The sequence below is a fragment of the Camelus bactrianus genome, chromosome 14 (assembly GCF_048773025.1).
Source record: "Camelus bactrianus isolate YW-2024 breed Bactrian camel chromosome 14, ASM4877302v1, whole genome shotgun sequence".
NCBI lineage: Eukaryota > Metazoa > Chordata > Mammalia > Artiodactyla > Camelidae > Camelus > Camelus bactrianus.
The window spans coordinates 42,324,319-42,396,407 of record NC_133552.1 but is presented as its reverse complement, the minus strand read 5'-3'; the positions used below and the strand labels follow the sequence as shown (position 1 = coordinate 42,396,407).

Below are 72,089 nucleotides of genomic sequence, written 5' to 3'. Positions count from 1 at the left end.
GTCAACTTCAGTTGGGAAACAAAAGTCCCATAAATTATGTTCTGTGAACGATATTTTCAAGGACTCTGGGGACCATAGTCAGAAGCATAAAGGAAAAAAACAAATTAGGGAGGGTTTATAGTTAAAGACAGTGGACTAAACACATACATTTATCTTCTTTCTCCTGAAACTCCCTAAAACTACAGTAAATGGACTTGTTAAAAGCACCACTTCCAAGGGTAGAGAGAATGGGAGACACAATAGGAGAAAAAAAAGTTTAACTTTCAAAGTAGAGGTTGGAAAGAAGAAGAACAAATGCTGGTAAAATAAAGTCAGAGAGGGAAGAAATAGCTCAGTGTGGCAGAGCACATGCCTAGCATGCATGAGGTCCTGGGCTCAATCCCCAGTACTTCCATCAAATTAAAAAAACAATTTTTCTAAAAAAATTGATTAATTAAAATTTTAATTAATTAATTTAATTAAAAGTCAGGAGTCCTAAAATCAGCAGTTGATGGAGCCTAGCAGCAGCCTGATTTGTTTTACAGAGAGTGTTTCCTTTAATCCTCAAAAACTGGCAGAACTAGGTACCTCTGGAAGCAGGGGCAAAGATAAAGGCAAAACAGAATTGGTAAAAAGTCTGTTTCAAGAAAAGCAGACACCCCCAAGCCTCTCCCCTCTCTCCCTTCGACCAAGCAACTGCTCCCTCCTTCCCCTCTTCCCCAACAGGTCAGCAGAGCTTCCTCCAATGGAGAGGGTGAAGCACAGGGTGTGTGGGCTGGGCACCATGCACACTTGAGAACAAAGGCACCATCGTGCTGCAGGCAAGGGGATTAAGCGAGTCTCTGCGCAAGGGAGGCAAACATCACACACTGAATGTTGAGACCTCCCAGGACTTTTCTCCAAAATGACTCCCAGAATTAGCAGCCAGGATCACAGTCCCTCTTCCCTTGTTATTCCAGATGCATCCATGGACAGCAGCAACAGGGAGAGACACAGAATCTCAGCCCCACCCCAGACCTATGAATCAGAATCTGCCTTTCAACGATTCCTCGGCGACCCATATGTACACTGAAGTTGGAGTGGCACTGCTCTAACTGGAGACTGAACTCTTCACTTTGGAAACCTCTGAGAAAAAACCTAGATACAGACACCAGGGATAAATCCCCCCCAAAAAAGACCCAAGCAGACCAGTCTATGATGAACCCCACAATCAAGAAGCTCACCCACATGCACATGACAGCGTTTCCAGTCAGGTTTTTAGTGCCCAGTGTTAAATATTGATCACCAAGGATGTGAGGAAAATCTCTACTGTGAGAAAGAACAAATTATCAGAAAAAAACGGAGAGTACATACAGAACAAAATTAACCAAAATTTAAAAATAGCTATTATTGATATCCTCAGAGAAATAGGAAAATATACTTTATCCATGAAATGAGAATACAATAATTTTTTTTAAAAAATAAACAGAGAACAAAATGAGAGTTTATAGAAATCAAAAATATAACAGCAAAAATGAAAAAACTCAAGAAGGGTTAGAAAATAAAGTTGAAGAAAGATCCCCCAAAGAAGTAGGGCATAAGACAAAGAGATGGAAAATAGAATACTTTTTTAAAAGATGAAAGTAGAATATCAACACCGATTGTACTACATCCACATGATAGGCATTCCAGAAAGAGAGGAAAAAACAAATGGAGAGAAAGAAATCAACCAGTAATTCAATAAAATTCCTCAAAGAAGTGAGTTTCCAAATGGGAAAGACCAACTGAATGCCTAACACAATATACAAAACCAGAGCTCTGGCAAGACACGTCCTTATGAAATTTCAGAAAACTGGTGTAAAGAGATGATTCTAGAAGTTTCCAGAGAAAATATATATACAGTGAGGCAAGAGCCAGAATAGTTTCAGATTTGTCAACCTCTAAGATTAGAATTAGAAAATAACTGAGCAATGCCTCCAAGGGTCTGAGGGAAATTATTTCCAATCTAGAATATTCACTTAGCCAAAGTATGAATTAGGTGTGAGAGCATTTAAAGGTTTCCAGAGATACTTCTCAAGTCTGTCTCCTATGCACCCTTACTCAGGAAGCTGCAGGATAAGATGGCCCCCAATAACAAGGGGGAAAACCAAGAAAGAGGAAGACAAAGGAGCCACAAAACAGGGGAACCAGCCCAAGAGAGGCAAAGGAGGTCCCAGAGTGCTGGGGAAGAGGAAGTTCAGGGTGGCAGGTGTGCACCAGCGATAAGGGACATGGTTCAGACTGGAGGTCCAAAGGCTTTGAAGACAGGTGTGTCCAAGAGGATGAAACTGATAGAACACCTGCTGGACTTGAATATATTCAGAGCAGAGTTTAGCAATGGTGAAGGAGGAAACAAAAACAGAAATAAAAGCAAGTTAAAGAAAAGAACACTTAATTCATTGAAATGTTTCAAAATGGTACACAAAAGGAAAAACAATCATACGACACCCCATAGCTCATGTGTAAATAATAGTCACATGGTCTTAAAGTCATAATCTTCCAAATTAGTTATAAATCTTATAAATGCTGAAGAGCAATTTAAACAAAAGTATGATATATCAATACAGGGTGAAGGAGGGGATGGTGTGTGTGATTGAGAATGGTGGGTAAAAGAGAGCTAAATTCTCATCTTCCACAGCAGGAAATGAACAGGCAACACTGAAAAATCAAGATGTGTCATGACAAGCAAGTTGTTTAGTGATACGGATGCAAGTACCAAAAGTAACAGATAAGGTTTGATGGACGATGCTTCCAGAGACCTGGAAAATGGAGGGCAGAGGGCAGTGGCAGGCAGGTACGGCTGATTCTCATAATGAGCTTTACAAAACTGTTTGATTCCTTAAATTATATGTGTTAATAACTCTGATAAAATTAAATTTTTAAATTAGAGGTGGGAGGGTAATAGCTCAGTGGTACAGTGCATGCTTAGCATGAACAAGGTCCTGGATTCAATCCCCAGTACCTCCATTAATAAATGAATAAATAAAAACTCAATTACCTAGCCCCCATAAAAAATAAATAAGTAAATAATAAAAAATAACTGCATGCAGAGCCATGTGATCCCAGCCCCAGCTCCCAGAGTTTCTGTACACCCTCATGAAGACCCCTACTCTGGAAGTAAGAACTGGGGAGCAGCAGTCATTGTGAGGACCCTTCATATCTGCTCAGGGAGCTCAAACCACGAACATCTCAATGGCAACCATGATGTCCCAAGGCCAGAAGCCCATCCCCCAATTTTGTATACTGTGTACATTACCCATTTGTGTCCCCACCCCCAAAAAACACAACACATTATACATTTTGACAAAGGATGGGGGTGGGGGACCCTGAACCAGATTTCATTTTAGTTAGAAAAAATAAACAAATGCATTATTTCTTTCATCCAAGTATTGTGTAGTTACATCTGTCTTCGTTCCACCTATTCCTTCTGCCACAAATGCCCTCCAGTTTCACCTTCCTAGTGAAATCCTTATTTCAGAGCAGCCAGGCCACCTTCTTTAGCCCTTCTCTTCCACTTGGCAGAATTAATTACTCTTACATTTTCATTCCCATAGTTCTTTATACTTACTGCCAAGATATTACTTGGTTCTATGGGACCCTTGTCACCACCTTGAGCTTATATATCTCTTCTAGATTATAAACTCCTTGATGGGAAAATCAATGTCTTCTTCATCCTTGAAACGCCAATAACTCTAATCCCTTGGATCCATGTCACATATAAGAATCCACTATTGCTATCAAAGGACTACTTACCATCACCTTCTAGGAACACCACGAATTCTGAGGAGATGCTTATGTGCTTGAAAAAATCAGCATGATATACTCTGCGTATGAACATATATATTTAAATATTTAAACATATTTATTACTTCTATGCAATAAAAACTATAAAATCTTCTTCAAGCTATTAAATAAGAAGACTCTGGAGAGAAATGCAGAGAAAACTGGCAGGGGACTGGCGAGGCACCTGCGGAGAAGCTGAAAATCATAAGTCCAATAACCACACTTTCTGAACTAAATATTGACTTTACAAGTATGAGAGTGAAACTGGATTCTCTTGGAATATTTGACACATATTGTTTCCTAATTCTTTGAAATCTTAATGGGAAATTAGAAAGATAGGTATTGTGCAAAACAGAAATAGACTCAATACAGACTTGTGGTTGCCAAGGGGGCAGAGGGTGGGAAGGGATAGACGGGATTGCAAAATTGTAGACTAGATAAACAAGATTATACTGCATAGCACAGGGAAATATACACAAGATCTTATGGTAGCTCACAGAGAAAAAAATGTGACAAAGAATATATATATGTTCATGTATAACAGAAAAATTGTGCTCTACACTGGAATTTGACACAACTTTGTAAAATGATTATAAATCAACAAAAAATGTTTAAAAAAAAGAAAGAAAGATAAGTATTGTGACTCATGAAGAAGAAAGCTTATGACACAACATTGTAAACTGACTATAACTCAATAAAATAAAATTTAAAAAAAAAGAAAGCCTAGTAACTGTGTTTAGGAAGCCTTTAGGAAGCTGAAAAGTGGACTGATGATTTGAGAAATCTAAGAAAATTGGAATTTGAGGGGCAGTGTTTTACAAAAAAAAATTTATTGAAAATATTCATCGTAGAAAATTTGGAAAATATAAACATGTATGAAGAAAATGAACCATCTGGAATCATCCTCCCCCAAAAAATGACTCTAGAAATATATCCACCCATGAGCTTCATTTCTGTACTTGAGGGGGGAAAAAAATCACCCCCAATCAATTTAGTAAATACTTTAAGAAAACTTTGTTCTGAATAATAACCAGAATCCTGTCACGATCATCTAGATCCCACATCAGAGTGATAGTTCTAGAAGAATAAGAGGAAGATGGACTTTTACAAGGCCTTTGTCAACATCTTAGAAAGTATAGGTGCATCTTAGAAAGTATAGGTTGACATGCTGGTTGTCAAAGTTGGGTAGGGAAGCATGGAAGAAGTCATCTGCAGGTCTCCCTCTGGGGCCTACGCTCTAAGCCTTATTAGTAATAGAATCTGTGCTGGGTCCGTTTGCCCCTTTCAGGTCACAAAAGAGAAGAGTGAGAACCCATCTCGCTGGATACTTCCATAGTCTAGGGCATGGCTGGATCCTTCCAACAGCTCCCACTGAAGATAAGTTCACTGTCAAAAATTACAAGACAAGGGGAGACCAACTGCCGTGAAAGGGATCCCAATAAAGTGAGAATTTATAGCAGAGGAATCCAAATAAATCCAAATAAAGAATTTACAGTTCAGGACCTAGGAGCAATAGAACCATCTGGAAGGAACTTTGAGTTTGTTTCGATTGTGTAAAGAACCAAAGAAAAAATAGGTTCCATAAGCGAGGACAGGACATTATTGGGGGGGGGGGAATATCCATGTTTGAAAATGAGCTACATGAAATAGTAGACAAAAATTTATAGTCACTGGGATAAATTTGGGTAAGTGAAGACTCCTTCCTTGATCACCTTTTTTTGTGGGTAGGGCCCCAGGCAGGGGTCCCGTAGAAAGTACAGTTGACAGAACCCGTGCTGAGCTTTAAACAGTCTTTTATAGAGTCTTCCAACCTGGACCCTTCACTAGGATTCATTCTCATATAATCATTTTAAAATTGTGGAATCTACTACTAATATGACAAGTGCTGAGCTTGGTGGGGCAGATAATAAAAAATGAGAGGCAGCCTCTATCCCTAAGGAATTTACTGTCTAGTAAGAGGCGATTTCCACGAGAGTTACAAGGATACAGTCTAATTATAAAAGCTGTAGTTATAACAGCTTTATGCAAACCACCTAGCTAATTGCATTCTCTAATCCTCACAAGGACCCTATAAGATTAGTATCATCATATCATCCCCATTTTACAAGGGAAAACTGGGTCCTAAGAAAGTTATAGTAACTTCCTCAAAGTCAAACAGGCAGAAGATTTTAGAGTTAGAATTTCACTCCAGGTCCTCTGACCCCAGCACCCACCTTCTTCTTTGCTATACTTGACTAGCATTTTGTGTAAAATGCTTTCAGAGCACAGAAGGAGCAGTGGTCTGGCCTCACAAAAGTCTCTATCTTAGCAATTTGATCTCTTTTTTCCATTCCATAATAAGACAGTTACCAACCACTCAAAGAACAGTGTTTTGGCTAAGAAGTCAGTGAATTGTGAGGCCTGGTTCCAGCTTGCAAGGAGCTGCTATTTCAGATAGAATGAGGGGGGAAAAAAAACTAAATGATGTATGAATATTATGAAATGTGTAAATATTGTATATGTGTAATATACTTTAAATGATAGGTGAGAAAGAACACTGAAGCCTCAAACAGTCAAAAAAAGCATGGAGAAAAATAAAAATAAAAGAAAGACAGCATAGAGGAAAGGACAGAAGTTGGAAAACAACCAGGCCTTGAAGAAAAGTAAAGGAATCAAAGGGAAAAAGGAAGGTCGTTGCAGGAGAGTTGAGTCAAAGGGTTGGAAAATTCAATCCATGAGTTCCCATGAAGAGAAGCGGTTTGTCAATCCTGGGTCTTATATTTACCAGCTGTTTGAAAACTATTACTAACCTCTGGACCTCAAGTGCCAATTTCTTTATCTTCCGAATGGGGATAAAAATGCCAACAGAATTTTGTCGGAAGTAAATGCGATCACGTCAGTGACTTGCTCGGTGTGTGCACATCTCTAGGAGTCAACAGATGTCAGACGTACACACATCTCATATTCCCTCTAAAGCTGAGAACACTGAGGGAAATGTAATCATAGCCTTCTAGAATATGAAAGATTTTGAAAGAAAAGATGATAACTGTTTTCCATGTTCACAGAAAAGATAAACCCTCTCCCCGCCCCCAAAATAAAAAGGATTTAAGCTGATTGTAGCCGTATTCAAGGAGAGCAGTATTGGAAACTGGAATCTGTTTCAGAGAATTGGAAGCCAGTGGGGACTGTGGGGGTGGGGGGCTTTATCTCTTCTCGTAAAAGGAGAAGAGATTTATTATCTTGTTGGACATGGTTTGAGGCCGGGGATAGACTCCATCTCACACTAAGACGATAGGATTCTGTAAATATATAAGCTGGTATTTGCCAATAAAAACTTCCTCCTGTGTGGCCCTTTTTATCCAATAATGATTTCCTGCTCTACTTTGGCTGCCAAATGTATCCAAAATGTAATCAGTGAGTAGATTTGTAAGTCGAATTGCAAGCTTTAGAAATAATGGCTAATGGTCTGATCATTTGTAGTAGAATTTTAAAGCCGGCCAATGTTTAAGGTTTCTTGGGGTTTCCGCCTCAGCGGTAGTTTTGTTTTAACCTTTTCCCCTTTCAGTGCCTCAAAAATGATCAGCAAGAATCCTCTTGCCAAGAACCATCTTTTCTCATTAGAATTATTCTGAGTATGAAACTCAGCCAGAGTCATATGAAACTTACATGGAGTCAAAGTCAAATTTTATAATCCTGGGCTTCTAAAGTGTCACCCAAATCCTCTCCTGCCTGCAGCCCAAGTCTGTAACATTTTTTTCCCCATCAGGAAAACCCGCTTACCTCTCTTCAACCCCATACCCAGAGCACCAGCTGCCCAGAGACTGTGAAGTGGAGACAGGTTAGGCCAGGCGACCAGCTGAGGCAAGGGAGGGTTCAGTATCAGACACAGTAGGCACTGAACTCCCAGTGTTCGGTTCTCCCTGGAACTAATTTGCCTGTGATCTAAATCTTCCCTCTTTGAATTCCCAAGTCCCTAAACCAAGTTTGGCGTCCTGATGGCAGCCTCCTGGGTCTGCCTGTCTTCTTCCTGCTTTTCTTAACCCGGATCCTAACTTGTGGCTCTCTCTGTGAGTGATTGCAATGCCCCCACTCCCATCTTGACCTCTCCCTAGCCTTCCTGATCCCAGAGCTTGTTGTGGCTACGAAAGAAGATTCCAAGCCAGCATTTCCCAAGTGTTTTCTGCACTATGCCAGCATGGGGACATACCCCTTAGACTAAATTCTCCTGCAGATTCACAATGTGCAGTACGTAGCACAACAGAGGCTCCCAGATGAAAGGGGGTGGGGAGGAATGACCTGTTTTAACTTTGTTTAACCCAGCATCTTCCTATCTAGACTGGACAGTTATTCTTTCGTCAAAATGCCTACTTCTTCCATTTTAATCTCCTAAATCTAAATAGCCGTTTAGGATTCATACAGGGCTCAAACCTTGGCTCCAACACATTCTGTCTGTGACTGAGCAAGTTACTTAGCTCTCTCAAGCCACGGTTTCCGTATCAGGAAATCGGTGCTAACATGAGTTAATATTAGTATCACCTTGGGTCATTGTGAGAATGAGACGCATTCCCAGCACATGCTAAGCTCTCATTAAAAGCTTGATTTTTAATTAATTCTTTCTAGATAATGTTCCACCCCTCCGGATTACTGTATCCGATTCCAGCCAGCCTCCCAAATTTAAGTCTCTCTCTTGCTCCAGTGATTCCTGTATGCTGTTGCCAAAGAATCATTCCAAAATACTGCTTTTATCAGGTCCCTGGGTTCTGAAGTCTTTTTCTTTCTTTCTTTCTTTCTTTCTTTCTTTCTTTCTTTCTTTCTTTCTTTCTTTCTTTCTTTCTTTCTTTCTTTCTTTCTTTCTTTCTTTCTTTCTTTCTTTCTTCCTTTCTTTCTTTCTTTCTTTCTCTTTCTTTCTTTCTCCTTTCTTTCTTTCTTTCTCCTTTCTTCTTTTCTTTCTTTTTTTTTAAGTGAATTAAATTAAGTCCAAACTCTTCTGCTTGTCTGTGAAAGTTCCCCATATCCTGGGATCTTCCTCCCCACTGCTTGCCACCAAAGCCCCGGGTTCCCTGGGAAGAATGAAGACTCTCACCCATCCGCCCTATCTCCCAACCTAGGCACACACTGTCCATACACACACTACATACATCGCTTATGTGATATTGGTCCTAGAGAAAACACCCTCCTTTAATTCATCCCTTTGGTAAATCTCCCCTAAGCTATGCTGGTCCATATTCATGGCTCCCTTCTCTCTGCTTCCTGTGGTCTGTTCCACACAATTTAGCCTTTAATTATATGCTATCTTCCATGGTCCACTAATTGTTTCCTGTATCTTGGTTTCATCTTCTCAAAGAGGTTGTAAACAACTTGAGGGCAGGGACCACATCGTACACTTTTCTTCTTAATAACCCCGGGCTTGCACATAAATTAGGCACTTAATCCATCTTTGTCAATTAGCTGAAGCTAACCTAACCAGACTGCCAAAGAGAGACCCCAGGAATCGCACATATTTGGCATACACAACCTGAAAGACTTTCAGGTAACCCATGCTTGTTACGTTTATATTTTCGTTGAACCGAATTGACCTGCTGACCAAATAGTCCCACGCTCCCCCAAATTCTCAACGTATGGATGTAGGAGTTAAGAACATTGATATTCCAAATTCCAAATCCCCTGTGACTTGTTCATAAATAGCTCTGAGGAATGAGGAGTTGGACTCCGTTCTCTTTGGGGAGCTGCTTTTCTGTCTTGGGAAGTTTATGCAAATGATGCAGGAGTTGGTGGGAGACTTAATTACTCTCTAGTGAAAACCCAGACGACTTGTTACCATCTGTTTCTTCAAGGAGAGCCAGCCACTGCACAGTAACCCTCTGTAAAGTTTCAATCCCAGTGGTAAAGTCCTCTGGGATCCTTGGATGAAAGAAAGCCTACAGGTCTAAGACACTATTATTATTGCCATAAATTAATGGTGCTTTGTATTTTATCAAAGGAGCTCAGAGTGGTTTGCAAACATTAACTAATGAATCCTCAAATTAAAAAAAAAAAAACCTGTGAAATAGGTAGAAGCAAAATATTATTAACCCCATTACTCAGGAGGGGAGACTGAGACATGTATGAATTCACTGACTTACCCAAAGTCACGTGGCCAAGTCTAAATAGAACCCAGGTCTCCTGACACCCAGTTTGAACAGACCACACTGCGTCTTGTGATGTATTAAAAAAAAAAGTATGATGTATGATATAAAAATAAACCTTGGGAAAGTGAACGACATCTAACCTTTCAATCACTGTCATGTAATAAAACAGCAGACGTGGGAAAAACAACATCTCGAAGAAAAGATGTGTGGGTAGGACAGTTTAATAAATACAGTGCTTTAATCAAAACTTTCCCAAAGGAGCTAGTGACTCTTTATAAGGAATCTGACATTTAATCATTGCTGTTCTAATCGTTTAAAACAAAGAGGTATAATCCACCAAAGTTTTAAAGAGAAACTAGTCCAACAAGTTCTATACTTTATTTCTGAAAGCTATTTCCTTATTTTTTCAGCATTCTCAAGAAGGTTTTAAACGTTTATCCATGTGATGCAAATGTCACATGGAAGATAGAAATACTACTCTTCAGATACCTCGCATTCTTCCTGATTCAAAGTCTTGGTTTAATATTAATGCAATTCAGAAAATTTGACAAGGAACAGTGTCTCCAAGGAAACGAGTGGAGGAGGGGGAGGGAGATTTGAAGCTGCAATTTGTTTAATAATTAGACACTCTGCCATTTTGCCACTCCCCCCATCACCCATGAATACGCCGATAGGTAAAGTGCTCAGTGTCCACACCCGAGACCCCCAACCAAGAGCCGGCGAATCCTGACCAGATGACACCAGGCTAGTTTTGATTTCAGAAACTCCGTGTCATCCACCTGCATATTCCTTGGGCAATTTTTTTATTTCAAAATTGTCCTACATGTGATTTTATGTAGTATTGTATTTCCTAGTCTCTGCCTTCATGAAATTGGTATGAAATGGTACAGAAAATCAAATCATTCTCTATCAAGAGCCACCATTAGAAATTGAGGTCACCTTTTTGTAATTGAGGCATTACACAACAGAATTTTCTAGCAACCTCATTCAGTTTCTGTTTAAGAAGAATTTTTCAGTCTTTTATTTTGACTGATCCATTATGGCCATAATTAGGTTTCTCTCTGGTGTTTATCACCACAATGTCTGTGTCCTCAGGAAGAGATACAAGGAAATAAAGTGACAGCCAATCTAGTTGAGAAGCTGTGCTGTATACCAGAGACACCCACCAGGGTGGAGAGGGTATAGCTCAGTGGTAGAGCTACATACTTGGCATGCACAAGTCCTGGGTTCAGTCCTGACTAGCTCCATTAAAAATAAATAAGCAAACTTCATTACCTACCCTGCCCCCTCCCCAGAAAACAATGAGTACCCATGAACTTTAACCTCATTATTCACCTATCACATGTCGATGGAAGTTTACCTCTATTGTGTTTATGTTTCCATTTTAAAAAAGAATCAAAACAGTACTTTTACCAACAGCAAAAATATGTTAGGCATTTGTGATCCTAACTTATTCTAAGTGTCTGAAAGTCCCTACAAAATGAAGGTCTTTTGCAATGACTAAACACAACAGAAAGAATAATCTTGAAAGAAAGAAAGAAAGAAAGAGAAGAAAACTCGAATGATTTGCCCCAGCAGACCCTATTTCACCTTCAGCAGCGTGATAATTTTCCTCATAGCACAGATTCACCAGCCAACACTAGAAAAACAATTTATTTCAGAATGTTTTCAACCTACCAACATGTTATACCTTTAAATCTATAAAAGGAAGCTGACAGCATCTACTGCTTAAAAGAATCAAATTTAAAGAAATGACAACATGCCACTTGGAAAATAAAATTGCTGTTACCACGGGCTTATCTGGGCTAATTCCCACTCTCTGTTGATTAAAAAAAAAAAAACAAAAAAAAACCTATCAGGATTGAAGCATTTCTTCCAAGCAACCTGTTGAACAACTTCTTAATGTGCCTATCAATCATCTGGTGATAAGAAGAGTTTGCATTCATAATAGCTAGTTGCTAAAATAAATATGAGTTACTATACCTAATTCAATCAACAATGGAACCTCAGAGGTCAGCAAAGAAATAATCAAACAATAAGTATGAATAGGTTGTAATTTTTCTGATTAACAAATGTTCTCCTTGTCATATGATGTTAAGAGCTGCTTAAAGCGCTCAGGTAAATTTAGAATGTATGTATTTACTTTGGAGGGGTCTGTGTGCACTCTCCCAATCAGAAATCTATGAGCCTGTAAGTTTTGCAAACATCAAGTTTTGCTTTCAGAAAACATTTCTCTCTGTGGAATTTATGTTTAACAGGCTCCAGAGCCACAGGGCATAGACTCTCATAGAGATCAAATAAAATCTCCATCCCTACTTTTTAAATATGTTCGTACTCCACCAATCTAAGCTTATCTTCTACAGCAGTTGATGTAGTAAAAGTTGATCATGCCATCTTCTTTTGCCAATTAGAATTTTATTCTTTTTCATGGAGGCAAAGAGAAAGATTTGGATTCTGGGCCAGCCCTTTATGCCACCGCCCCTGCGGTGTCAATAATAACCAGTGTCAATTAGAGTAAAAAGATCCCAGTGAAACTCCCCATCCACTGCTCTTACCACATCCTTATAATACCAAAATGTCAGATCCAAGAAGTTTCTACTACTTCTGACTCCTCATCTCCACTCCTACCTGGTCAACCGTTTTGAAATGGATGGCCGCAGTAGCAAACAGAGTTTGGTGTAAAATTGAACAATTAGATTAAAACTTTTGGAAGGGGTGGGTGCAGTGGTTTTTTAACAAAAGCAAAAAATTCGAGAAGCAAACAAGAATGCAAACAAAAAGTTTCATTTCTTCCTTTAGTTTAGACACAGAACTTCACTGCTATCCCCAGATTTAAGGTTTTTAAACAGCTGATTGGTTTAGTGCTTTTTTTTTTTTTTTTTTTTTGCCATAATAATTTACCCTAGATTTGGAGGACTGAATAAAAAAAAAAAAAGGATGGAATGAGTGGATTGGACAAATGATTGATCTCATAGATTGGTGCTTGAGGCATCCTTATTGGTTCCTATAAAGGAACCCAGGACAGAGGAGTCTCCTCCCTTAGGGCCACTGACTCATTTCAAACACCTAAGGGTGGTAGGGATTAGGGTCTCAGAAACACAGAGAACTGAACAATTTGTCAGGTGGCATTTATAAAGGAAGCAACTGGCACAAAATGACTGTTAAATGTCTAGCTATGAAAGCATAAATGTCATGAGACAGTCAGATTCTTCTCTGGAAACTAGATTTTAATAGGTTTTTGATTGTCACTTTTCTTCTTATTTCTTCATTACTCACACCTTGGAGGGATCTGCTTTCCAAAGGATTTGCTTAAACTTCCCCCTCCAAATCCAATTTGCAAATACACCTGCAACTGAATTTTCAATATGTATAGTCACAGGTGCTCTCCTTTGCATGCAAAAGAGTCCCAGCTCACACGTCTGCCCATGGCAACCGGGCTACACCGCAGAGTCCGGGTGACCGATGCCTGCAGCACAGAACGGGGTAGAAGAATTGACTCCATCAGTCAGCTCCAGGGGCTGCAAGTCCACCTGGCGTAAATTCTGAATTCTAGACAGACTCTCCAACCATCTAAGTGCTGGGCCTGTACTCTGAATAAGCAGGCTGAATTTAGATCTCACTTTTATTGGAGGAAGTCTATCCAGAAAGTACAAATAGTTTCCTGATACTTAGAAAAAAAAATAATTGGGTTTAAAGGACAATGGATTATGGAATCCATATTTTGTTTATTCTATTTCATGACAGAACAAAATTATGAACTCTGAGTCTGTGCACATCTACTCAAGGTTTTGATCAGTCAACAATGTTTTCTGAACGCCTGTTGTGGGACTGTCTTGCATCAGGAGCAGAAAAAAATGAAAGGGAAACACTGACTTGAGTAGAGAGGCCTGAATTATAAAATATCTATTAATAACTAAAGCTGTGTAGCACAGATCAACCTAGCTATTAAAAATGAAAAGCTATATAAAACAACTTAAGATTCCATTGCAATAAGAACATTATATAATCTAGGGCCATCTTTTAAATTTTCTCTGAAGCTATTTGTCTGTTATTTCAATTGTATTGGAAGTTGCCATTAACTAATTAAATTATAGTAATAAGGTAATTTTAAGCATCAGACATCATTCAGAGTAACTTTCCTACTGACTACACCGATTTGATTATTAGTTTTCAATTAAGTTAACAAATTGTAACAATAGATTATAATAGTATGGTATCTTCCCTGGGATCCTTGAAATTTCCTGCAGCACCTCTGATCCATGTGGTTCTTTATTAAAAGGTCAGGATACATTTTCCCCCTTGCTCATCAGTAAACTAACACTCTTTGAATGGTTATCTTCTACTATACATGTCTAAACTATGTTGTGTGAAATGTTTCTAATTGCAGCTCTTTCTATGTTTGAAATACTTTTTCCTTCTCAGGCTCCAATTAATTCCTCTTCCTTTCTCTACATCTCTCTGTCTTCATATCAATCTGGGGCACCTTCAATCTGTTTCTTAATTTTTTGCTTCTATCCACTCCATCCCTGAAACATCTTGAAATCTACGTTCACAGAGTTGCCGTTTGATATCAACAGCCATAAATTACCCTTGGTCCCTAACACCCAACGAAAGCTTTGTAATTACAGGGTTAGGAAGGAGGAGGGAGATGAAGCAAAGCATATTCATATGTCACATCATCCACAGAGGAAAATATTTATGTTTTTAAAGAAACACAAAAGAAAGTTGGCGGTTTAAAAAAAGAGTGGGGCAGAGGAATGTGGGCTGCAGGATTTCAGCATATTCTTACTTTACTCCTAGTATCTGCCTCCATTGTCGGACTTATCAACCTCCATTGTAATATGTATCTGGCTCTCCCACTAGACTGAGAGCCCTTTGAGGGCAGGAACTGTGGTTAGTATCAGATCAGGCTCCAAGGAGATAATCAATAAATATTTGGTGAGTGAGTAAATAAATTCCTTTCTGTTGGAGGGCATTGAAACATTGCTCCTACCCGGACTGCCCTACCCTCTCCGCTCATATACAGTCCTATCTCCTGATTTTCCTGTATGCTCCCCCCCAGGTCTCTCTGCTTCAGCCTTTACTCTCGGGACCCCCTGATGTCTCTGCTAGTGATGCTGGGGACAGGAAGCCTCCGGGAACACCTAGCCCGGGTTGCTCAGCAGAATTAAGTTCACTGCTAATCTTGATGTCATGGCCTGTCCTTTGGATAGCTAAGGTAATCTTAAAAATGTGCATGCCCCACTAAATGACCTTTAAGATTCCTAACAATTCTAGGATTGTAAGATAAAAGAATTCAGGTCTGTTAGTTTTCATGGAAATTCCTGCTTGTAACAGAAATGTCGCAGCGAGTCCCAGCACCACCAGATGCATCCACATGTTCACTTTGAAAATCATTAAAGAAAATGTACACTTTCCATATAAAACTTAAAATGTACAGATTACCCTCAAGAGCACAGTCAGACCCAGACTAGGCTGTGGGTCCTTTGCCTCCCCTAGTCTGCCCTATCCGTTTCCCTTGCCCTTTGGCTTTCCTTGGAAGAGATTTACACCAAGTGTGGCAACGACCTGTCTGAAGGTCAGAATCCTTCGAATTCAGACTCCTGGGCCTCCCATTGGCCTCAGCCCGCAGCCATCTCAAATTCTGAGTCAGTGAGGCTGGAATGGCATCAGGAATGTAGATGTTTAACTAGCTTTCCTGATCGTGACACTCAGCTAGATATGGGAACCAGGGACCTGGGGCGAGATTCATGAAAAAAGCCAAAACTTAACTTCCTCCAAGGACCCATCACCTGCCAGAAAGCAGGTCTTGAGCACCTAATTTAAGTTTAGGCCATGGAATCAAAGGGGTTTTCAGGGGGGTGGTCAGAAGCAGGTGGGAGAAGATAGGGAGTCGAACTCAGCTGGGAAAAGCCAATGGGCTTTTTTGGTTTAAAGAGTCTAAATGTGATTTGGGGAGACAAAGAGGCTGACAGAGGCGGGCGATCTGGCACTATCAAAGTACACACAGCAGAAAGAGAGGGTTTGCTTGTCTGAATGGAGAGGACCAGAGAGGACTGAAGAACAAAGGAGTAATCACAGCAGAGCCACTAACTTGAACGTGACAACACTGAAAGGCTTTTTTTTTTTTTTTTTTTTCAGCAAATGTGTCTTGAGCCAAGTTCTGTTCAAGGTGCCAGGGGTTCAAGGTTCTCCATATATAGTCCCTGCCCTGCAGGATCACAACTCAGTGAAAACTTCTGATATCAGGAATTAGCACACATCAGTTGCAATCCCATTTTACAGAAGGACATGAGAAATGGAGCATATAGGAATTTATTTAAGCTCCGGGATCTTGGGGGGAATTTTGCTAAATGAAAAGTGCAGTTCGTTTCCCACTAATATTTTCCTTGGTCAAAGAGGTAAAGTGACATATTTTCTAGTATAACCCCAGTTCAGGTCTTCATTACCTTTCTCCCACATTTTCATAATAGCCTCCTGGTCTCCCTGACTCTGGTCTTTCCTGTAAGCTTTACATACTAACCCATGATTAATCACCCTTGTTCAAAAACTGTCCCTGGCTCCCCAGTGCAGAACAAAACAAAACAAATAAAAGAACTGAATTACTTAAAGCTGCCATCTAGATTCCCAAAGATCCAGCCTCAACCTTCCTTGCTGATAGAGTCCCGGGATTCGCTCATACAGTCATTCATTCATTTATTCCAGGAGTATTCATTATACTCTGGCTACTTAATGAGGCTTGAGAACACAGAAGTGAAAATAAGACACAGCTTTTGCCTTTAAAAAGGTAAAAAAGGAAACTAAATAACATCATCATCATCATAGTAATAATCATTTAATGATCACACACCCAATGCACTAGGTGCTTAAAAAGATGGACCATGTCTGCCTGGAGGAGGGGATGGAGGATAATCTAAGAAGGCTTCAAGGAAGGCAATTTAAGAGCAGAAACCAAAGAATAAAAGTAGAATTTTCCAGATGGACAAGAAAGGCAAAAGAAAAACAGCGTGTGTGAAGACCAGGGCTGTGGGTGGGTTCTCCCAGCTACAAGTTGGGGGTTCAATACTGCAGGCCATAGGATGCAAAAGGGAAAATATAAGGGGGTGTGACTAGGCAGTAGATAGGAGACGTCACAGTCCCTCTAAAGTTGAGATATTTATCATGTGGGTGATGGGGAGACATTGGAGAATTTCATGCAGGGGAACAAAGTAATCAGATTTAGAAAGACCATCCATCTCCCAGGAATGAGGACAAGATATGAGGGACCAAGTCCAAAGAAGGATGAGACAGAGAGCAAGTCAGAGGGAGAACAAAGGCGCAGTGGTTCAAGTTGGAGCTGATGAAGGCTTCCTACATAATTCTAGTCAAACCAAACTCATTTTCGTTCCTCATTTAAAAACCACAATTTCCTGTCCTGCGGTTTGGTCTTATGTCCAGGAATGTTCCCATCCCCCAGCCCTGCTGATTCCACATGTGCAAATTCAGCCCAAATTATCTCTCTCCTACGGGCTGTCCCTAAAACCCCAAAGGGAAGTGTCTCTTCCTATTTGAATCTCTATAGCGATTAATCAGTCTCTCTCTTAAGGCACACCACACTTTTTCCTGGGGTGTACTTCTTGGTACAGAGGCAGTGTCTCTTCTATGACCACAAACTCACAGAGAAGGGAGCAGAACGTAGACATCAGCCAAGCCTGGTATAAAGCTCACATCTATGACTAAATGGTTTATGGTACTTTAGTTACCCCAAGGAGTTTCAGTTTCCTCACCTGGAAAATGGGACAAGTAAGACCTATTCTGCAATATATTTTTGAAGCATAAATGAAATAATCAATATAAGGCCCCTGGCATAGAAGCTGACCCACAGGAGTGCTCAGTAACTGGTAGTTATTAATACTATTAATAGGTTAATCATTTACTTGATCCTCTGTTCATGACTGGTTTATCTTTGACTCCACCACATCATCTCACACAGCGCTTAGTCTGAAGCCAGAATTCATCATGTATTTGATGAATAAATAACAATAGCTAACATTTTAAGCCCTCACTAAGTGCTAGGCACTGTTCTAAGGGTTTCATGTGGATTATCTCTTTGAATCCTCACAATGACCTTATAAGGCAAATACTGTTATCATCTCCATTTTACAGCCGGTAAGGTGTTGCTTAACTTCTCTCAGAGCTCAGCAGCTAACAAAAGGGGAGAATGACTCACAATGCACAAAGAGTTTGTTTTTGTTTTGTCTTGTTCTGTTTTCTGGGAAGGCTTACCCTTTGGTGAGGTGGATATGGCCAATGTCATGTAGTTTGAACGGCTAGAGAGAATCCATGTTTCATGAGCAAGACGGCATCATTATTTGAAATTCACTTCTAGAATCTTCCATTGAGTTATCAGTGTTGAATGGATTCTAAATAGAGCCCTTCTGAATAAGTGGTTCACCTTTCAGTTAGGTGGCTGTTATGGGATAAATTCCGTCCCTCTAAAATTCATATATTGAAGTTCTAACTCCCCGTACCTCAGAATGTTATAGTATTTGGAGACAGGGTCTTTAAAGAGGTAGTTAAGGTTAAATGAAGTCATTAGGGTGACCCTTAATCCAAAATGACCGGTGTCTTTATAAGATTAAGACCCAGATCTACACAGAGAAGGGCAGAACAGAGCAGACACTGATTGAGAGAAAAATTTACAAACCATATATCTGATAAAGGACTTACATCTGGGCTATATGAAGAACTCAACACAATAGTAAGAAAACAACCAATATTTTGTTTCTTCCAAGTTTACTGAGATATAGTTGACGTACAACACTGGAACCAACCAAATAAATTTCAAAAGGTGAGTGGAGAAACAAATTGGGCTCTGTCCATACCAGGGCATACTACTTAGCAATGAAAGGAATGAAATCTTCATACATGTGACATGACTGAATCTCAGGATAATCATATACTATGTATTTAACGTAATTAAAAGAAGCTAGGCAAAAATGGGTACATACAGGACTGGTTTCCTTTATACAAAACTCTTAAAAATGCAAAGCAAATTATACTGTCAGAAAGCAGATCCCTGATTGCCTGGGAAAGGGGAGGGTGGGGAGAGGGAAGAGGAATTAATTTTAAAGTGGCATGAAAAGACTTTGGGGTGATGGGTATGTTCACGATCTTGATTGTGGAGATGGTTTCACAGGTACATATATATATGTCAGCACTTATCAAATCACATGCTTTAAATATGTGCAGTTTATTGTGTGTCACGTATCCCTCAATTGTTCATAGTAAAAGCAAGATCTGTGTGGGGCTTCTTTATTGGTTGGCTCATTCAGAGAACAGTCTGGAATCATTCTTAAAGGAGTTTGTGGTAGAGGAGAGAGAAAGACAGCTTTCTTGCACACAATGCAGTTCATGAAGGCGGGACCAAGACCGTTGGTAAGAGAAGCCGAAGGAATGACACATGTGTGACCATCCACTTGGACATCCTGAGATCCCTTCCTGTGTGTGGAAAATGCGGGAGAGTTGAAGGTCGTGGGCTCTACTCTCAAATAGCAAATTAAAATTAGTATTTAACCTTTCCCTTCTTGACTGTTTATGAAAAGAAACATTTATTTAATGTTCTTGGAAAGCTTTAAAGCAGTGTAATTAAAGTGTGTAATCCATGTAACTGTCATGGACCTGTGAAGCTATCGAAAAATAGGCAGAATAAACCCTCAGAAATTTATATGACAATTGCACAGAGTTATTTTACATCTATCACATCTAATATTAAGAAGTTTGGGCTGGTACTTGGTATACTATCATTTTATTTTTCTATTAATTATTTAATATTTTCTTGAAAATGGTTTTTTATTAATATTTCATTTCTTTTATTTTTATCACATTTTTTTAAAGTCCACAATGGGCTGGGAATTTTAAAAACTGTCCTGCATGACACATACTTTGAGAAGCGTTGGTCTCAAATCAGTCTTCTCTTTCCTGCTTCAAGAGAGTCTCACACCCAAAATGTACGCATGTGGAGAAAAAGATTTAAAAACCCTTTTGTGGCACTATGTTAATTACATCATGAAAAATGTTTAGTGACATGGGAAAATTATCATGACTTATTTAGAAAACAAAGCAGATTACAGAAGAGAATGGAGAGTATAAAGTATAACCCTTGAGTCTGCAAAATGGATTTACAAATGGCAGGACGTGGCCAATGGTTACCTCTGATTGACGCCTGGCATTGAGGACCAGGCTACATCTGAAGAATAAATGGTGGAACTACTGGAATCTTTACTGCCTTCTTTCAGCTTAACCATATTTCTACAATAAAGATGTAATATTTTATCATATAAAATTTAATGAATAATATTACCTTTTTGGGGCAAAGGTTATAGGCTTATTGTAAGAAAGAATTAAGACTGTTTTGTTCTTTGCCTGCATTGTTCCATTTAGTTTAGGTTGTAAGATAATAATTAACTTTTCTATAAAGGAAAGAAAGAAAATCTGTTTAAAAGTCAAGTTTAAGTTGTTTTAAATCAATGGAATATTTTTATATTTTTTTTACAAATAAAATAACTGAACAATTTGCATCTGCACTTCGGCTCCTGGATCATAAATGGTGTTCATACACAGGGAAATTCTAAATAATTAAGCAGTGTTGAATAATGAAAACAATAGAGAGAGGGGCTATACTTATGTGTGACAATGCCATCAATCCAATTTCCATAATAACTAAACATTTCACTGTGAGCTGTGTGCAAATGATTGGAACATAACATTTATGTCTGAAATAAAACTCTCCAATTATTTCTTTCTGTTAAAAAAAAAAAAATAAGGCTGGGGAAAGAAAACATCTAATTTTAATGTAACACTAAATCCAAAGGCAGTACAGCTGTTTGGTTTTGGTTGTTTAGCTCAGCTGTTTTATTCCGAGAAGAGCACAGCTGCCTTTTGATGTTGTCTGCTATTCAAAACTGTTCTTGAGGGGAGTTAAGTGTGTGCGGAGCGCTCCCAGCCCGCCGGTGGGTTCAGTTTCCGCTCTTGCTACAGTCCCATTTCTTGGTGTCACTGTTCACATTGCAAAATCGGCTAATGCAAGTTCCTTCCCTTGTACCTTGGCTTTCCCTCCAGAATTCTGCTGCCTGCAGTGGCACTGTTGGTGGAAGAGTAAATGAGTTTTTTTCTTTTCTTTTTTGTTTTTTTTGAAGGACCATTTTTAAGAATCTATTCAGATTTAAAATGATCAATCTGCATGATATTAAGAAATTATTAATTTTTAAGGTACAAAGATGGTGTTGTGGTTAGGCTTTAAAAAAAAAGAATATGGGGGTGTGGGTGTAGCTCAGTGGTAGAGCACTCGCTTAGCATGCAGGAGGTCCTGGGTTTTATCCCCAGTACCTCTATTAAAAAAAAAAAAAGAACAAAGTGATGCTACTGCAACAGTTACAAATGAAATGATACAAAGTCTGAGATTTGCTTTAAAATAATCAGAGATCTATCCCCCCAAGGGGAGAGAAGACAGGGGAAAAGGTAGGAGTGCAGGTAAGTTAAGGTTGGCTGTGAGTTGATAATTGTAAAAGCTGGATGGTACTCATTATACTGCCCTCTCTCTTTTATATTTGTTTGCAAATCTCCATCATAAAAAGGTTTTAAATATGCTAAATTAAAATGACATAAATGCTTACCTGCATGTTGTTTTAATTTACCATATTTAAATTAAATGACCCTTCATTTCCACATCTAGAGATCTTTCCTACAGGAACACTCACCCACACACACACATTTATGTAGAAAGATGTTTTCTTTAACGTTGTTTGGAATAATAACTGGAAACCATATTCCTGTTTCACACTGGGGGAGTAGTTAAAATTATCTGTAATTCATTCAACTGTCCATTATTTTATGACCTCCTCCTCCCACTTAGAGGTAGTTAATGTAAGGTAATGTTAAGTCCCCTGAGTGACATTCAAGGAGGAAATCCCGCACTGAATGGAAGTCTGGCAGCTCGGTGAGTGATCTGCCGCTCAGCACGATGCCAAGCCCCTGAAAGGGGAGCCAATTATCTACTTGGAGATCTTCGGGAGAACTATGCCAACAATCCGGATGACTCAGAGCAGGAGAGTGCTGACAAACCCAGGACAATGACACCACTTCCTGCCTCGGGAAGCCTCCTGTCGGGGGAGGAGAGGCCTGCGGCAGGCAGGTAGACAAGATCAAAGGCCTGGGAACATCCTCACTCCCCTTTTCTCTTGTCTTCCCTCTAGGGATAATCTCAAGGAGGGTCCTTGTCATTCTGTTTCTACAGTGACTTGTATTACTGGGCTTGGAAAGTTTTTTCAAGTCAGTGGACAGACCTTTCCCTAAAGGTGCATCCAGGCCCTGGGGTCTGTTCAAACCCCCCGCAGCTCTGATCCTCCACTGCCCCTCCTCCAGGCACGGCAGAATCTGTGCTCCTCTCTAAGCAGATTAATCCACTTCCTTCATCTTATCAGGACTCACCTGCTCCTCCTGGCAGGCCCAGGCAGGCCACGCCCTGGAACCCACTCCCGTCCCCAAGGGAGACCTCTAGGTGAGCTGACCTTACCTTCCTGCCCAGTGTCCCTAATTCCTTGACTCTGACGGGCTATCCCAGACTTAAAGTGAGTCTCCTGACTCTTGAGACAGGTGTGTTCTTTCGGAAAGAGTCAAGGAGTTGAAGTCAGATGGCGGCCTAGTTCTGGGGGTCGGTATAGCTCAGTGGTGGAGCACATGCTTAGCATGCACGAGATCCTAGGTTCAATCCCCAGCACCTCCAATTTAAAAACAAAAAACAAAAACAAAACAAAACAAAAAACCCACCTAGCTCTGCCTCTGCCTAGCTGTTTTCCTATGAGGAAAAAACAAGTCGCTTACCCTTCCTGAGCATTATTTTCCTCAACCATAAAATTAGTGTAATAAGTCCCTTATACGATTATAGGGAGGCAGGTCATGTGCATAAAAAAAAACCTGGGACAGTGTCCTGGCACATGGCATAAGTTGGTTACGCCTGACAAGCTGCCTGGTTTTCAACCTACTCTTCGCTGTGACCACCAAACTTGGAAGATGAGGCCTAGTCACCCAACCCAGGATTCCTCTGAACCACACCTTTCCAGAAACTGGCCTTTCCCTGTTTCAACAATCCCCCGTTTTCCTGGTCACTGCCCTTCTCTTCGATTCCCTCTTGCCTATAATCAGGGCACAATGGCTGCACCTCATAAAGAACTTACTGAGATGTAGTTAGGGAACACAGACTGCTGATTCTCCAAATAGGAAGGTGACAATCACTTTCCTCTTGTCAGTCCTCCATCCAGGGGAACCTGGGACAAAGATGCTGGGTGCCCGAGTGTTCCAGCTCATTCTCGGTTCAGCTCCCGCTGGTCGCTGACCCACATATGTCCACCCAGGGAATAAGCCGGTGGCCAAGGTCTAGCTGTCACTGGACCAGGATCAGATTACTAATAATGGCTGTCTGCAATGCACCCCAGAACAATGGGTGGATCCTTGCGCTGTGTTACTAAAGGAGTCATCCAGGTAGGTTTTTCCCAAAATAAGGAACAACCAGCTCCAAAAATGAACTTAGAACTTTAACTCAAGAAAACAAGGTCTGCTTGGAGCATGTTAGTCCATTAACATTTGATGTAACAGTTGATATGGTAGGATTTAGGTCCAGTATTTTACTATTTGTTTTTGTTTGTCCTCACTGGGGTTTTTTTGTTGTTGTTCCTCTCTTCCTACTTTCCTGCCTTCTTTTTAATCATTTGAAAAAAAATTTTTTAGAGTTTGATTTTATCTATTGGCTTTTCGTTATAGTTCTTTGTATTTTCTTACTGGGTTACTCTACAGATTATGTCTGTAACTCTTCACGGTCTAGAGTTAATATTGTACCACTTCATGTAAAATGCAGAAACCTTGCAACCATATAAGTCCCTTGCCACCTCCTTGATTTTTGGTATAGATGTCAAATGTAAGTCCCAAAGGACCATGTGATCCTTTTTGCTTTAAACACTTACAAAATTAAAAGAAATTAGCAGGAAAAAAAATAGCATTGGTAAGATAGCTCTGATTTTCTTTTTCGTTATTTTTCTTTTTGTCTCTTTGGTTTTTTTTCTTTTCCCCTTCCAGTTTTATTGATTTATAATTGACATACAGCACTGCACAAGTTTAAGGGGTATACAGCATAATGCTCTGACTCGTACACATCATGAAATGATGACCACAGTAAGTTTAGTGAGCACGCATCATCTCATACAGCCACATTAAAGAAATAGAAAAAATATTTTTCCTTGTGATAAAACTCAAGATTTACTCTCTTAACAGCTTTCATATATAATGTACAGCAGTGTGAATTATATTAATGATGTTATATGACATCCCTAGTACTTATTTAGCTTATAATTGGAATTTGTCTCTTTTGACTACTTCCATCCAATTTCCTCTTCCTCCTCCCAATAGCTCTAACTTTTTGGGGGAGGGGGGGATTAGGTTTATTTATTTATCTATTTATGTACATGCATGCTAAGCACACGTTCTACCACTGAGCTACACCCTTCCCTCTAATTTTCTTAATGGAAAATCTTCTTAGTAAATTGCCTGAAAAATTTAAGCATTTTGTATCTAATATATCACAATATTCAGCTCCTTCTTATTATCCCCAAATAACTGGCTTTTATTTTTGATACTCAGTTTTTTAGACATAGTTTATCTGATGCCATTCCAGGATTATAAGCAGTTTAAACAAAACAAAACAAAACATTAAACAAAATCTCTCCACCTGTTTCACTTTTGGCCCAAACCTTAGCATTGCCAGTAATTTAATAACGATCACATTGTCAAGGCCAGAAACTTAACGTATCTTTCAACAAATAAATACCTCACATTCTGATAAGTAAGACTTACAGGGGGCGGGGGGAACATCTTTGAAGTTCTGTTGGCCCTTTCTGTTTGTTAATAATCAGCTCATTAGGTGGGCATTTTTATAATGACCAAGACAGCATTGAATACACCCAGAGTATATCTCCAAGACTGCTGTAGCCATAAACATAGTCAACTAAAATTTCTATTTATATTTCTGTACAAATGATGAACTCTTGTGTGGAGCTAAGGATCCCAAGCCCTGACTACAGTAAGTGTAATTTGGTCCTGGTTCTCCACCACCTCCTATAAACCTTATGAAGGATGAAACAGGGAAAGTCGCTGTGGAACTCCTGTCTAATTCACCTGGAGTAGCCTAAGTGGGAGTGAATTCGAAACCCAGAAGAAATTAAAATTCAAAAAGGAATCCGCAACATTTTTGCCACAACTTAACATTTGCAAAATTTTCTGTGTTTGACAGAAAATGACTACAAGTATTTTAGGCTTTTTGTTTGTTTCATATATATATATTTTTTAGAGTGATAAAGAGATGTGTTTATTAGATTTTGCCATAAGGAGGTCTATGTTTTTCTTTCTTTTTTCTTTTTTTAAAAATTTATTTTTATTGAAATATAGTTGATTTACAATGTTGTGTTAATTTCAGGCGCACAGCAAAGTGATTCAGCTTTACATCCACACATACATCTGTCTTTTTCAGATTATTTTCCATTATAGGTTATTACAAAATATTGAATATACTGTGCTATACAGTGGGTCCTTGTTGTTTATCTGTTTTATATACAGTAGTGTGTATCTGTTAATCCCAAACTCCTAATTTATCCCTTCCCTGTTTTGTAGCCTTTCTTTCTTTTTGTTTTTTTGTTTTTTTGTTTTTTTTTTTGGAAGGGGGAGGTAATTAAGAGTATTTATTCATTTATTTTTAGAGGAGGTACTGGGGATTGAACCCAGGATCTCATGCACAAGACCTCATGCATAGGACCTCGGGGATGCTAAGCATGCACTCCACCACTTGAGATATACCCTCCCCCTTTGTATTATTTTTAAGAAAGGGAGGAGGAAAACTTTCTCTGGAGAAATCAAACAGTTATAATCTTCTGGCAAAGAAATGCACATGGATGCTAGACCTTGTCTTCAAACAAGTATTCTAAGGTTAGGACTAGATGGCCCTGTCCCCTTGACTCCCTACAGCCTTAGAAAACCAAACAAAGACAGATTATTCCCCACAATAATTTAGAATATTAATTAATCATGGTTTTAATTTTATGGAAGTCATTTCTTTACTTTAAACCTTAAGATACATTTTTAAGGTAATTTTTTAAAATATAGATCGCTCACATGTGGAATCTAAAAAACAAAAACAAAAACAAACAAACAAAAAACAAAGTGTAAATACAGGACAGAAATAGACTCATAGACATAGAATACAGACTTGTGGTTGCCAGGGGGGCGGAGGGTGGGAAGGGATAGACTGGGATTTCAAAACTGTAGAATAGATAAACAAGATTATACTGTATAGCACAGGGAAATATACACAAAGTCTTACAGTAGCTCACAGAGAAAAAAATGTGACAATGAGTGTGTATATGTCCATGTATGACTGAAAAATTGTGCTCTACACTGGAATTTGACACAACATTGTAAAATGATTATAAATCAATAAAAAATGTTTTAAAAAAAAGAAGTTGTGGTATATTTATACAATGGAATACTACTCAGCCATAAAAAAATAATAAAATAATGCCATGTGCAGCAACATGAAAAAAAAAATATATATATAGTTGAGCATACTTTTCTTTAAAGACAAAGTTCCATACCCCTTCAGCCACAGAGAAAATGAGCAGTCCTTATCACCATGCTTTCCTTTAGGTGTCTCTGTATGTAGACACAGAACACAATCCTAAGCTAACTCACAGTGGCACAGTGATGAAAAATCACTGATTTTTTTTCAAAGAGCTGTGCCTCCTTGGATAAAATTTTCCATGTAAATATAAAATCTTATTTTCTCACTCATTTTAGGGTCAAAGAGGAGTAACAATCACTTTATAATTTTTTATCTTAATATCTTTCAAGCACATAAGAAATTAATGTACTTAGCAAGGCAAGTTCATTTAAATCTCAAAGATTTAAAAGGTGGCTTTGAATCCTATTATGCAGTAATAGGATTTTTCAAGAGAGTTGCTAATGTAACACAGAACAATAGCTTTTCAATAATTTCTGGTGAGAATTCATGACCACCATTACTTTTTACTCATCCTAATTTAAGTCACCCTAATTTTCTTGGTCTAACACACCAAAAATTTCTTCCATATTTATGAGCTATTTTTATAGATTCTTTTATTTGGCCAGCACATCTTTATTGAGCATTGACTTTGTGCCAATCCCAGTGTGGAAAGTTCAGAAACAGAAAAAAATGATTTTCCCTGTGTCTTTTTTTCCCCAAGATAACAATATCTTTTTGTACATCTCTGTACAAACCATAGACTCCAATATTAGCACCTCAATGCAAACTGCTTTCAACCATTGTGTACAATAAAGAACCTCCAAATATTATACTTAATTCCTTCTAAACCTACACTTCTTCAGTTTTCTTTTGTCTTTTATGCTAATTTTCACATGAGAAATGGAGCCTCCTCTCATACAAACTACAGAGTCAACCATTCAAAATTATCCAGCAGTTTCCAAAGGAACCATGGGGTACACATTTCTTACTTTCTCATGAGTTGATTGTCCTCCTTACCTCTTCTTCCTCCTTCTGTTCCTGTTAATTTTTATCAAAATTATGCATGCATATTGTTTAAAAAGTTAAATACTTCTACAGTGCTTTTTTAAATGAAAAATCCATAAATCCAAACTTCCACCAATGGCATTTTTCACAGAACTGGAACAAAAATTTTTTTAATTTGTATGGAAACACAAAAGACCTCAAATAGCCAAAACAATCTTAAGAAAGAAGAATGGAGCTGGAGAAATCATGCTCCCTGACTTCAGAATATACTACAAAGCTACAGGAATCAAAACATATGGTACTGCCAGAAAAACAGACTCATAGATCAATGGAACAGGATAGAAAGGCCAGAAATAACGCCACATACTTATGGTCAATTAATCTATGACAAAGGAGGCAGGAATACACAGTGGAGAAAAGACAGTAAGTGGTGTTGGGAAAACTGGACAATTACATGTCAAAGAATGAAGTAAGAACATTCTCTAATGCCATATATAGAAATAAACTTAAAATGGGTTAAAGACCTAAATGTAAGATCAGATTCTAGAAAACTCCTAGAGGAAAACATAAGCAGAACATTCTTTGACATAAATCGCAGCAATATTTTTTTGGATCCATCTCCTAAAGTAATGGAAATAAAAATAAACAAATGGGACCTAATTAAACTTAAAAGCTTTTGCACAGCAAAGGAAACCATAAACAAAATGAAAAGACAACCTACAGAATGGAAGAAAATATTTGCAATCAATGCAACCAACAAGGGATTAATTTTCAAAATATACAAGCAGCTCACACAGCTCAATATCAAAACAAAAAAACCCAATCAAAAAATGGGCAGAAGATCTAAATATACATTTCTCCAGAGAAGGCATACAGATGGCCAACAGACACATGAAAAGATGCTCAACATCACTCATTATTAGAAAAATGCAAGTCAAAACTACAATGAGGTACCACCTCACACCAGTCAGAATGGCCATCATGAAAAAGTCTACAAATAATAAGTGGTGGACAGGGTGTGGAGAAAAAGGGATGCTCCTGCACTGTCGGTGGGAACGCAAATTGGTGCAGCCACTATGGAGAACAGTACGGAAGTTCCTTAAAAAACTAAAAATAGAGTTACCATATGATCTAGCAATCCTACTCCCAGGCGAACATCTGGAGAAAACTCTAATTCAAAAAGATACGTGCACACCAGTGTTCATAACAGCACTTTTTACAACAGCCCAGACATGGATGCAACCTAAAAGTCCATTGACAGATGAATGGATAAAGAAAAGAGATATACATAAGTGTGTGTGTGTGTGTGTGTGTGTGTGTGTGTGTGTGTGTATTCCTTTCCATATATTTTTTCATTATAGGCCATTACAAGGTAGTGAATATAGTTCCCTGTGCTATGGAGTAGGACCTTGTTGTTTATTTTATATATAAAAGTTGGTATCTAACAAACCTGGAACTCCCAATTCATCACTCCCCCTCCCCCTTCCCCTCCGGTAACCATAAGTTTGTTTCTATGTCTGTGAGTCTGGTTCTGTTTTGTAAATCTGAATTATTTTCTTCATTTCTCTCCCTACCCCCATTTTTTTCTCTTCTTTCTGGAACTTGTATTTAGATGGTAGACCTCTACTTATCTTTTGCACTTTACCTTCGATTCTTTCATTTCTGCTCTCACATCTGTAATTTTAATTTTTTGTTCTCTGCATGTTTAGAGCATCCTGTTTGTTTCATAGTTGTAGTTTCTTTCTTATATCTCTAAGTCTATAGTAATAGTTTGTTTGTTTTTTTAACCTACCTTACATAATTGTTTTCCTCCAAGTTGCTCTTCTCTGTTTTATCTCTTTCATGGTAAATGGCTTCCTCAAATATCTGGTAATTCTTGGTTGTTGATTAACATTTAAAAGTGAGGGCCCAAAGACTGGAAGCTCTGGGTGTATGTGTGCGGCTAACCATCTGCGGGTTTCTCTGTGGGTAATCTAGCTAGGCCATATTATTGCAGAACTTGGGATTTTCAGTACATTTAGATCTTTTGTGGGGGGAGGTACTGGTCCATTCTGAAGATATTTCCATCCTCCTGCCTGAAAGGTAAAGGCTTGGCTCCAGCGTTCCGGGAACCAGATGAGGAGGAGAGGAAGAATGGGCTCCAGCCACCAATATGCACATTTATCCAACTCTCCCGTTTTCTGTTTCCCCCTCTTAACTGGGCCTGTAGTCTACTAACTTAGAGACAGGCCCTCTGTCTTTACCCTCTCCAGAGAATAAGCACATAAACCTCCATTCTTCTGCTGGGGTAGGGACTAGCTGGTTATTCCCAAGTCACAGTGCGTGGGTGTTGGAGTGGGTGGCAGAGGAGACTACGTAATTAACAACTTCTTCGACAAACTGTTAACAATTGGATTTCAGTTCTACTTCTAGAAGTACTTGATGCTACAAATTCCTGAGAGCTTTGGGGATTTTTGTGGGGATTAGAATTAGGTTTGTTCCTAGTTTTCTCCACTGCTACTTTAGGATTTAGCTTTTTCGGTCCTGCCCAGCTGCTTGCCCCTTCTGTCTAGGTTTTCCCAGCTCCCACAACATTGTTGGTATTTCCATCTTCCTTTTCACCGCATCGGTTTATGCCTTGGAGGGAAAAGGACCCTCATGTTAGTGGGGTTTTGAAGGCTACCAAATTAGATGCATGCAATCTACCATTTTTTCCCTAGAAGTCTGTATGAGCATCTTAGTTTCCTATTCAATTCCTTTCACATATATCATCATTTAAATGTCTTTAGTTGCCAAATAACACTCAGCTTTAACATTCATATTCAAGAATATTACCATTTCTATAATCCCAATTGCTTTCATGGGGTGATATGCCCTGAGAGGGACAGATTAAATAAGGAATTGCTGGTTTACAAAGAAAAAGAGAAATTCTGAGTTTTCAGGTAGCCAACTCTTATAATCACACACAGCTGTCATGCGATTTATTATGCTTTTTTCCTTCATAGCCATGGTTAAAAGAAGTATTAAAGATGGGGTGGGGGTGGGGGGTGCGTGGGGGGGGGTCTCCTATTGATTAGTTTAAGACTGCAGTAAAGAATCTAACCAAAGATGGAATTTGGTTAACTTCAAAGTGGAGACCAGATTTAGTAATGGAGAATAAAGCCCTGCTTTGTTATGTTTCGGCCCACGAGTTAATCCAAAGAGCTCTGGTGGGCTTAGTTGCAGATAGGAAAGGGGATCTAGCTAGATTTTGAAGAACATTTTTATGTAGACAGGCCAAGTCATGCTTATCTAAGGATTCTCTAATTGGATGCTATGAAGTGATGCACTTAACACAAGCTACAATGTAAGAATGAAATGACAAAATGAAGCAAAACAAAAAACAAGATAATTTGGGTGAGGGATGAAAAGGAGAATAAAAACTAACCAAAGATAGTTAAAACTCAGAGCATTGCTAACTTGAAGTCAGAACACGTAATTGTGTTCCGGCTAATTTGTATCTGGTGTATTACTCAATTTTTGTCTAGATGGGGTAGCTTACTTGAATGCAGATATTCATTTAATGGACATGCTAATGACCGGCAGTTAAATTATTTGCAGCCTTTGAAAGTGTGGTAGGCACAATTGTCTAAACTAATTTTCCCTTGAAAATGCACTAACAATCTGAAAATCCACAAGGCATTACCTGTTTGCTCACGTTATAATCGGAGCTTCAGTCCCACACCTTATAAAGAATCCAGCACCAATGCTGTATCAACGGGGCAACATGAAGAGGAAATTTGGCGAACATCAGATTGATTCTACCAACGTCAGGGCTGAAACCAGTTCACACAGCACCATAAAGTTATTTTTGACATCTGCTTTAGCAATCAATAAAAACAGGAATACTAAGGCAATCTAAGAAGTGGTGTTTCCTCCAAGGCATTGACAGTCCCAGAAAGAAAAACATATGTGATATTAGTCAGAAAATAATTCAAATGCTAGCTAATGTCTCCAAATGCCAAAGAAGTTCCACTGAGTGTGGTGAAGGAAGACTGAGGGTCCGAACGGAGCTTTGGCAGACAAGGATGTGAACATGTAGCTGGCAAGAGAGGCGAAAGAGCAGCCTACAGAAGGGAGAAAAGGAGCGGTAAGAGGGAGAGAGACTAAGAACAGCCATGCTCTGTAATCTGGAACGAAATGGTATTGAAGAGTTAGGAAGTCGAATACAATTAAGTGCTAGCAATCACATCAAGAGTGGAGGTTTCTACTCAAAAAAACCCCTTAATTTATACAACTGTCAAAGGAATACTGTTCCATCTCTGATGTGTCATTAGACAGACAGAGCTGTCTTTGCTTCAAAAACCTGGTAGCCTCATTTTCTATCTCAATTTCTAGAAATAAACTTAAGCCAAAAAAAATTATGTTTTTCACCCACGAAAGAATGAGGAATTCTGGCTGGGGAATGAACTGTGTGGTATTCGTGAGCTGTTACTTGAATGACAGAAAGGAGTCCCAGAATAAGAGAGGCTGAAGAAATTTTCAAAGCCGAATTGTGTAACTGCAATTTTCTCTTTATCTTCCCATCAGGGATTTTTGCATTTACTGAAAATATATGATAGTGGTAACTGCACTGCAAACTTGGTCCTCAACTTTCACTCTAACTTCCACTCTGAACTTTATCCTAGAAGTTTTAGATTGACAGGATTACTACAAAGATACTAGAGTTCCCATATACCCCACCCCCAGGTTATTTAATACTGCTTTATTCAGATTGCCTCCGTTTCTCCCTAATGTCCTATTTCTGTTCCAGAATCCCATTTCATTTATGTTACATTTAGTCATGTCTCCTTGGGCTTCTCCTGGGTGAGACAGCTTCTCAGATTTTTCTTGTTTTTCACAACCTTGAGTTTTGACTACTGGTTGGTTATTTTATAGTGTCTAGGGATGTCTGGCGTGTTTCTCAGGACTAGACTGGGGTTACGTGTTTTGAGGATGACTGCGGAGGCAAAGTTCCATTTTCATCACATCGAATCAAGGGTACATACCAGGAACATGACTTACTGCTGTTGGTGTGGACCTTAACCACCTGCTGGGGGTGTTTGGCAAGTTTCTGTACCTGTGAAGTTTCTTTCCCTCCCCTCTTGGCCATGCTGTGCTCTTTGGGACAAAGTCACTTCGCACAACCTGCAACTTACAGGGGTAAGAAGTTCAGTTCTACCTCTGAGGGTGGGGAATCTACAAAAGCCGGAATTCTTCTGCAGATTTGCCTCTTTCCTATTTTTTCAACCACTTATGTTAGCATGGACTCTGGGCATTTTATACTTTGGGTTATAATCCAATCCTATTTCATATTGTTGTTCTGACATACCCTCATCGCTGTGGGAATTTTTTTAAGCTGCTTCCTTACTTCCTAATACCGTAAGGTGCTCCAGGCTTGCTTTGGGTTATTTCCTACCTAGGTCCCAGAAACAGCCGTTTCTCTGAGCCCCAGTTCTTTTTACCAGAGAATGGTATTAGACACCAAAGTGCAGGCCCCAAGGTGTGCTGTTGCTAGTGGTTAAAAATCAACTAAGTGTTTTCTCTTTTAAAAAGGGAAAAAAGAAAGCTCAAAACCCAATTCTTGTTTTGTGTACCTTTCATAATAAAACTAGGATACACAAGTTACCTCTATATTGTCTTCAACCAATGATCTTGAAAAGGTAAAGTCAGTATGTTTGTGAAATAACCAGAAAAAAAAATCAGCATTCATGAATTATGCCTGCCTTTATACGTCTAATATTTTTAAAAACAAATTCCTCTCTTTTATCTTAAACAAAAGTAGGTATTGGTTCAGCGTGGGAGCTGGCTTTTAATTCACTGCCCTGATATAAAACAGGCCCTTTTAAATAGCTATGCGAAAGGAACTGACTGATTTTGCTCTTGTAGGGGAAAAAGGCAGGCACAACATGAATCTTTTAGGCACTTTTTATTTTCCAAAAAAAATTGTCGTTTATAGATATAAACATCTCATTCTCTCAAAAAATTCTACAACTATACAGCTGTTTGCTCCATTCTTTGCATAGGAAATGACCACAATACAAAAATAAGAGGGAAAAAGAAGCAAAACAGCAACCAATTTCTGCTTTTCATGTAGGTGTGTCTCCACGTATAAACATCTTGAAGCCTCTTACAAAATATTTACACCGTTTGTCGTCTATTTACACATGTTTTTTAAGAGCAACTTTTCTAACAAACAAAACTATAATTTATCAAGTTATGAAAATTTTCTAAAAAAATTTACTATATTACCACAAAATAAATAAAGATAAACAATATTTTAAAAACAAAATTAAAGTTTCATTTCAATTAAGACCCCTTTTGGCATTTCGCTTATTCATTCTGCCCTTTGGTTAACAGCGTCAGCATCACATAACTATTTTATATTGCATATATGTAGCACTTGCTTCCTTAAGTTTTCAACATGTCATGTATAATTAAAGGCAGACACTGAGTCAGTATTAACAGTAGATTAACTAAACTGCACTGTAATTTAGGTAAAATTACTGTGTCTCACTGTATATTACATGCAAAGTCCACATAGATTGGCATCTAACCGACTGTCCAGCACGAGCAACCATCTCGATATATGAAAACTGCATCATAAATTCAACGTTCCTGTATGTGAAAACTACCTAAGTCCTTCTTTTTAAAAATGATACTGCTTAGCTTATTGTAAGAGGTTTAACTTTTGCAATATTGTAACTATCTTTAAGTTCTTGTGTTCAAAATTCATACAAAACGTCATTCATATTTAAAATAAACACTTCGATTTTAATCAGTGCGTGAAATCTGCTTTTGAAGTTCATTTGAATGATTATTATTTCTTCTCCCTAAAGAAATGAATTTGGCAAGGTGTGAAGAGGTATCTTACCACAAATTCTAAATGTAAATGCAGTCATGGTTATTTTCAAAAGAATTACGATTTTTCCCCCAAAAGAATCTTAGAAACGTGTAATAAACCTATAAAGCTGATTTGCATATTTACAAAATTTCATATAGCAAATATAGGCAACTCATATTAAAAAAAAAAGAAGACACATTTGTTCAATGGCTAATTGTGAATTGCCAGGGACACTGTGCACCTCTAAAGAATTATCGAGTATTGAAAAAAAACCCTCTGATATCAAGTAAAATCTTGACACACAATCCCATCTTCCTGTGCCTGCCAACCGACTTGTTTACTAAACACTGTCACATTAAACGGTGTTGCTTCAGTACAAACACTACAAACACACCCTGCACCCCCGGCCCCGCTGAGATGTGGCTGCCTGTCTGAGATGATGAGATCTGCTTGGGTGAAGCTGTGTACATTACAGCAAGCATTCCAGGTTCTGAAAAGGACCAAACACTTTGGTATGAATACAATGTATTCCCTGTTTTCTCAAATATACAAAATATACATTTCCAGTTTTTTGTTTTTGATTCTTTTATATATATATATATATATATATATATAAAGCCTTAACATATATATATATATATATATATATATATATATATATATATATATATATATATATAGAGTTAAGTTTGTAGTTTAAAATTTTGCCAAGTGAGCTGCTGGGCAGCGGTGGGCGATGCGTAGGCATGGTGGTGGCAGCAGTGTTGGCGGCTCAGTTCTGGTGCCTCTTCATGTGCAGGGCCAGGTGGTCAGAGCGGGAGAAGCTGCGGTTGCACACGCCACACTGGAAGGGTTTGGCCCCTGTGTGCTTGCGGTAGTGGCGGGTCAGCTCGTCCGAGCGTGCGAACCTCCAGTCGCAGCCCTCCCAGGTGCACTTGTACGGCTTCTCACCTGTGGCAATGGACCAAGAGGGCGAGGTGAGGGGGCAGCTCGCAAGACTGACACAGGTAGCACTACCTGCCTAGGGATGTCTTTAAAACTCAAGCTCCAAGTGGAGAGGGTGTGGATCCCATGATGAATTAAATAGATGCCCTCAAAGTCATCTAATGAACAGGGTCACGGTTTTGTAGAAGAGCAAGGAAACAGAAATAACAGTATATAAAGAGAAAAGCACTCTGTATGCTTTTTAAAGAATGGAAAAATGAACATTTTAAATGTGCAGGATGAATCAGTGCTTATTTTTTGTAGAGCTCTTGCATATATAAATCTATGAAACTGACTAGATGAGCTTGGGTGGCTTCATCACTACTGTGCGAATAGTTTCTACACCAACAAACCCAGTTGAATTCACGAAGCACTAACGGCTCAAAGATGGCCAAGGGAGGAAGAGCAAACCTGGGAACTACTCAAATCACCAGTACTGTGAATTTAATGGACCACGACTGAGCCCCTTTTCCTCAACAAATTGGTCCTAAATGTTATTAAATTAGCCACACTGAAACAGCCAGCACATAAGTCAGTTCGCTTGAACACGTGGCCTTTCCAAATGGTTATCAGGGCACACGCTCTTCGAAATTCACTCCAGGACAAACACACATTCACACTTTCAGACTGAAGCAAAACAAAGCTAGAAAAAGATTCAAGTTGAATGGTGTTAAGGCTTTATGCATTTGATGCTTAATAATTCCCTAACCAGATCAGAAAGTCTGGTAACTTCACTTGGGTAAAGTCATGAAACAACCATGATTCTAACATTTGCTAATATATGCATTCAATTCTTCTTTGTAAATGCATTGCACCAAGAAGATGATCAAAATTCATTCCATAAACGACCTGTTAAATGCATATTACACACAGGCACTGTCCTGAATACTTAGGATGTCCGAGTCACCAAGACAAAAATGCCTGACCTCATGGAGTTTATGTGCAAAAGACATTTTAAAAGCCTCTAATCTCAATCTTCCTGTTCTTTAACAACTCTCTTCACTTAGTGAATTGGTATCTGAGCCACTGTCCAGCCCCTGCAACTGGTATTATTATCAATGTTGTCTAAAGTTTGCTGGTTGCTAATCTTTCAAAACTATTCAGTGTTGGCAGCCCAGGAGGTTTCTGCCTATGGTGGCACCCAAAGAAACCCCCAAAGCAAGTTTGGCAAAGGCCAGATTAGCTTCCAACTTCATGCAACTGCCTCAAATCATTGCATATATTTGATATACAAATAAAATTAGTATCACCTCTGGGAGAAAAAACTACTTAATATTTACAATTCATTTTTAACTCCCAGTTTTAGAATTAGTTAATCCTGTTTAACTAAGATCATGTATTCCTCTAAATCCCCAAACCTAAGAATCTCTCACTGAGCATTAACTAGTAGCTCCAGTATTTATGCTTAATTTTGTTGTAATTTTCTATGAATTTCTTTAAGATGAGAGTTGTGAGACACATTTGCATATTACAGTACTGCTGGCTTACTGCTGAGTTTTATATGGATATCACATTAAAACTCTAAAGAGCCAAACTCCTAAATTCCTTTAAAAAAGTGTTTTCTCCTGCAAGGGAAGAGCCTCAGAGTTGCTTTGAACACTGGTTACTTAGTACCACGAAGAAATTCAACTACCTTTCTGCCTGATTTACCAGGATCATATTCAGAAGTTGTAAGAATACACAACTGAGCCCAAATTTTAAAAGACAGTGTCCACATCAACTGAGGTTTCTACAGCTTGTGGTTATTTTATTTTTGCTGCCCTGATGACCTAAATTTATTTAGGACTCTGGCTCCTAAATAAAATCCCGTAAGGTCAAAAAAGAAAAGGCCAGAATAGCCCCTTGAATTTTATACCAATTACTTCCCAGGAGATTTCTCTTTCAACTCCTGTAATCTGCATCCCTGAGAAGACTCTTCTCTCTCCTTTTTGGCTCTGAACCAAGTCAGTTTTTTTGTTTTTGTGTTTTTTTTTTTTTAAATTCTCTTTTTGGTGTCCATCACTCCACTCCATTTTAAAAATGCACACTTCAACTCCTGAAGTATTTTTCCCCCCATAGTAAATTCTAAGAATTTAAGCTAATACACTTAAACCTTTTAAGTACCATAAAGAATAAACTTACAGTCACCAATAATGTTTAATGCACAGCAATGTTTTAAGACTGGTAGAAAATGTGGCTATCATTCTTACAGATGTAAATCAAACAGAAAGAAAACCCTAACTTTCTGCACAAGTGTTTGTTTTTGTTCCTTGTGAAAAATAAATCACAAACACAAACATGTTGGTTAAATACCCTACTGTCATTTAATGGAAAGAGTTATTTCTGATGTCTGAGGCAGGGAAAAAAATTTCCTAAAGGGCACCAATTTTAAAAGAAGTCATTCTAGTCTTTTGAATTGAATAATTAAATTGCAAGAGAACTGAATTTTCAGAGTTTATTTTAGAAACAAGGGACACTAGCCTCTTTTTGTTCACTGTTTTTATTGGCTATGAAGCAATAAACGGCATCAATACTTTTTAAGTTTATTTTACTGATTGGTTGAAAACCGGTAGCCATTTAAAGCTCCTAAAACATTTGGGTTTCGCTCTGAATCTACGCACATCTATAGCTTATTCAGCCAAGAATACGACCAGTGTCTGGACGCTAGTTATGGGGCAGGGCTTTACCATAAAAGCAAGGACAACTGTGCCCCACTTGGGGCAGTTTCTGTGGGATTTGTTCAAGTGTCAACACGGCTCAAGTAAAACACTGTAGAGGAAGCTGGTACCCAATTTCTGGCCAAACAGCAGACTCCAGCCTTTCTTCCTCAGCCAGAAACACTATGCAGGGTACTTCTGGGAAACCAAACTAACTTCCTTTAAGTTATTTCAACAGGATAGAGCTTTCAAAAGTTTAATTGGATTTTTACAGAATCCCTTTCCAATACCACCAATTTAAAATATTTAGTTAAGCCCTTTCAACATCAACTGTATTTTTAAGTTCTCAAGATGTTAATGCGAAACTTTCCAAAGGCAAAAAAGAAGGAAAAAAGGGACAAATTTGGACAGTGTGAAAAACAAGCTTCAACTTTATCTCAAAACATGTACTTTCTCATCCTATTTTAAAATCACTAGCACTATTAGGAATCCCTAAGCTTATTTAAAAAACGTTAAGTTAAACATGCATATTGTCCATGCTGATACAGTCAGCTAATACATTTTATTAAAATGTTAAGCAGAAACATTACCAGTAGAAAGAGGGAGGGAGCAGACAGAAGCAGACACTGGGCTCCTAATCCAGAATCAGGTACTTATCAGTACTTCATTCAATGGTCACAAGAACTCTGTGAGTTAGGAACAAAACAAGCAGCTCCAGGATGAGAACCCTGGCCTGCCACTGTTCCTACATGGCCGACTTCCCTCCTGCATTAGCAGGCACTAATACACTCCACATGAATGATTTAAGGAACACACAGATACTGTCCACATGTATTTAAAGATTCTAAAGCCACTTGTGAGGGTCAGTTAAGGACTAGCTTAATGGACTCAAGGCAGGGCTTCCACCCCAGACTGCAGGAAACCCACGGCACACCCTGGTTGAGCCAGCCCTCAGAGGAGCCTGGCTTTCCAGGACCCACGGAGCCCTAAGAACTGTTCTGCGCTGGGACTGACAATCCTCCACTATCATCTAACGACGGCTCTCTTTTACCCCAGACTAAGTGAACCTCAGTGGGTTAGCAGAACATGTTTGTCAAGTGTCTGGAAAGTCTTTAGTGATGAACTAAACAATTATCTATTTTTTCCCTCTGATGAATAGATTAAATGACTTCTGAGTCTACTATAATAGAGCAGGAAAAGTTTCTCTGCTCTGCTGAACACTCTCAATAGACTCAGAGCAAGGCCTTTGCCTAGAATGTTCTACATAGATGCTTCTAACGACAACAACAGAAAAATCATAGATGGAAATAGTCATCTTACAATAGTTACTTTAGGTAACTTTTTCAAAGTTTATTACAGCAAATGTGCACATCTGGCTTCCTTCCTCATGGCTAAACGATAGAGTTAATCAATTATATCAGAGGCCAAAAATCATCAGAATTAAAGTCAGTATTTAGTAAAGGAGGGTGTAATTTGTACTAAATGACTATACTAAGTGACTTGCAAAACACCACAAATAAGACTCGGCCTCTGGTCTCAAAGAGCTTAAAATCTACATTCTATTCTGACAACGAAAACAATGCAAACTGTTAAAGTGGAATAAATTATTTCAATAGTCAGCCCTTAATTCTTAGAATTTATGTGTCCTTGAAGCTCAAAATGAGCTCTTATTTCAGGAAAATATTTTCATGCAATTGAATAATAATTAGATCTTTTCCCATCATTAGAGACATGGAATTTGGAGTCTGCAACAGTATATATTCTAATAAAAGGTTTAAAAAAATAGGAAGCATTAATACCAAGATGAAAAAAAAATCATGGGGAAATGAATTTTTAACTTAAAAAACAGATAAAGTAGGATGATTCTGGCTCATTAATTCATACTTTTATATATCCATGCCAGTAATTTTCCATTAGAAAAATCTTTTTATTAAAGGTCACTGAAGCACATCTCCTACCCCTGGCAACAGAAGGGCAGGCAGCTCATTTTAAAGATTTGTAGTATTAGTATTTGCAAAATGCATCTAGTGTTTAGAGTATCCCTGTCAATAATGTGCCCACATTAAGGAAACTAATTAAAAGGATACATTAAGAAACTCCTTTCTTTCTCCCTGTTGGTCAATTCGTGTTTATCCCTTTCTTTGAAATCTGACTCACTTGATTCCTTCCAGAAAGCCTCAGAACCGTCCGAGAGAGATCATACCACTTCCCTGTATCCCCATCATCTCTTAACTCTGCTCTGAATGACTGACTTGCGCTTGCATAAATACTGCTGAGGGAAGGCTCAAATAGCTGTCTTGTAACTTAACAAGCTTTGAAAGTTCCTCAGAGGCAGGGACGGTCTTCCATTTCAGCTCTATTGCCACATTTCTCCTCACGCACCTTTGGAACAATTGCATTTGGCCCAGGTCTGACAGACTTGGGACTTCTCACTAAGGAAAAGGAGGGAAGGTCTCGTGTGCTTCTAAGATACTGTCTCTTTTTCCCATGGCCCCACCTGCACCAGGGCTTTACCTGGTTCTGTTCTGCGAGGACCACTGAGCCTAACAGTCTGACTAAATGTACACTGAGCTGAGTGGGAACCAGGCTTTCAGAGCCTCTGCAGATGGACTTGTTTGGATCCACTGATTATCCATCCTGAAGCTGTACCAGGATAAGTAAATTCTATGTAAATGAGTTTACTTTTCTAGAATTGGACTGGATGTGATGAACACCAAGCAGTTCTGGAGCCCCTGGTGCTGGCCAAAGGCAACGAGGGAACTGCCGGGGCCAGAGGGCAGAGATGTGCCTGACCTAAAGGGGCCGGTGCGGGCTGCTCAAGGGCGCCAGTCCCTGGTCAGGGACCACCCACCACCTCCAGGCGCCCAAACTCCTCTGCTGCTTCTCCTGGGGGCTCTGGATGAAAACCCCAAGAACCATCCACTATGGTTCAGTGTTAACGAGATACCTACTCTTGAGTCTCCAGACAAAAAGACAACATTCAGATTCACTTTCTTGTCATAAAGCCCAAGCTAAATTTTTTTTTAGAAAGTCAAGTCTTGGTGAAATGCTTTACCTTTTTTTTTTAATCAAAATGGAAAAACTCTTTTGTATTCACTTTTCTGGCACTGCATGAGAACTAGGTATCCTTCCCATTAATTTGCACTCGATGTGGTTGCCTGGACCAGGAGACCCCCTCTCACCTCTTAACGGTTTGCACTTACAAAGTAGGCAAAAATGGATTCTTCTGCCCAGAAGTCTTTTCATGAAAGTTCCCTATGGTGCACTTCTAAAACGGTAACTCACCCTTCATCAGACTTGTTAGAGATCCTTGAACATTAATAATACAGGCTGACAGAATAAGAATGCTGCTACAGAGATACTTCTACTAAAGTAGGACATTACTTTGTTTCTAATCTTTCACCAGAAAAGATGTAGGGCACAAAGTAAACAGCTACTGCGTTCTATAGAACTAAAAATACCTGCCAAAGTGAAAGCATTTGATGATTAAATTATTGTGCCCCCCCCCCTTTTTAAAAAAAGAAAAGCACTGCTCTACTCTCTAACTTCATATAACTGTTTCTCTCTCAACTTCAGTAATTCTATTTAATCCACTTGTGAGCTATCTTGGCCCACTGGTTTATAAAAACAAAAGGGAAGAAGAGATTCTCTTTGGAGAGGATCAGTCAAAAATATTTGCTTAATCCAATTCTACTTCTTAACCTTCGATAAGCTTATCATCTCAAACCAAAGTTTAATCAATTCCCTATGTAAATGTTTCTTCTGATGAAAGGACAAGTCCTAGAAGCACCGTTTAGTTTAATCTTTCCAGTGAGTCATTAAAAAGAAATTGTTTCTAAGCTTTCATGCTCATAAATACCTTTCCGAGGGTCTGAACCAACAAATCTCTTTAAGCTGATCTAATATATATAATTATATATTATATTTAAATACATATTTTTTTACATTAACTTGAAATTGTCAATATAAAATCAATTTCAAAGCTGCAAATGAAAATAATTTAAGAATGTTGAACTAGTAACATCCAACACAGGCTAAATGTGATACTTTTTCCTGTAGTTTTCAAGCACAGACTCAAAACATCACTGAGTATTAAATAATTTCATCCTGCAAAACTTTCACCTCTACCAGTAACACAGGTTACACATTTAACCAATATTGATCTGTAGATCCAAACTGCATGATCTCCACTGATGCTGATTTTAGCTCTAAATAATTTTCCAAGGAAATGAAGTCCTTCCTATATTTTAAGTGTTTCACTACTTCGCACAGTTCCACTAAAAACGGATTAACTCATATTTAGAACATTCTGAATGTCTTCTTTTTGTGGGAAAGTGCTACAAATAAAAAAATCTATACCTAATATATTCCATGAATAAGTGCAGAGCAAAGAACTAGATAGGAATTTATACCTAAGGATTTCTTAGTCCCCAAATTGAAACTAGAATCAATGCTTAGCAATAAATCTCTAGCAGTAACATTTTAACATAAATGTCATCAGAAAATAAAGTGTTCTACACAGGGAGTGAGGCAGAACAGGGGAATTTACCCCTTTACAAGTAGGCTTGGGCTAGGCATCTTTCCAAGACTTACTGTAGAATTCTTTCTTAAACAAGGAATCCCAGATACACCTTCCTCACTGGCAGATGCTACAGCCCCACCATTCACTTTGTGTTGGCCTGTTATTTGTATGTTTCCATTTTCTTTTGTGGGAGGTTCCCAATTGTCCTTTTCTTGTCAACCCCTGGCAGGCCATCTGGGGATGATCTAGTACACAGGTACCAGCCCGTGCACAGGGTCTGGGTCTCAGGGATACTGGAACTGAGGGTGTGTGCTGCTCAGACTCTGCACAGCTGCTCATTTTCTGCCCTGCTCCAAACAGCCGGGACTGAGAGACGATCTTAAAACGTTACCATACCCAATTTTCCCAGCTGCTTTAGCATATATATACTCTACGGTTAAGTGCAGAGCCACACATATGACTAAAACCACTCAGATTTCAAACATCTGTATGGAGTTCACTATTTATTTTTTCAGACCTCTTTCTTTGGAAAGTACTTTTTACTGAAGTGTAAAAAGCAGCATGTCAACTTACGGTACTCTGAGGCATACCAAGAAACCAGTATCAGATGATAAGAAAGTTTTTCAATTTCTTGTAAATTTTTTTTTGGTATATATAGTCTTAATTCTTTTTCTATTGCATTTGACTTCTTTTGGCCCCAAGCCTATGATCAGAAGTTATTTTAAATCCTCACTATGAAATTAAAGATGCTGGTTGCAGTAGATTATTCCATTAGATTCATGAATCAGTTTAACAGTCACTTTGATTTGTAAGGGCAAAATGGTACATGAATCTTTTGTTTTAAGGTGCTTGGGAGCTTTTAAAAGATGGCAAGGGGTATGGCTCCTTGTACACATCATGGGGCTGATGCAATTTCTGTAGAATGTTCACAATTAAACGTTATTAAAAGTACAACTATTTTTATTTAGAAATACACATTTCTTGACACTGTTGCCTAGAAGTAGCTATAATTATTTCTGACTAGAGGCATGACATGCATACACACACTACAAACAACACACACAAGCACCCACACACCTATAAGGGATACCTCTACAGGCCTGTAACTATGTTACCATATGTATATAAAGACATAAGTGAAGTTCAATTTTTCCTAGAATATATGCAACACCCATTTCAGGTATTTTGTTGACCATACAAATATAAAACTTTGTATCATTTGTATATTCTTTCTGAATAAAGAAATCAAAGTGTATGAACTTAGAAAAAGTTGAATGCTATGAGACTTATGATTTAAGAAATTGATTATTTTCTACTTTCATACCATTTTTTTTTAAAAAGTCTTGTTTTCGAAAGACTATTTCCTTACGTTCAATTTGCAAGTCAAGTCAAGCAGCATTTACAATCTAAAAATCCAGAATAAGCAATTAAATAGAACTCAGCCGTAGGTTGTCTCAATTGCTTAAATCATTTTTAAAACATAAGGTAACTTGACATTTTTAAGCAATTACAATTATATTTCAAAGAAATCCTAGGGTGCTTCACATTCTGCCTACAAAATGACAATGATTTAAAGAGTAATTTTTTCATATCAAATCCAGGATCAACATTCCCATATAAATTGTTGTGAAAGTCCCCTAATCAACTGCCGAGGTGGAGGTGGGGAGAGGGAGCGACAAAGAAAACAAAAAAGCTATTACATGAGAAGTTATTTAGAAATACCTGGGCCTTAAAAGGGAGAAGGAGAAAAAAAAAAAAAAAAACTCTGCTGGCTTCAGATACATTCATTTAAAAACAACAGGTGGGGTGGGGAGGATGCAGCGAGAGAGCCCAGGTAATTTTAAAAGGCATTGTCTAGAAACTAGAAATGAGGAGAAAACAACCTCAATACTCTATGATTACCCAAGAACGGGTTTAGCCAGATGAGCAAGTCTGCTGCAAACCCTCCCCAAGGCACCTGAAAGACTATCAAACAAAACTTTATTAAACTGGATTACAGGGTCTCGCTCATTCGAGGTTGATGGCCACGCATTTATGATTAGGTGAAAAAGTCGATGCAGGGGATCCAAACTAGACCGAGGTCCTCGTTTTGGCTTGTTTGTTTTATTAGCACAAGCATTGTTAAGACAACCCACTATTAGATTTCTTTGCCAGCAGGTCAAGTTCCAGAATCCCAGGTCCAAGCATTCAGAGCACTAAACCCCGACGGGGGTTGCGAGGCCACTCAGATATGCTCTGACTGTGTCCCTGTAATAAGCAGTTGATTACATCGTTATATGGAATTGCACGCCTCTTTTATTAGGGGACTTTAACCTCAGGAGAAACGTGTTTCCTCCAACCTATCTCCCGTTTCAAGGACTTCCAAAGAAGGAAAAAAAGCAATAGTTCTGAAGTTATTTCCTCTTCCCCTGAATCAGACTTCAGGTAAAAGCCCACTTTCGACGTTCCCTTCCTTACTATAAGGTACATTCTGTAAAAGGACAGTTTAGTATTTCTAGGTGGAATGTTTTCATGGCCTTGTCATTTATATTTTGAAAACTTCAGATTGAGTTTTATATGCTTAATGGATCTCTGTTTAACCATAAATATAACCTCTGCTGTGAGCTGCTTAGGTAGGATCTCTCCTTTTATATCACCAATTTGTCTCTATCTAAAGACTTCAGGCCCAAACAACCCATTCACTTTGCTGGTGACTACAGATGTCTTTTCTTTAAAAGCAATTTCTCAGAACACTCTGGAATCTACCACACTGTCGCCAACACTATTTGGATTTTAATAAGTAGTGCTTGTCACTGGGGTATCAAGCAATACTTCCTAACATGCACACACAGTGTCTGCGTCCATCTTCTATCTCAGCACTGACCTTTGTTCAAAGGCTTTTACTTTTTAATGCAGCAGTTAGAGATAACTACTTCATTTATCAAAACTCAATTTCCATAGTAACATCTAGCCTGGGGAGATTCAAGTCCTCGCACTAATCCAACAGCCCATTCAAAGGAACTGTTGAATACTTCGGTTTCCATAGCAATGATGGAATAAAACATTTTGCTAGGTCATTGCTTTTATTAGCAAACTTATTCTTTGAACTTTAAGTTAAGGCTGCATTTGCTGGGAGGGGAAAAAAAAAAACAACACAACCACTTTCCGTAGGTTCTTTCCTTTAGGGCTGTCCTTTTAAGATAATCGCAAATAGTAACCGTACTTGCAAAGTCTTTGGGTATTTGGGGGTTTTTATGGCATGCCCTCTAGTCTAATCACCCTAAAATGGGTTCTGATGTCAAGTCTTAAAATTTAAAAAGCATATTAAAAGGATTGTATGCATCTGACAAAGTACCTATTTATAAAATTACAGGGGCTCAACATTTTAAATACGGAGATACAAGGTGGAATAAGGATAAAATCTCTGGCTCTGGCGTGTATAAGATATGGGCTGGGTAGGGTTGGGTGGAGAGTAACTTTTAAACCACGACCCCAACATTGCCTAATTTTACCACTCTGCAATTTCCACGCAAGCACAGAAAACATGCTAAACACAGGTACAGGTGAAACTAAACATACTGTACTGAGCATGCCAAATGGAGAGGAATGCAGTGTTTGATATAATTTTATAGAAGCCAACTGATTTGTTACAGAGGGAGAAAACGAGTTACATTTTTTTTTTCCTTCAAGACAGGAATAGCAGCGCCATTAAGGTTTTAAAATCCATTAGTAAACATCGCTGTTTGTGTTTTGGGGCAATTAATTCTACGTAGGGTGACAGGACAAGGCCTTAGTGAGAGAACATCGGCCTTCCTGGAACCAGACTTTTTTCTCTGAACTGAATTTTGAGCCCAGCCTGTGCTGAAATGGTAGGCCATTAAAAAATAAAAGTTGACAGAAGAAAGAAGAGATCAAACACGTGCTGGCTTTTAAAAGGATGAATACCACTTATACTATTTACACAACTCCCAGAATTAACAAGAAAATTACATACCAGTATGAGTCCTCAGGTGAGCTTTTAAATGAGAAGACTTTGTATAAACTTTGGTGCAGCCTGAAACGAAGAAGAAACACCTTGTCATTCTGGAGATCCTTTTGAAATCTTTACATTGGATGATTCAGTATTTAAAATCTGGCTTTAAAGCAGAAATCTCTCAGGCAAGATGAGATATTTGAAGCTTCAGTTTTAAGAGCTGTAAAGAGTACTCCCCTATTACCTTATTAAAGGTATAAAGTGATTTGCTTTATGTATCACTTGAGCAGAAAGAGCAGAGACAATTGAGCCAAGCTACACATGGGAAATTTGTGTTTATACCAGAAGGTGCTTTATGCTAGTAACACATACTTCAGTGATTTAAAAAATGTTAATGGCTCTCGAGCTGACAATGTCAAACCATTATCTGAGATGACTGCAATTTTCTGTACTCCTACATTTCTTGTTTTCATTTTTTCATTTCATATGTCATGCCATATCACGTACCAGTCAATAAATTATACCCTGTATTAATCATAAACTAGCTGATGCCAGCAACTGGTAGATACATTCATTACCATCATCAATTTATATTTTGGGTCACGTATCTTGTTCAAGAACGGGTGCTCGTACGCTACCAGAACTATCCTTGAAATCTACTCTGTAGGTAGTTATGTAATCTCTTTTTGGGGTACTTAGAATTAAAAACTCCTATGTAGATTGTCACAGGGAACAAAGTCAATGGAGCCAAACGCTAATGTATTTAAATATCAAAGAGAAAAAAGTCCAGAGTTACTTTTTTCCAGAATATCTCAGCTGCTTTAACACATCAAATAAGCAATAGGTAACTGAATGGTCACAGACTGGGATGTGCAGAGAACAAAGTAGGGGAATTTTTTTTGTTGTTTTTAACTGTCAAGCCCTAGTTTCCTGCGTAAATTTAAAACCTGAGGTTGCAAAAGGCATGCACTCAGAGACAAACACTAAATACACGTATTGATATTCCAACCAGGGAGGACCACGTACCCGGGTAATCGCAGTAGTGGATGCGTCGTTTCTCCAAATCGGGGTTACTTCTCCTATTGTACCTGACAGGCTGGATGTTCTGCGAATTAACTGGCAGGGTGGCGGGTAAATTTGGATTATGAATTGCCAGTTTAGAAGCAATTGTAGCAGCATAGGATGGAGGTGGGGTGAGATTCTGGAGCATCTCTGCTTGTCTATCTGGGCTTCCAGGCTCTGAACTTGGTGGTGACGGGGGGAAGTAAGTGGCCTGCTGGGGAAGAAACTGACTTGGCATTGTGTATGTGCAAGGGGGCATGCTCTGGAATTGCTTCATCGCAGTCTGTGGGACGGCAGAGGTGTGGGTGTTCAGGCCCGCCATGGCGGCTGACATAGAAACATTCAGCGTGTCCATCACTGCCGTCTGGTTTGTAGAACTGGGCATATCTAGATCCGGTGTATTCAGGAGCTGGTACAGGTGGCCCTGCTGGGGAGGGACAGAAAGATGAAGATCGGGTGTAGGAAGTTCTTGTTTGATGAAAATGTTGTTCACCTCTGGAGCTGTGGTCTGGTGGGAGCTGAATATACTGGTGAACTCGGGGAGGGCTTGGGTTGGGGCCGGAGGAGGGGCAGTCGTTTCACTCTGGTGGCTGAAAATGGTAACAGGTTCTGTCTTGATGTGTGTTACGCACGGTCTCTGGGATTTGTAGAGGCCAGTTCTCAGGTGAGTGATATCAGGGAGGAAGACATTCATGTTGATACTGTAAGGTAACCCCTCGCTGTCAGTGAAGAACTGGTCTACGACTGAGGCACTGTCTCGTCTATACTTTTTATGCTCTGGAATTATAGACACTGGAGGAAGCTGAGGTGCCAGATACTTCTCCATTTCACATCTTGTCTAAAAAAGAAGAGACACAAACATGTATAATCCACCCAATTCATCATCTCAGGAAGGACAAACTGTGCTTACTAAAAGTTCCCCCAACAATCCCTGTGAAAAGTACTAGGGTGAACTCCTAAGTGTTGCTTATAAACATATCAGGTTTATTTGTCAATTGTGTAACACAACCAGTTCACCGAAAACCTTACGAAACTTTGTATAACAAGCACTTGGTAAAATAGCTTACGATCAACCTCGGACAAAAAGTGAAAGAGACAAATCAAGGGGAAAAAAGGGAAGCAAACAGAAAAAAATATTCCTTTCTGATGCAATAATAAAGTATACTTCATTATCACTCACATACAAGCAGCAGTCCCTGCCCCATTGCAGCTAAGTTTGCAACTGAAATACAGCACTGTAATACTGCCAAAAGACCTCAATTCCGTTCATGTCCTATACATAAGTTCAATGTGTTTTAAGAAAAAAAAAAAAGAAAGAAACCTTAAAAATAATATTGGAAAGTTTTTTTTTTTGCTTGGATAGACATTGCTGAAATATTTAATATAAAACATATTCCTTGGCTATTTCAGTGCCTTTTCCAGTTTATAGTTCAACGGAAACAGTATCTTGAGCAAAACATAGTATCCCCTGAAAAGAACAATTTCACATTCACCATTTGATCTAAATGTTGATTTTAATCAACAGATTCTGTAATTGGTTAATATGATAATGAAATGTTCCTATTCATATCCCTATCTAAAACAGATCTTTAATTACCTAGGGGAAAACCATTCCCTTGGTAGAGTGGTGCTAAGGGGCCCGTGGGTGGGGAGAGGCTGGTATCGCCAGCACAGTCATCAGCAAAACATCTATCGTGTCCTCCTCAGTGGGTCAATGCTACATTCCCCCTCACTCTGTAAAAAGCTCAGTCATCCCTGAGTCTCCGTGTCTTCCCAAGTAGAAAACTGACAAATAACCAAATCGTTTTCAAATGAAGATTTTTTTTTAAGAACATAATTCAGTTTGTAACTAGTCTTTCCGGTCTTTTTGTGGCTATCTTCTTTCCTAATACAACATAAACTTTTAAAAAACCTTAACATTGAAAGAAAATTTCAAAAGAAAAACAAAAAACCCAACTAGATGCTCATAGAACTATTAACCTTGGCATCCTCACCAGTGAATAATACAGCCATTTTTTTGCTACTTCTTAATTTCAAAAGTGTTTCCTTTCGGACCTGGTATCATGGATACAGACCGGGTTTCCTCATAGACACGGATTTAAAAATAAAATTTAACGCTCTAGTCCTGAGTCACATCTCTGACAAATGCCACTGCCCTTTCACAGCACGGCGACACTCGCAGACCCCCCGGAGTAGGAGGGTAGCAAATACACAGTATACCATGGGGCTATTAAATGGAGCGTCTTGAAATAAACCGAACTAAACCCTTTCGTGCACTTCGCTCCCATGGTGGTTAGTGGTTGCTGATTTTAGCTCTTCCAGCTGTTTGCATGTGGGTATGTTTCCAATTTTTTTTTTCCTTGGGACAGGCTAAAAGTCCCGGGAAGTTTTTTCTGGGCTATATGACTCCCTGCGTGGGCGAAAGAAACAGGCGGTTGCTCTAATTCGGCTGCCGGGCAAGTGTAAAAGCCAACTGCCAGCTTTCAACGCGGCTCCGGGAGGAAATTTACGCGCACATGAAGAAAACAACACCACCCCCCACCCCGATCTTTTTTTGTCTTTCTTTTTAAGGAAAAATAAGAGCTCCAATATCACCTTAGCCTTTCTAACTCCCGTTTCCCAAAGGCAGCCCACGATCGCGTCTAAAGCAGGTTGAGCCAAGACGTAGGAAACTAACACCCCAAGGGGCCTCCCTCCAGCACCCCGACTTGTGTTTCCACCGAACCCGAGACCAGGTGAGACAGGGAGGTGGGTGGGACCTCCAGGGCCAGGGCAGCGGGAAAGTGGGGATTAAGGCGACACGGGGAACTGAAGTCAATCCGGGCGGGAGGTACGAGGTTTCATCCCCCAAATGAAAGAAAAACAACTAAGGTGCGTGTGAGCACCAGTTCCCTCCTTAACCATTCCCGGGCACGGCCAACAGGGCAGATTCCTCTGGGACCCCCTTCTTCGGTTCCCCCCACCTTCTCCCGGAGAAATGCGAGTGTCCAGGCCAGGGGGGCAGGGCGGGGCTGCCCCCGGCCTCGGTTCGCCCCGACGAGCGCCCCAGCCTGGAGCGGCCCCTGTCGCCCGCGCGTCGCAGCGGCGGGACACGCCCGAGCCCCGGGAGGGAGGAGGAGGGAGGGAAGCTGCTCTTCCTACCTGGACCAGCTCCTCGGCGGGCAGCCGCGGGCCCGCAGCGGGCGGCGGCGCGGGCTGCGGCGGCTGCGGCGGCGCCGGCTGCGCCTGCGGGTGGTGGTGCGGGTGCTTCAGTTCGTCTCCAGGGAAGAGCGCCGCGTCGCGGGACGGGTTCGCGGCGCCCAGCACAGGCTTGAGCTGTGCGAACACAGGCTCGTCCTGCGGGGCCGGCGGCTGGGGCACGGGTCCCAGGCGGGCGCTCATGGTCAGCACCCGCGTAGCCATGGGCACTCGGTGGGGGGCGGCTCCGGGCGCGGGGCGCGGGTCGAACGCGCTTCCCTCGTCGCCCACGCTGGCTCCGACCGGCGAGATCGGAGCGGGGCGGCGGGCGGAGAAGGGGAGGCTCCGGGCAGACCCCTCAGCCAACCGCAGACGCGGTTTTCGAAGGCGCGCACGAAAAGCCAAACTCTTCCGCTCCGCCACGCGTAAACGCCGACGTCCTCCGGGAGGCCACTTTCTCCCGCCCCGCCCCGCCGCGCTCCCTTGCTCCCCGGAGCCCGCTCCCGCCACTGCCCGTCTCCGCGAGCAGACTGCGAGCGCGCGTACCTGCCCCACGACTACTGACACTTGACGCCCGCCTCTATTTCACCCAACTCCGAGTGGGCGGGGCCTGCCAGCCAGACTGGCAGCGCTCCGGCGAATCCCGAGGCCCCGAGGCCGGCGGGGCCGGAGCGGCTAAGCCTATGAGAAGGAAGAAACTCGCCCAGGGCCCCGCCTCCGTGGGGCGGACCGCACCCCTCTCGGGCCACGAGCTTCGCGCGCAGGGCGGCCGCGCAGTTTGTACACAAGTTCTCTGACAGATTGGGCTGGCTGGGCCGGGGGCGGAGGGAAAGAGAGAAGCGGATGGAATCTGGGGAAGAGAGGGAATTCGGGTGGAGACGTGGAGGGAAATCTCTTCGGACTGTTCTCTGCCAGGATTAAGGAGAGAGTTCTGGACGTCTTAGGTGTTGTGCAAGGACCTGAAATTCAAAAGCTGAAACCCAGAAGGCAGCTAGGTGGGGCGCTAAGAGTTTGGAGAGATTTGTTTAATGAGTGTGTATTTTTAAATATATGAAATGTTCTTTTCTTTAGCGGAAAACTAGGGGCAGTGTGATAAACAAATTTAAAAACAGATCTGGCCTTTCCGTATCTTCAAGCGGTGAATATATCCATTTAGCAAAGCAAATTTGGAATGTCCTGAATAAAAGGTTTAATGGCAAGTATTTTTCTAAGTCCTTGCTTAAAAGCTCGTGTCTGTCCTACAATATTTAAATGGGCAGAAGTTTTCACACACATTTCGACCTTGTATCCTGGGGGTGGGGGGATGGGCCATATGAATTCGAAAGTTTTTTTAATATTTACACTGTTGATTCTAGCTGAAGCATGCAATCTAATTTAAGCACTAACGACTAGATGAAATGTATTTAAATAGACATTACATCTTTGACTTATTTTTTGCTACCACTGTGTGTTCAAAAAATGGAGGTTAATATTTACAGAACAGATACGTAGCACATTCACCTTACTCCGTGGCACCTCCTCCTACGAAAAGCCAACCAAAGAAGCCTCAAACTCTAGACACAGAGCAGTTCTGAAAACTGGGAATCTATAAATTTGAAGGAAAGTTGTAGCCAAAATGTATCACCGTCCATTTACTATGTTATAATAGGAAGGTGAATTTTTGCCAGCAATCACCTAAGGAAACCACTTTCTTTAATCCTGAGTTCTTGTACATGATTTTTATCTGGCCTATTGTGAAGCCATAATAATAAACTACAATAAAAATGCCTGGAATATTACTACATATGTACCTATGTTGACAGCACACTGTACCATTAGACATTTTTCCACATACAACATCACTTCACAGTAAAACAGCTTTTAAAAGAGTTCTTAGAAAAGTGTTCTCTTAAAGAGTGACTCCTTCAAAGATAGGGATCTCGTTTCAGTGTGTAGATTTTAAAAATTAATATACACCATAAAGTGTTAGAGGTATTTATTATTAGAAAACATAAAATTATGCTAGAAAATATATTTTTTCTCCTTTTCATTCCTTTCTTGTTAATGATTCGTTTTTATAGCTGTGATCACTGCTTTCAGGGAATAGTTGACGACTACTTCCATGTTATCAAAATATTATTTAATGTGTTTTTTTGGCAAACTTTTTTCTAACCAAACAATTCCATACTACTCACCTTCACCTTTAAAAAGCTGTTCTTTCACTAATAATATTGAACCCAATTATGTAATTAAATAATTCAGAAACAGATTACAAAATTGGTATGGGACTTAATATAACTTCTTAAAAAATTAAATCTTGAAAGATTTTTAGTATTTAAAGCTAATAACATGATCAAACCTGAGTGATATCTATGACTTTTGTGTTCTTTTTGACTTTCAATCTAACTTCGATTTAATACGATTTGGTATCTATTTGTATTTAAATGTGTTTTTAAGCCTATTAAGACCTTTCCTTTTGTCTTTTTTTTAACCACTGTGTCGGTGGCCTGTTGTTTCAACCTCAGTTCTCACTGCAATAAAATCCAGTTATTTTACTAGAAATGTTCCTATATTTCACATCACTTTTAACATGCTTTCACTTCTAAAAACTTTACCAATGCAAAAAAAAAGCTATTTGATAAATATTAATAAAATATTTTTATAGTCCTTTAAATTTCTGTTCATATTTCCACTTTCCTTAATGAATATAGACATGAACAAACCTAGCCATGGTTGGGCTCGAAACATATTTACAACAGAAAAGCTGGATACAATCTTTTTTTTTTCTTTTGCTCAAATACAGCAGCATTTAGTTCAATTTCATTTCTGACATAAGGATTCAAGAAATAGGGCTGCCACATTTAAGTAATGGTTTCTCTAAAATGCCAGCCCTGCAGTCTCACAGAAAATGACTAGCTTAGCCCTGGACAATAGTAAGGAAATTGGAAAGTAATCTTTTTCTAAGACATTTGCCATGCAGTTCTGAACACAGAAAGAACACATTCAACCAAACCTACTTGCTGTTGCTGTTAACACAAATGCCCAGACTGCAAACCTGCTTCATCAGCTTAGCCCAAAGGGTTAAAACTGGATAAATATTTTTCAAAGGTTCCAGGTTCTACACTGGCGTAAAGCCAGTGTGAATGGACGGATCCTCAATTACTTTGAACTTTCTAGTTCTTTGCATTCCTTCCTGCTTAGTAGTGCTGTACCATTAGGGAGATAGGAGAAAACAAAAAACAAATGTCAGGTTTCAGAAATCAATTAGTGGCCTGGCAGTGGTGTGTTAACGGAACTCTGCCAAAACAGAGAATTCTGAGGGAAAGAAATTTTAAGAGTGGAGTAGTCAAGTTAGGTAGGAGGGTAAGCCTAGAAGCAGTGTGCATGCTTCAGTCCTTAGTCACTGGGCAACACAGATTTAGTCTTAGAATAAACCATAAGTGTCACTATCTTTACGGGAATAAATACGCCTGAATGTGTGGGGGCTGAACAAGGCGTTCAGCGATGGGGGAGGGGGAGGTTTGAAGGAGGCACTGGGGAAAAAAAAAAGGTTAAATAGCTTTGGAATGATGAGATGAGAGAAATATGAAGCTATCACTAGGGCAATGTTCACAGGAAGACACGGCAAAAGAAATATCTGTATTCAGTTGTTTGGCCAAAACGTCAGAGAGAGCTTGAAATTAAGGGATCTAGAAGAATTTTGACAACATTTTTATTCACTTTGCAAAGTATTCATGGAATATTGCATTTCTATAAAATCGGAGTCAACTTTCTGAGTGACATTGGGCCACAGAAAAAGCATGACAGTGAATCAAAATCTTTTTTAATAAGCAAGTAAACTCTCCTCTAGGGTATCATTATTCAATTTAAACTGACATTTTTGGATATTCATTGTCCACCGAGCATTAGAATCTGTATCACTAGAAACATACGATACAATTATTTTCCTCTATTTCACACTTCTAATCTTTTTTTTTCTAATTAATGGCAATGGCTTGAAGCCACCCATAAAAACAAAAACAGTCATGGAGAAAAGAACACAATAAATAGAAGAAATCTCATTTCAAATGACAGTAGTCAAAATTCAAACTATTTTGACTCAAAAAATTAGGAGACATGAGAAAAGATGTTCATTCCTTTCGTCATGAAACAGTATGTGATTTAAATAGGATCATACACTTCTTTTTTTAACATAAATTAAAATGATGTCTTAAGAAAAGAACTTAACATTCTATTTTTGTACTATCTCTAACCCCAGTTCTTAAGAAATTAAATTTGATATTTAAGTTTGGATTTAAATGTGTTCTTCCTGAAATAGCTCATAAAACTCTCAATGTGCCATTATTCCTAAACATACTATAATTTATCCTATTTCTTAAACTCTAATAATATACAAAAAAACAGAAGTTTACCTTTTGGGGGAACTGGGACTGCTTTTTCCACCTTGTTAGTATAATAAGCAGATAAAAATGACATAAATATAAATGTCTTGACCCGAGTTACAGGCCAGACATACTACAGCTTAAACTGTAGAGTCTGAATTCTGGCTTGAAATATGACAGGAAAGGTGAAGAGAAAACTCCTGAAGTAGTTACACCAAACAATCTTTTAGAACGTTAAGGAGGCCACATCACCAGCATCACAATGAGCAGTGTTTTGAGCCAATTGCTGTTCCCTTGAGGACAAAGGCACTAAAGCCATCAGGCTGTGGGTCGCTCCTAGTGAAGGCTCAGGAGAACAGTGCACTGTCACAAGGAAACACCTCTTGGGAGGTTAATTTGTAAATGAAATGTGTAAGGACAGTGCTCAGGTCAACGCTGGCTCTTCATGCTTTAACTTCTGTCCACTGATGATGGTTGTTTATTTAGACTTGTACAATTTTTGAAGAGGACAATTTGACAAACACAAAGGAGGCTAAAAATGACAATAATGTTTAAAACAACAGGTAATTTCCACTCTAGGAAATGTATTACGTTGTAGATTGGAAAGAACTCAGGTGTCCAGCAATAGGAGAGTAGTTAAATAATATAGCCATACAATGGCTACTGTTCTGCTACCAAAAATCCTTTAATTAAAGGATATGTAATTTAAAAACAGTTAAGAGGTTTTATAAACACACACTCCGAAGACGAAGAGAAAATACTAAGCATGTATGTATTTTGTTGGCTCTCGTTGGATGGTCAAATGATGGACAGTTTTTCATTGGTTTATACTTTTGAATATTTGCTAAATTGTCCACAGTTGCCATGTATTCCACTTGTAATCATAATAAATGTTTTTAATAAAACATAAGTAAATGTTACCTCTAAACAATTAAGGGTTTATTGGATCTGTAGGTGAAGGTCAAATGATTTTCCATTTGAAACCACCAAATACAGCCACAACTTGCCAACACCCTGTGCTGGGAAAATAGGTAAGCCTTCTCAACCAAGTCACTAAATTTTTAGGATTCACTGCAGGATAAACAAGCCGAAAAGAGATTACAAGTTTTGAAGTTGGAAAAGATGACCTGGGAATGTTTGACGTTTAAATATAAATATCCTTTAATTCATTTCCTAAGTGATCAGCAAGCCTCCTACAATGATTTAGAATCAAAGTTATTTGGGGTATCTCATTTTACTGTCTTACTTTCTTTTCCTTTATTAAATGAACTAGGTTATTTACAATGTTTTGACAAAATGCATAGACTCTTGAAATTAAAGTTTATATGTCTCTTTGAGGAGCTGTTTGTGCTGTTTTTTTTTTTTAATTCTAAAATAGTCATGAAGGAAATAAAGAATGAAATAGTTTCCAATGCAATGTCCTTAATGTCTTCTAAGAGCCTATTTTTTTCCTTACTGGCACCCAAAATTATGCAAAAGTAATTCTCAAACTTGCTTCATGGGTATTGAAAATAAAGCCAAGGGGAGAATGTTGGTGGTGGTCTAGAAACTTGATGTTGATAACATTTTCTATAAACAATTCAATAGAGATCTGCTTTCAGATAAGTTAAGGGCCCACCTCCCCCAACTCCACCCTCCCATCATGACCTTAACCCACAAGTAACACACACACACACACACACACACACACATATACATCAGTCACAATTCTAAATCATCCAGCACATCACTGGTACCTGCAGACATTTACTGAACATCCTCAGTGTTTTTGGCATTGTTATGGCCTTGGAAATACAAAGATGGGTAAGATACAGTCCCTGCCCTAAGCGTCATCTGATAGGTAACACCCCCTCCTCAAATATGTTCCATTGTTTCTCTCATTGTGTAAATTGGAGTCCAGACTCTTCAGCATGGGACTCTGAGCCAACTCCAGCCTGTCTTTCCAACCTGGAATCTCACTATGCCTCCCTGCCTCTTCTCCCAGGAATCTTAAGCTTTAACCGTAGGGATTATTTGTCATTTGCCAAATGCCACTGCTCTTGCCTCCAACTATAATGTCTTTCTCTGACCACAAATACCATAAATCATAAGCCCAGCTAAAATCCCCCTTCTCTCCCAAAGTCACTCCATATGCCCTAGTAAAATCTACCCTCTCTTGGTTTCTTCTCCTTCCCATTAGCTTTGTATCCCCAGTAAAGCACTTCTTACCATCTACCTTGAGTCCATCTCTCCCTCAAATCGTGTGTCCCTGCAGGACACAGTCTTGTCTGTGTCCCTCCTGATATCTTCCAGCACAGTGTCCAATACCAAAGAGGCCATTGATGTTTGAATTCAGTTTTATTCTTATAAACATAGAAAGCAAAATTAAGAAGAAAAGTTTGATAGAATGCCATCTAAAAATGTAGAAGAAACAGGAGTTAGAAAAATCACTATTTTACAACCATCACAGTATTAATTGACTCTGGCAAGGATTAATGGAAGCTAAAATGATTGGGTGAAATTCTGGTGAGGAATAGGATATTTTATATAGTCCCAAAGTCACTTCTGCACAGACAAGGTATTAATTACAGTGGGAAAAATCATAACTTACCAATGGGAAAACTTGGCAGACACTACCTTAAGCAGAGGATCAAAATTAATGTCATCATTAATGGGACAAAGTAATATTGTTGGTTTTTTGGGGTTTTTTTTTGATGTGATGGGCCGAGAAGGATGCACAATATTGATTTTGTGTTGTACTGTATCGTATATAAAATGCACAACCTGGATCTAACCATGAGGAAGGTCAGACAAACTCAAATTGAGGAGCTTTCTATTTATGCCTTTTAAAGGCATAAATAACCCTGGTTTGATCTAGATGGGGGGTGGGAAAGAATTGTCACAATACGCATTATTGGGGTCATTAGCAACATTTGCGTATGAGCTGCAAATAAAATTTTCATACGCTTTGAAATTCCACTTTTAGGTATGCCTTCCTTAAAATCACTTAAGTATTTACACAGATAGACATAGCAGAATGTTTATTGCAGCTCACCATGCACTCTATCACTGAGCCATACCCTCTGCCCCTCTGGCTTATCATTTCTGTCATGACGGCCCTGATGTTCTAGATACCACCACCATCACTGCACTTACCAAATTTATTTTTATTATATTTCATGTTCTATTACTGTTTGTTTCTTCAGCACGCCACGGCTCTGCTATGGAGAGTCCTATGTGAAAATGCATGTCTGAATGAAGATTGCTCACACATGTGCACTCACACACATGCACACACACACCACAAGGGCCTCCAGAGCTTTTTTTCTTTGCTTTTTTTTTTTTTTGCTTTTTTTTTTTTAACGAAGGTACTGGGTATTGAACGCAAGGACTCAAGTATCTAAGCATGAACTCTACCACTGAGCTATTCCCAGCCCCCCAGGCCTCCAGAGCTTTGAACTAAAATATCAGAAAGGATTTTATTGCAGTCATGTCTTTCAAAGGCATTAAGAAAATATCTAAATATAAAACGATGTGACATTTTGGGAGTTGCTTCAAAATAACTCAGAGAAGATAAACACTGAATGAAGTGATGATGAAACAAGATTGGCCATGAGTTAATAATGGTGGAAGCTGGGTGATGGGTACATGAAGGGTTCATTCCAACTGTTTTTGTATCTTTTTGGAATGTTCTATATTAAAAAAAAATGTTTTAAGAAAAGCATAGTAGATGCAGTAATAAGAAGCACAACTTGAGCAATCAGTGAAATAGAAATTGCATTTTAATGTAGTTTAGATTAGGTTTTTGACTTTAAATTTTTAAAAACAAACAAATAAACGAAAAAAACTGCTGTCTGGGGAGGGTAATAGCTCAGTGGTAGAGTGACCTCATGCTTAGCATGCATTAGGTCCTGGGTTCAATCCCCATTACCTCCACTTAAAAAAAAAGAGGGGGCGTTGCAGAGGGCAGAGGGCGTGGCTCAAGTGGTAGAGCACATGCGTAGCACAGATGAGGTCATGGGTTCAATCCCCAGTACCTCCTCTAAACGTAATTACCTCCTCCCCCAAAACAAAAAAGAATTTTAAAATAATACAATAATAAAGGGGAGGGGGGCTGGAAACTGCTGTAAAGCCACAGTCCCTTTCAGTGGGCCCATGTTATATCCAGTACCAAGTGCTGTGACTGAGAAGACAGATCTCAGGTAGCATGAAATAAAGACTTATCCTAGGGAGTGAGTTAGACTTTAGAGAGCCACCTTTCAAATTTGAAAAACTGAGTCTTCTTTGTGCCACCAGAGGATTTTGAGAAAATCAGATTCTTAACATTGTTCTCAAGTTTATTGCTGAAGTTCAGAAACTCAGATGTTATAATCAGGTGTGAACTAATGGCAAATGGAACAAAAGACAGATTAGACAAAGCAGAGGACTGAAGAAATGCACAGGCAAATTGCCCACAGTGTGCATGTATAGGGTACAGGGGGTAGATTCAATATTTTCCTATAAAAAAAGAATTTTTAAAACAACCAACCAATATTTGTTAGAGTCCCACTCTGTGTAAGATACTGGGAGCTGTGGCAAAAGCAAGGGATCTTCAGTTGAGTAGCTTCCCATCTGGTGAAGTTACAATATATGTGCACATAAACTACAAAATAATTTTATCACGTGCCAATGAACAGTGAACGAGGAAGAATGAGCGAGATCGCTGTGGACTTTGATTCTTGAATTGACCCTAAGGAAAACACAAGATTCTGCAAAACAGCAGATAGGAGGAGAGAGGAGGGAATTCCAGGTGAGAACAGTCATGGTGCTTAGGGTAAATCACAAACTGCATAAATTGGTGAGAGCAGTTGGTCCATGGACCATGGATTGATCAAACCCAATTTGTACATGCTACATAAAAATTTTATATAATAAAGTCCAGGAGACAGTCTAACATAATGAAGAGTCTTGTGAATCAGTGTTCAAAGCCAAATGACCCCTCTACCCCAACCCTCCAAAACAGTAAGTGGCTATCTAGGAGAAAACATTTGCAACAAAGGATTAATATCCACAATCATAAAAGAGAGCTTTAAAAAATCTATAAGGCAAAGAGAACCCAAGAAAAAACAAGGCAATGCTGGTAAATAGACAGTTCACTAAAGAAGATGCCCAAGTGGCTGATAAACATATGAAAAGATTCTTAACTCCACTACCCTTAGGGAAATGCAAATCAAACAGCAACAGGATAAACATTTTTGCTCAACTGATATACAAAAATGAAAATGTGCAGCCATTCCTTAAAAACCTGAAAATAGACTTACCCTATGATCCAGCAATCCCACTTCTGGGCATACATCCAGAGGGAACTCTAATTCAAAAACATACATGCACCCAGTGTTCATAGCAGCACTACTTACAGCAGCCAAGACATGGAAGCAACCTCGATGTTCATCAACAGATGACTACATAAAGAAGTTGTGGTGTATATATATACAGTGGAAAGCCATTCAACCATAAAAAGGAATAAAATAATGCCATTTGCAGCAACATGGATGGACCTGGAGATTATCATACTAAGTGAAGTAAGCCAGAAAGAGAAAGAAAAATACCATATGATATCACTGATACATAGAATCTAAAAAAATGACACAAATGAACTTATTTACAAAACCAAAACAGACTCTCAGATAGAAAACAAACTTATGGTTACCAGTGGGGATGAGGGAGGTGAAGAGATACATTGGAAGTCCAGGATTTGCACATACACACTACTCGATGTAAGATAGATAAACAACAGTGTCCTGTTGTATAGCACAAGGAGCTAATTTCAATATTTTGTAATAGCCTATAATGAAAAAGAATGTGAAAAGGAATATATATATTTATAACTGAATCACTATGCTGTACACCAGCATACATTGTAGACAGACTATACTTCAATAAAAACAAATAAGAACACAAAAATTTTTTTTTAAACAACAACAAAAAATGAAGATTCATAGAAGGTGTGAGTAAACTGGAAGTCTCATAGTGCTAGTAAACATATAACTTTGTATGGACTTGGGAAATTGTATATCTGTACAGAGCATCTATCAAAAGGTAAAATTTTCACACAGTGAATTCCACTTTTTGGAATTCATTCTTAAAAGTCACTTAAGTGTGCACAAAAGTAGACAGAGGTGCCAAAGTGTTTATAGCGGCATTGTTTGTAAGATGGGAAAATTGGCAGTCATCTAAATATCCAACAGTAAGTAATGGTCAGGTAAATGATTAAGTAAATTCTACTATATCCACATCAAGGACTACTATCCAGCAATTTTAACAGAATGAAGTAGCTACAACTCTACTAATATGAAATTATCTCTAAAGGCATGATAAGTGGAAAAAAAAAGTCACTGGTTAATACACATTTCATGGTGCCTTTTGTGTAAATAATTTTTATGAAATATACATTGTCTAAAATGGCTAACACACAATTGCTAACAGTTGACCTCTGGAGAAAGGAGAGCGATTGGGGTTACGGATGGCAGGTGGGGAGGGAGGTGGCTACCTATGTCCTAAGAGTAATTAAGCATTACTGATGCATGCACAAAGGAGCCTACCTCCATGAATCCCTGCTACTAGGGAGATGAGCTGGGATTCACCAAATTTTTTGGTCTGAAAAGAACCAAAGGATTCGTCTATCCTAAGAGAATCCTTTCCCTTCTAGAAACTCACTACTGAACAAGCATTTACTGAGAGCCTACTATAGGACATGAATGGTGCCAAAGAGCACTGGTGATTCAAAGCAGACCAAAAGTATTATTAAAGGTTAAGCACAAAATGCCTTGAAAACCCCAAAGATAAAGCATTACCTGTGCCAGATAATCAAGGAAGGCTTCCTGGAGGAAGAGCTCTCTGAGCAGAGCCTTGAAGAATTTGAACTCAGTTTTTTGACTCAAGTCCACTTGATCTTAATCTTCCATTCCAAGATCCTCAGACTTCTATAACAGGAACATAGAAAATAAGAAATAATTACATATAATCTCATTTCTGCAGAGAAGTTATTTATAGAGAGACCATATATCCACCTATTAAAATATATATATATTAGAAACTTACAATGACTGAGTTTAGTTTCTCAATATACTGCACCTATTCTGCAAGATACAATGCCACTGGTCAAAGCTCCTGAAAATAAGTCAGCAGAATCATCAGTAGGATGCTTGCTCTAGCCTTTTGCTCAGTCAGTGTGGGGGACCTGACCCTTTCAATTTTCCTGCCCAATTATTTTATGCTGATTATATACCTGGAAAATCTCGATTCCTCTCATTACAGATATTTGATTATGTATAATCACTTTTTTTCCCCCATAACACATTCTGTTTTACACATTTCCTTGTTTATTTGATGACTTGGTTAAGTGTGTATAAAGTGTATGCCTCTAGTAATACGTCACCACTGGAGTTATACAAAAAATAAGAAGGGAGTAATTAATGCCGGTGCCACCTCAGCCCTGTGACATTTGACATGCAAGCACAAAGGCCATCCTGACAAGTGGCAGCACATATGTCGCATGACTATGGGACTGTGAGCTGAAGTCCAGTATATTTAAAGAGGAAAGCCACTTCTTAAGAGTTCATGAAAGATACAGCCATAATACAATTTTATGATAGCCTGGTAAATCTCTTAAAGAAAAGGGAGAGGTTTATGACAGTACTGGTGATAAAGCTTTAACTACATGTGTGTGGTTAGCTCTGTTTCAGCCATTCAAGTTAACTTCTACCTACATTTATGGGCTTGATTGCATAATACATGAAGTTTGCAGGAAGTACCCAGAAGATAAGGTTACATAGTCAAGTTGTTTAAGTTTGAAAGTAAACCACGGTGTATGCTGGGAAACTAGTTTATAGCCAATTTTGCAACACAAGTGAATATGTCATTCATTTTCTTTTAATTTCTTTTCTTATCTCATAGTTAACATTAGGTGATTAATCATTGTTTGAATGCGTAGCATAGTGAGTTGACCAAAGACTGCATCTTTGGGGGTTGATTAGCTGAAAATTAAGTAAATCACATTATAAAGGTGCAGATAAACATTTGATGATACGGAAACCACCTTGAGCAAATGGATGAGCTGCACATATCATGATGTCCCAGTAGACAATGGTTTCCTTCGGAAGCTTCATTCTGTAACGAGACTCATTTCTACCGACAACTATTACTTGATCAATAGACCTTGCATTTGCCATAAGAAATGACCTTCCATGGTTAATGTATAACTGATGATTGTTCTTCATCTATGGTAGCCTACATTTTCCAGTAGAGAAATACACTGTGTACACGAAGCACCCTGAAACACTAAAAACACGTCAAACGCTGTAGTACACCTTCAGTCTTACCATTTGGCACTGTACAATGGTTAGGGGGCGTTTGCCCTGCACTCACCCACCATTTCAGTCCTTGCTGAAGGCAACTGAACTTTTGCCATGATATTTCGATGCTTAGAAAAATCGAAAATAGTCTTCTTACACATTAAGGAAAAAACCAAAACCAAAACCAAAAACCCTCTAATGCTGACAACCAAGGTTTTGAATGAGAATGTATGTAGCAGAGAAACGACTCCCTTCCAAGGAAAGGAAATGACTCTAAAATCTTTGTTGTGGAAAATTAAAACTAATGACACGCTCCTGTTGTGATGCAGAATCGCCTGTCACCTCATTTCCCCCTGGGAGAGGCAGTTTATTTTCAAATGTAAATAACTTGTCTATTTCATAATTTGCCTCTCCCCATTACTGAAAAAGAGCCTTTTATCACAGCCTCTTCTCTTTCATTAATTGTCAAGAACAATCTAAAGGAATTCCAGTATTTTCCCTGGGATGATTTTTAACAGATTAGATTTAAAGAAAGAAAAAAAAAAGTATTCCTGTATCTGAGGGCTCTGTCTTTGAAATAAATGTACATAAAATGTGCCCTCTTATTAAGTTTGAAATGGGCTGTTACCTGTTTTCCCTTGACCTTGTGAGGGTTTTCAGTGATAACTGAATTAACCAGGTGAGGGAGGATCTTGGAGGGGGCCAGTCACACTCTATTGTGCAGGATGGCACCTTGCAAAGCACTTAGATTATGTTGTGGAGGGAACAAAGCTAGGTACACTCTCTCCAGCCTCAGATAAACAAGATTACTGTCCTCCATCCCTGCTGTTTGGAATGAATGCAATGCCACAAAGCTAACTGCAGCCATAATTAGGGGGGAACCCCCCCCCAAAACGACTGGGAATGTGCTAACTCAGTGTGGTTTAAACACACATTTCCCTTCCTATACAGGTGTGATGTGCTCTATTCATAGTTTTTTTTTTTTAATGATAAGTTTAAATGTTAACACAATATTGCAAAAAAAAAAAACAAAAAAAAACCTCTCCAGTTGGAAGGTGGCTACTGGTGCCAGGTGTGAGGGCTTAGTGGTCGCTAGCCTTCAGGTCAGAGGAGGAGAAAATTCCATTTTGGGATTTAATACGATGTAAGATAGCAAATGCCATCGATGGAAAGTTTCCCCTTCTGAGAGAGGGCCCTGCTTGGCTCACAAGCTTTGCCCCACACACCGTTTCATAAAATCTGCAACTTTCAAGCCACCTCCGCAGAAGGAGATTTCGCTCTGCTGTTGAGACATTCTTCCCCACATCTAACTAAATCACCCGATCTGCAGTTTAGCAATCCCATTTCCTCACATCTTCAGCAACCTCTAACTTTCTATATTGACATATGCGCTCTTACAACAAAAATTAACTAAGCTGAATACCACAAAATTAAAATAGGAGGACTTAAAAAAAAGGTATTTTCTTCTCTCCATGCTATACTTATATACTCCAAATTGGATTTAGTTCGTTTCAAATTTAAAAACAAGCTTTAGGTATCAACCATTGTTTAAACTGTGGCTTGCCAAGTGGGGCTTCCAAGTGTTAAGTCTGGGGAAAACAGACTTCTGAGCTCCAGCAGGATTATGGTTAACAGGTTAGCAAGTACATCTCAGTTCAGACTTTACCTCCTTCCATGCTTTATAGGAAAAATAGGACATTTTTAAGATTTAAATCTTATCCTTCAACAAGATAACTATTTTGACCTATGTGAACATTAATGAAAACAGTAATAATTATACCTTTTGCTGCTTGGCCTAAAATAATCTTACTACTGTAATTAGATTTGAAGGGGAACTAGAAAAGACCTTCAATAAAATGCTGTTGCGAATTCCCTCCAAAACAGGCTTGCCTGTAATTAAGGTGCATTTACAGATCTGATATTCCTTAAAAGAAGCATTAACATTACAAAGACCAATTATTCATGGTCAAACAAAGGAGATTCAGATTCTCTGATCAAAGCAGTAATCTCTTTTACAATTGTTATTTTTGAAGTATCTTCAAACAGAACAAACATACATTGACTATGTAAACAGGTATAGCTGTGGGCTAATTTGCTGTTTCCAGGATCCCAACATTTTCCCACAGGGCTCAGACTTAGTGTGGTCTACCCTGTATCCTTTCCCTGCCCCAACCTGCTGGTGCTGAGAAATAATAACTTTTCAAAAGAAGAAAAATCCCAGAGGGGTGGGAACAGCTCAGTGGCAGAGCACATGCTAAGCAGGCTCGAGGTCCTGGGTTCAATCCCCAGCACCTCCATTGAAAAGTAAATAATAAATAAAAAGTTTCTTTTAAAAAGGCGAAAAATCCAAATATCACTTTCAGTGTTTAAACAGTTGTGATGTAAAGGATATCTTCCATCTTTGATAGAACCTTGTCCATTTCCCCAAGTGGCTTGGTTTTGAAAACCTCAATGAGGTTTTTAAACGATCAAAAGCCAGAAAAACCAAGACATGAGTTAAATGAAAGAGCACTGAATCTTTTCACTTTTTTGAGATTTGAGAAAACATAAATTTGGCCCTTCTCTTGCTGTAAGGCCTGAGCAAATTCCTGGGGAACTAGGTCTTTTTCTGCAAATATAAACTAAGGATAACAGCACATCCTTAAACTAGGTTGTTGCGAAGGTCAGATTTGACCTCAGGACAGGAGGGATGGTCATTTAAATAAAAAGATGTTTTTAAATCTCATGATATCTCTGGATAAACATCCTTGGAGTCCCAAGGTGTTAAAAGGAAAAAACAAAACAAAACAAGAAAACCACCACTACCTTAACACCTATAACAGCTTCTGCCAAATGTGCTTTGGGAAACTAGCTCTGTGGTTCTAGAATGTTGAATGAGTTTCTTTCCTAAAGGTCTCCTCAGAAGCCCTTGAATCTCCAAGAGAATCTCAGTGCTATGAAACTTATGTCAAACATTTGACAGTAGAATTCCTTTAGCCTGAGGCGGTTGGAGCGCTCCTCTGAAAACACTTTGGGAATTGTTGCCTTCTGCTGAGTTACTGATTTGCTTGGGTAGAGAACACTTAGATGCTCAAGCAAATCTACTTTTTAGCCTATACCTTTTGGTACTAGTGAACAGTTAATGGCAGCAGACTATCCTGACATAAATAGCAGAAGGAGTTTGCAAAAATCTGCCACTGTGAGTCAATCTCTCTAGGAGCTCCGCCATTTATAACCCGAGTGATTTTAGGTAAGTTTTTAAAACTCTCCATGTTCTCATCTGTGAAACAGAGATATTTGTTGCATAAGTTGAGGCCAAAATCAAATAAATGTAATTAGTACAGCGAGCTTTACAAACGGTGGATTTAATCTTCTCGTTCTTTGTTCGGAAATGTCTAGGTCAAAAGAGTGACCTTTCCTAGGTCACAGAGCAACTTAGTGACATTCTTAGAAAGGAACCAGAATTTTGGAAAGGACTATTGTTTGAATTCACCTCTATCAAAATTCTAGAATAGATTATTAAAGAGGATTTATAAGAAGAAAAAGAATAATCACCAGGAACCAATATTATTCCAATACAAACAAGTCAAGCTTAATTTAGACAAACATTTTTCCCCCAGGGTGGTGCTATGAGATTCATAGCCAGAGGAGATGCCAGAGGCATGAAGAAAAAAATCTTAAGTTGTTCTCCTGGATAAGATGACTATAGGTAAATTAGCCTAGAATCCAGCAAGATTTATTTATAGTTATTTGACAAAACTGAAAAAAATAAAATAAAAGAAAGAAAAAACTGTACCCAGAGAGTGACTGATTTCAACCTAGATGAAATGTTTAGCATTTATCACAGGGTTCTCTGGTGAACTACATTTTTATCAATGGCTTAGAGCAAGACATCATTTGCATCAAGACATCAGTCACACAAGATGCAAATTGGGAGAAAATATGTTGGATGGTGGAATCTTAAAGGTTCCAACAGAATGATGAGCAGAAATTTTAAACAAGACTTAGCAGAGAAATAAAGACTTTTACTTATGTTCTGAAAAACTTGGGACTAAATTCCAGCTCTCACTTACATAAGTCTTGTGACTTAACTGCTTTGAGTCTGCTTCCTCGTCTCAAAAATGCAGATAATAATTTCCTCATGGAATTGGGAGAAGTACGTAATATAAAGGGTCATCCAAAGAGGTGTTCAGTGCAGATCCTGGCACAGATAGTCAGGTCAGTAAGTACTGCTACTAGTATTAGTTGTGGCAATGATACTACTAGCAAAATAAGTCATACAGAAAAAGCTTTAGGGGTTTTACCTGACTACAGATTCAATATTACTGAACAGTCTGATGAGGCTGACAATTATTTTGGTAAGTTGTAAGTAGTTCTTGAAGCCCCTTTTTAGAGACACATGGGCAAATTAGAATGCATTTATGTAAGGGCCGCCAAATGGTGGAGAGTTGAGAAACCAAATCACATGAAAAGCAAATGACTTTGTGACAGACATTGGGTTAATTCCTTTTTTTAAAAACAAAACAAAACTAATTTATTGAGATATGCTTGACATGCAAAAAGCTATGTATGTTTAATGTATACAACTTGATGAGTTTGGAGAGTACATTCCTTTTAAATCAATCACTTCCTTTAATCCTCTCTATAATTCGCTAGGTTAATTATTCCAGTTTCAAAGATGAGGAACTAAGGCGTAGAGAGTTTAAGTGATCACATATCTGGTAAGAGGTGATAAAATAAAAAACTGAAATATGGACATAGACAATGGATTACTTTTACTTACTGTTGCTCCAAAAGCAAATTAATGTAGGCAGACAGAGTCAAAGGAATATTTAATTGATGGACAGTCAACCAAATAACTGACATGTACTCTTCAAAAATATCAGTATCCTAGAAGACAAGGAAAGAGGAACTATTTTAGATTAAAGGAGATTTAGGAGATACCACCACTGAGGGCAATGAATGGAGATTTTCCTTGGCATAAAGGGCATTATTGAGACAATTGGTGAAATCTGAATAAGGTCTTTAGATTAGATAACACTATTGTATCCATGTTAATTTCCTGATTTTGATCATTGGCCAGTGCTTATGTAAAAGAATGTCCTTGCTCTTAGGAAACGCTTACTGAAACATTTGGCAATAAAGGGAAAACATATCTTCAAAGTACTCTCAAAAGGTGCAGGGCAACAACAGAAGAGAGAGAGACTAGAGAAAAGGACAAAGCAAATGTGATAAAACATTAACATTTGGAGAAACGGGGTAAAGGATAAATGAGAATTACTTGCAATATCCTTGCAACTTCTTTGTAAGCCTGCAATTATGTCAAAGTAAAAAGTTTCAAAGAATTAAAAAATATGAGGGCATTGAGAAGAAATAAAATCCAAGAGGAACTGTTCTGTAGACAGTTGGTAACACAGGACTGGAAACAGAAAAAAACTAGGGATTTTAAGGGCTGCCCGGGAAGATGTGAAAGTCATATGTGAAAACAGGTGAGCGTAATTGATTCATTGCTTTCATTCATTCACTCAGAAAAATACTTTGCATCATTTAGGACTTTTTAAATAATATGGCTGTATTAACTTTTGGAGCTAACTGCCACCTTTATTTCCAAAGCAATGAGAAACAAACACTCAGATAAATTTGTCTTCACTGACTCTTTTGGGAGGAAGAAGTTCTGTGTGTTTGGACACCAGAAACATATCTCAGGAAGAGAAAAGGGTAAAAAAAGACATTTTTATACATGTCTAGTATGAGCATACAGATCTCATTAAAAAAAATCTTTACTTTTGCAAATACTAACCACTATTATGAAATAGAGAAACAAGTTCATACTGTATAGCACAAGGAACTATATTCAATATCTTGAAGTAACCTATAATGAAAATGAAAAAGAATATGAAAAGGAAAATATGTATGTATATGTATGACTGAAACATTATGCTGTACACCAGAAACTGACACAACATTGTAAACTGACTGTACTTCAATTGAAAAAAGAAATCTTTCCTGCTGTGGAGATGTGAGGGGCTTAACAGCTAGCATCTTTCTTCCCAGGATCTGAACAAATTGATTAGGAAGACAAAAGCGGTGAAAAGAGATTGAAAATACCATCTTTCTTATTAATAAGTATTATACTGGAGGATATAGTCGAATGTGAAAGCCAGGTGGGCCTTAATGTCCTCCACAGCGTCTTAGACTTACCCTCTCAGTCACAAGGTGGTGATTATGACTTGGAACAAGAGGAGCAGGCCCTACTGTAGGGCACAGGGAACTCTATTCAATTTCTGGTAATAACATATAATGGAAAAGAATCTGAAAAGAAAATATACGTATGTATGTATATGTAAAACTGAATCACTTTGCTGTATACCTGAAACTAATGTTGTATATCAACTACATTTCAATAAGAAATTAAAAAAAAAAAAAAAAAAAGAGGAGCAGGGAACTGTCCCAGGAATAGAAAAAGTGGGTTCCTCTGTAGGAAAAAAGAAAACAAAACACACAAATGGAGAGAGGAAAAACTATACAAGCACAGCTCCTTAAACAAAATGCAGCGACCAGGGAGTCAGGAGGCAGAGAGGCAGGAGTATCTGGGAAAACTCCTCCTTGGGGAAAACATGGAGTGAGGGGTGGGAGGGAGGTGACTGGGACATATATATTTCTTACTAATACTTTCTATGCTCAAAGGAGAATGGAAAAAAACAAAACATGGGGCTCACAATGGAACACTGAGGAGTGACTTTATCCAAGGGGTTAGAGAGAGAATATTTAGACAGGACACAATGAGAGACACAGGCTTAGAAAGAAGTTCAGTAACAGAATGGCCAGCCTTTTGGGAGAAGAGTTTTAATTTGGGGGCAGAAACAAGATTGCAAGGGATAAATAAGAATAAAGGAGGTTCTCCTTTTTGTTTGTTTGTTTGTTTCTTTGCCTTTTCCTCAGATGTTGGTATGTGTTGTAATTTTGTCTAGGGCCCTCTGCATTTCTCTCTCCTCACTCTTCCTGGATCATCCTCTCATCCACGGATCTCAATATACCATAAACAGTACAAGTATCATGGGGTTAACTTTGGAAGAAATGCCTCTTCTTTTTAGAACAGGGAAAAAAAAAAAAGATATTAAGACAGAGATGGACAATGACCTTGTTTTTTTGGATAACATGAGAGAAAGTGTTAGCTAATTAATTATTAACATTTTTTTTCTGCTCTCCACTGAATGTTTGTTTCCCTCCCAAATTCATGTGCTGAAACAGATTCCCCAATGTCCTGGTATTTGGAGGTGGAGGAGTCTTTGGGAGGTGATTAGGTCATGAGTCCTTCATGAATGGGATTAGTGCTTTTATAAAAGTGACCCCAAGAGTCCCCACACCCCTCCTCCCAGGTGAGGACACAGCTACAAGACACCACCGCCAGGAACCACGCGGTGGGCCCTCTTCGGACATCGGATCTGCTGGCACCTTGATTTTGGACCTCCCAGCCTCCAGAATTGAGAAATAAATTTCTGATGTTTATAAGCCATTAGTCTATGCTGTTTTGTTATAGTAGCCCAAATGGACTAAGGGTTTTTCCAATGAAAATTCAATACGAAAAAAAAAAAATTGAGAAGCAAGTACCATTTTTTTCCCCCTTCCTTTCTTCCTACCATTCAACAAAATTCCAAGGGGCAATTTTTCTGTGCCAGGCACTGTGCCAGGTGCTGGGGATACCGCAGTGTCAGATAAGATGCTTGGCTTTCCTGGAACGTACGATCTATTTAGGAGAGACAGGCAAGGAGCAAATAGGAAAGTAAATAAGAATTTCAGATATTGCTCTAAGAATAAAACAAATGGAATATAGAGTGGCAGGTGTGTATGTGTGTTCGGGGGGAGTAGCGTGTGTGAGGAGGAAGGGGCTGAACCCTAAACCTCAAATAGGAATTTAAGTAATGATGTATCTATATACATTGAATAAGCTATAAAATCCAGGTATTTAAAAAATAAATTCGACTATTTATGAGGCAAAAGCAAATCACATCAACATTTGTATACCGCTGCCCAAACCATTTACTCCTGAGCTATCAAACGAAAACAAATATCATTAAAATAAAATAAAACAAAACAAAATAAAATAAAATAAAATAACTCAGTTCACCTGTCTGCCTGAATATTTGCTGGAACAATCACATGCTAAATTTTACTTCACTTTTTGTTGAAACATAAGGTACTTAAAGAATCTGTGACTGAAGATCTAACACAGACAAACATGTTCTAATGTATCTGGACATATAATTTATTTTGAGCAACTGGACTGACACACCAGTGAATTCTACAATGAATGAATACACATATTTATTTGTGGGCATTCCGTGCCACACAAGTAAGGACATGGCTGTTGTTCCTCCTTGTCCACAAATTCAGATTTAACCATCTGCTGTTGAGTATTCATCCTGTGCAAGGCATTATTCTAAGCTCTGAGGACTCGGCAGTGGATATGCCCTCCTAAAGTTCTTGGTCCTCTGAAAGTTTGCCCTGGTGGCCATTGTCTTTTACCCTTTAGTCACCAGAGGTAATAGGAACTAGATGAATGTATTCACTAGTTGTTATAGGTCCCTAGGATCATTGCTTCATTCTAGCTCCGGGTGAAAGTATTTGAAATAGCTAGATAGATATTTTTAGAGGATATTAGAAGTAAGAAAAAAAAAGTGAGATAACATTTTACAGAACAGGTAGTATTTCCTGGAACTGTGCTGTTAACTGGAAATGATAATGATCCAATTATGCTAATAATAGTAAATCAAGATGATCCTACCAAAAAT

The 72,089-nt window shown here is 38.9% G+C and overlaps 1 protein-coding gene across 1 annotated transcript; it reads right to left on the bottom strand.

Moving 5' to 3' along the window:
* Positions 1–33,380: 33,380 nt before the first annotated feature.
* Positions 33,381–51,193, bottom strand: KLF5 (KLF transcription factor 5). Its single transcript, XM_074378313.1, has 4 exons — positions 50,610–51,193; positions 47,433–48,306; positions 46,428–46,487; positions 33,381–35,263 (listed from the first exon to the last, which is right to left on the bottom strand). The coding sequence occupies exons 1-4, from the start codon at positions 50,868–50,870 to the stop codon at positions 35,085–35,087; spliced, it is 1,374 nt and encodes a 457-aa protein (XP_074234414.1). The 5' UTR covers positions 50,871–51,193; the 3' UTR covers positions 33,381–35,084.
* Positions 51,194–72,089: the final 20,896 nt, after the last annotated feature.

Coding starts and splice junctions, on each gene's coding strand:
- KLF5 (XM_074378313.1), bottom strand. CDS start 50,870: ATGGCTACGCGGGTGCTGACCATGAGCGCCCGCCTGGGACCCGTGCCC. Junction 48,307..50,609: donor CCGCCGAGGAGCTGGTCCAG/GTAGGAAGAGCA, acceptor CTTCTTTTTTAG/ACAAGATGTGAAATGGAGAA. Junction 46,488..47,432: donor CCACTACTGCGATTACCCGG/GTACGTGGTCCT, acceptor TCTTCGTTTCAG/GCTGCACCAAAGTTTATACA.